The sequence below is a fragment of the Coptis chinensis genome, chromosome 9 (assembly GCF_015680905.1).
Source record: "Coptis chinensis isolate HL-2020 chromosome 9, ASM1568090v1, whole genome shotgun sequence".
Lineage (NCBI taxonomy): Eukaryota > Viridiplantae > Streptophyta > Magnoliopsida > Ranunculales > Ranunculaceae > Coptis > Coptis chinensis.
In genome coordinates this window covers 70,707,096-70,779,184 of record NC_141464.1, presented here as the reverse complement: position 1 = coordinate 70,779,184, position 72,089 = coordinate 70,707,096, and the positions used below count along the sequence as shown (strand labels likewise).

Sequence of the window (72,089 nt, the reverse complement as noted above, 5' to 3'; positions counted from 1 at the left end):
CAAACCGCTTTTAGCAGAGGCAAGTGGTTGAAACGTCGAGGGAGATGTGACTTTTTTTCTAAGATAGAGGGCTTAATTATAACACCTTTTTATTTCTTTTATTTTTCCTAGTACCATAATAATAATAATAATAATAATAATAATAATAATAATAATAATAATAATAGATAAAACAAAAATAGGATATATATTAGTTAAGGATAGAAAACCCAGTAGGTAAAAAGATAAACCTTCATCCTTGTTTTTCGGGGGGTTTCAAAACAAAAAGGAGTTCACAAGTAGAATTTATTTACACACAGAGAAGAAGAAAATATAAAGAGTTTTTCACATAGAGGATAGGAGAGTTTTTCTTCTGTCTGGAGATTTACGATAGTCGACATCGGGCCGGATAAAGCGAGCGTATCACGGGTGAGTAGTTTAGTTTTTCTATTTGACATCTATACAGAGATAACTTTACTATCAAAGTTTTCCTCTCAATTTTTGTTCTGTTTTCCTTTGTTGTTATTTTTCTCATCTTGTTGAATTGATAAATTATTAAAGGTTAGCATATATTGTTTCGCTGAACTGTGAAACTCAAGTGAACTGTTGAACCTTATGGTCTGTTAATGGCTGTGCGAGCCCAAGAATCATCCTGTTTTCTTTGTTTGAACTCTTTTGTTGTGGTTTGAATTTTTATTGTTGTTGTATGGTTGAATGATGTTTGGTTGTTGTTGTAAAGTGTTGGGTATGTGAATTGATGTTTGGATGGGGGATGCTGAAGGTTGGAGGCGTTAATGGCGTCGAGATAGTTTTGTGAGGAGTGAGGAGTTTGGGTTTTGTGCATACCCAAAGGTTTAGTTCTTATGGAGATCAAACCTCTTTCTATTCTTCATCTCTATTCTAACTTATTCAAAGAATCGGGTACGCTTGATTTTTTATTTTTATTTTGTTTTGTTTTGTAAATAAAGGATTGGCGGTTTATGAAAGGCTAAAGAAAGGCCCAGAGGGCTTATTAGAGAAAATAATTCATAGGTTTGAATTTCGGTTATATCGATCCAAAAGAGGCCTAAATTCTCGCTTTAGGATATGGTATAGTGATCACAAGTGGACGGTGATTTCTATCCTAATTTTACTTCTCCCTTGTGGTCATTTCTCAAATGTTCACTCATATAAGGCTTTTAGGCTATATTCTCACAGATTTGTGTATTAAGTACTCTAGCCTAAATTTTAAACTTAACTTATCGCCAACAATCATATAGATACTCATGTAACATATTTATATATAGATGCAAGGCTTATTACCTACATATTAACCTAAGTTTCTAAAACTATTCTAATGCAAAAGCTACATGAGATTTCTAGATTATCAAGGGCCTAGAGAAGGAAAACAATACCAATATTCCTAAGTGTACAACATAAACTTTTTATTAATATTTTTAAAAATTTTGAATTTTTAACTAGAAAATAAGTGCATATTATACATATATATATCATAACAGATGCCTTAATTACACGTGCTTCTATGCCCCAACAAGAAGCATGCTTTGTTCTCAAAGTATTTAAATAAATAGGGTAGAGAAATTCTATGGAAATGCATGAAATTCTGGAACATCTGCAAACCAAGGTTAAAACATACTAATATAGAAAATAAAAACTGACGCAAATCGATATGAGTTCCACTCGTTATGGGGTTAATAAGAATCAAATTGCTTGGGACATAAGTAGACACTAACTGAAATAAAAACTAACATTAACTCCCGTTTAAGCGTCATCTTCCTCTCCTAAGAGATGAGGTTCCTTCGCATCCTGCCATGCCATGATAACGTGCTAAGCCCGTCGCCGTGTGTCATCAACTTGTGCTAACCTGTCGAGTGTTACTATGTCTGATGGGGTGTAAGGAGCAACCAAATGAGGTTGCACCTGCCATCCGACCAAGTCATTACTCGAAATGAAGCGAACCACCTATTGGTGGGTCTCATGACTTCAACCCTTTTCCAATCCGTGGAACTGGGTACAGAATTCAGGTAGACAACTAAGCATGATCGCGCAAACCAAAATAGGCATAAGAAGATACTTATGCCTCATGCTTTGGGCTCTCTTAAGACTAGCCACTAATACTTGAGGAATTTCATATCGGCGACGTCCCTCGCCTAAAAGCAAGGAAAACGTCACCCGGTACTATTTAGAGGTAAACCGCCAATCCCTAAAAATATTCATCGGGGATGAATAACATGGTGGTGCCTACATTTAAGATTGGGCTACCAAGGGCTATGTTGTAACGCCCTTGGTCCATTATAATGAAATACCCTCCTCCATAATACTCATGAAAATATGTATAGTCATAGAGGTATACATTATCGGTCATATATATCCCGCGTGTGAATAGGATCGTATTGGTATTCCCGAAACTAACGCTACCACATACTTATTGAATTCTAGTGGCGTGTCATCAACCGTGACGGAGAATTCTTGTTCTCCATCCTGGTTACAATATAACTTAACATTATTGTAAAAAAATTCAGTAAGCTTAGGTGAATACGAGTCGTCTTCACTTACCAGTAGATGCCTCCATCCTAACTGCAAGATCCTTTCGCGGAACCAATGTCCATAAGTCTCGCTTCCCAACAAGTGTTCGAAAGACTGCTCCGATATCACTATAGGAGAAGTCATCACAAAACTACTCTTTAGAACAGCTGCAACAATCTTGGAACAACCCACAAAAAATTGGAATTTTTCGTGCCCACAAAGGTCAGGGCGCGGGGTGCACTCAACCTATGCTTGGGTAGGGCGCGGGGTGCGCCTTGGTGAATTTCGAGTTCTAAGCACTTAGGTGCAGGGCGCGCTCACTTGTAGTCTTGGTAGGCTTGGTCGCGACTTTCGGGGATGAAAACTAGAATTCCAAGTGTTTTGGGCGGTGGGGTGGTCTTTCGAGGTTTGGCTTGGTAGCTGGTGGTCTTCGAAGAAATTCTCGACCGTGCGCATAGGCAGGTGGTGGTGGCTTCCAGGCTTGGCCAGCTCGATTTCTTGAGTTGCTAAAATGAAGAAGAAAAAGGGGAAACGTGGGAGTGAAAGGTGAGAGATGAAAGTGAGATGTAGTGTGGGTTGTGAGTGTAGAATGAAGGAAGTTTATATAGGTTTTAAGTTTCCAAAACGAATTGGGAAATTGCCAAAAAACTTTAAGGCAATTGCCGGAAACAAAAAAAATTCCAAAACCGAAAACGGAAGCAACCCATATTCTTGATTCTAAAACAAACCTAATATCTTTTAGATGGAATTTATAATAGTAACTTCTAAACTCTTTTAGATTTCATCTTACCACCACATCTAATCCTAGGCATGCCAATATCGGCAATATTCTCAACCATCATTCCAAAACAACTTCTAAAATAGAGGATCATATAACAAATCATGCTATCGTAAATAATATCACCCCCAAACAATTCGGGAATGTGGGATTAACAATAAAAATAATGCACAATTTGAAAAGAACCATATTATATTAAAATTGAAATTCAAACAAAATTTAATAACTAAATTCAAATTTAACTACGGAATTCAAAATTCAACATCCGAACTAATAAAAATAATAAAATGAACATAACATCAACGCATAATATCCCTAAAGAATGCGCTGCTGGTAGTGGATGGCACATGGGAAGGAGATGACTCCTAAGCTCCCGATGGGCTAGAGCCATCCGTCCTTCGGCGACGACGCTCGTGCCTCACATACGCCTCCTCAGAAAAAGAACCGTGGGGTGGGAAGCGAGCAAGCATATCTTCTCGGAACTTATGCTGTGTATCCATCTCTGTCTTCATCTATTCCCAACGCTCATCCTCGCGCTGAGCACGAGTCTCAAAGTTATAATGCATGGTAGCCTGCCTAGTCCGGAGATCTTCGCAAATAGTATTTAGGGAACACATGCCACAATGAAGCACCGACATGCGTTCTGCATCCGACCTACACCTCTCCAAGGCATCGGCATCAAGACATGTCATGTCCAGGAGTTTTGAAAGCAGTCCTGTGTGCCCATAAGGCATCAGATAGACACTTTGACCAGTCTTTCCTATCAGGATTTACAGTTGTTTCTAAGATCTTTTTGATTTCCCTATTAGGAACTTCTACTTTTTCGCTAGTTTGTGGATGATACGGAGTTGCTACCTTATGTGTAACTCCATACTTTTTCACGAGAGATGCAACAACTCTGTTGCAAAAATGTGTTCCACCATCATTAATGATGGCTTTGGGAATGCCAAATCAACACAAAATATACTCTTTAACAAAAAACACAACTGTCATATGGTCATTGCTACGGCAAGCCATGGCCTCTATCCATTTAGACATGTAGTCCACGACAACTAGAATATAAATGAAACCGTGGGAAACTGGAAAGGGACCCATGAAATCAAAGCCCCATACGTCAAATATTTCTACCATCATGATTGGATTTAATGGCATCATATTACGCTTCGTGATTCGCCCAAGTTGCCGGCAACGAACACACGTCTTGCACTGCACTTGGGCATCTTTAAAGAGAGTAGGCCAATAAAACCCACATTGAAGAATTTTAACAGCTGTTTTCATACCACTAAGATGTCCACCACACTCTTTGTCATGGCAGAATGAGAGAACCTCATTATATTCCCATTGGGGAATAGAACAACGAATAATCTGATTCGCACAATACTTGAAAAGGTATGGCTCATCCCAGTAGTATAGCTTAACTATGGCCAAGAACTTCTTACGTTCATTTCTTGACCAATCATAAGGAATAACATCAGACGCTAAATAATTCACAATGTCAACATACTATGGTGTAGAAAAAATAGCATACAGATGCTCATTAGGAAAAAAGTCTGGTATGGACTCAGAATCACTATCATTGTCGTTTGTAAGTCTAGATAAGTGGTCGGCAACTACGTTTTCGACCACTCTTTTGTCCTTTATTTCTAATGTGAACTCTTGCAGGAGAAGAATCCATCGGACTAATCTCTGTTTAGCATCCTTCTTTGCGAGAAGGTACCTAAGGGCTGCATGGTCCGTGTAAACTAGAGTCTTAGAACCAACCAAATAAGGACGAAACTTATCTAAAGCATAAACGACAGCTAAGAATTCTTTTTCAGTAGTTGTATAATTCCTTTGAGCATCGTTTAGAGTTTTACTAGCATAATAAATAACAGTGAACTTATTATCTAGTTTCTGTCCCAAGACAGCACCAACTGCATAATCACTAGCATCACACATGAGTTCAAAAGGTTTAGACCAATCGGGAGGCTGTATAATGGGTGCAGAAGTTAAGGCGGCTTTTAAAGTTTCAAAAGCCTATTTACAGTTAAAATTAAAATCAAAGATGGCATCCTTTAAAAGCAGATTAGTTAACGGCCTAGCTATTTTTGAAAAATCTTTGATAAAGCGCCTATAAAAACTTGCATGGCCTAGAAAGGCTCTAATATCACGGACAGTCCGTAGTATAGGTAGAGTCGCTATCTTATCTAGTTTGGCCTTATCTACTTCGATGCCATCACTAGATACAATGTGACCTAGTACTATGCCTTTTTTCACCATGAAATGACATTTTTTCCAATTTAAAACCAGACTCTTCTTTTCACACCGTGTCAAAACCTTAGACAGGCAGTCAGTGAAAGAGTCTCCATAGATAGAAAAATCATCCATGAATACTTCCATGAAACGCTCTACCATGTCACTAAATATATGAAGCATACACCGCTGGAAGGTACCAGGAGCATTACAAAGGCCAAAATGCATTCGTTTATAGGCGTATGTTCCAAAATGACATGTGAAGGTAGTCTTTTCTTAGTCATCAATATCAATAATAATTTGGAAATAGCCAGAGTAGCCATCCAAAAAACAATAAAAGGCATGACCAACTAGGCGTTCAAGCATCTGATCTATAAAGGGTAAAGGAAAATGATCCTTTCGTGTCATGGCATTTAAACGTCTGTAATCAATACAGATCCTCCATTTCATAGGACCATGCGTGGCAATATATTCACCCTTGGCATTACGTACCATGGTAATCCCTGATTTTTTTAGGAACTACATGAATGGGACTTACCAATTCGCTATCAGAGATTGGGTATATGATACCTGCATCGAGTAACCGTAAGACTTCTTCCTTGACCACCTCTTTCATGACAGGGTTCAAGCGACGCTGAGGTTCGCGAGAAGTCTTTGCGTTATCTTCCAAATGGATACGATGACTGCATACATTAGGGTTAATTCCCTTAATGTCGGTTAGGGACCAACCAATCGCAGAACGATGTTCCCTAATCAAACGTGTCTCTTCCTCCTTAGATAACAGAGAAGATATTATTACCGGATGACTACCATCCAGATCAAGTTGAATATACTTTAACTCAGGAGGAAAAGGTTTAAGCACCGGGGTGGAAGGAATATCGATAAATGCTTCTAGAGGGTCCTCATCTTGAGTAATGAATACTTGCTTAGGCAGCAGGTCTTCAAACTCTGTAGATGGTGCAACAGAAGGGTCTACTATTTGTGTAGACTCGAAGATGGTGTTGACTTCCTCTAAGTAGGAGTCATCGACAAAATCTGAACTTCCAAAAGAAAGGAATTTATGCATATGGTTTTCTGGAAACGTGTTATTAAAGTAATCTTGAGCTAAGCTCTCGATCATGCTAACCTCCCCATCTACAGACGAATCTGGTAACTGTTTCATCATTTTAAAAACATTTACCTCAACAGAAAGATGGCCAAAAGACAAGGACATAGAACCATCACGGCAGTTTATGAGCGTTAGCGGTTTGCCAATAAAGGGCCGCCCTAAAATGATCGAAAGACGAGTGGATTAGCGACTTCTGTATCGAGGATAACAAAATTAGCAGGATAGTAGAAATCTTGGACCTTAACAAGCACGTTTTTAGCCACACCCTTAGGGTACTTAATAGATCGATCCGCTAATTGCAATGTCATTTTAGTAGGTTGCATCTCTTGTAGACCTATTTGTTTGTATAGATAATACGGGAGTAAGTTAACACTCACCCCCAGGTATAGTAAAGCAGTCGTCGTGTGGGAATCTCCTAAGGTGCATTGTACAGTAGGACGACCAGGGTCCTTGTACTTAACGATTCCATTATGTTCTGATAAAGTTGGAAACTATTCAGTTAGAAAGGCGTCTTTAGGAATATTAGTCTTACACCTAGTAGTGCACAACTCTTTAAGAAACTTAGCGTGGTAAGGTAATTTTTTAATTGCTTCGAGAAAGGGTAGGTTTATCGTTAGATTTTTGAAAACTTCCCTAATCTCGTCGAAGTTTGTATCCCTGTTTAACATAGCTAATTTATGGGGAAACGGTGATTTCTCTCTATATTTAGCGTATAGATCAACTGGGTGTCTAACCTTTGCTTTTTGTTTCTTAGGTTGTGGTTTAACTGGTACCTCTACAGGGGTAGGCTCTTAAGTTTCTATTTCGGTATCTAGATCAATCTCCGGTGTAGGGACAGCCGGTGGGGTAACTATAGGCATAGTTACGTTGTTATCAACCACTCTCCCAGAACGGAGAGTGGTGATGGCATTTAGCTCACCTACGTTTTCATTTTCCATACTAGTATTACCATTCACCTCAAAGGTTGTGTTTGTTATTTTAAGATTAGTTATTGTTTGACCTGGAAACACACCTTTGGGTTGTACTTTCTCTTGAGCTAACTGCTGTAAGGAAAGTTGGATGACTTGTAAAATATGTTGTTGAGATTGCATAAAGGTATCGAAACGATCTGGTTGTGGAGTAGTATTTGCTACTGGTTGTGTGACAAGAACTATGTTACGTTGATTATTAATGGGTGGGTTGTGATAGTTATTATTATTAATCGGAACGATACCTCTATTAGAATTAGAATTATTATTGTTATAATTATTATCATTTCCCTGACCTTGTCCTTGACATTGTCCTTGTAGTGGTGGAGCTTAGTTATAATTGTTTGCTTGCATAACATTTTGATTATTAAACCCTGGAGGTGTTACTTGTTGATTATTTCTCTAACTTAAGTTGGGGTGTTGTCTCCAAGGGGGGTTAGGAATAGGATAACTATTAATCGAGCAAACATTATCTTGTTGTGATGTTTGTTGTTCATAAGCGAAAGGACAATAGGAGTCGAGATGCTCTGGACTCAAACAGAAATTACATGGATTGGTGTTGACATTCATGACAGGAATAGGCTTTTGTTGAACAGAAATAAGATCTACCTTTTTAGTTAGAGATTCGATTAAATTTTTAAGTTCAGGATCGGGTTTCATCTCAAACATACCGGCGACTTTAACTGTTGTAGAAAAACTAGCGGAACGGGAGAAATCGTCACTACCCCCAGTTATTATTACGCTTAGTTTGATCTTCTAAAAATTTATAAGCCTCTGAGGCTCCCTTACTTAGGAAACTACCCCTATTCATTATGTCAATGACTTCTTTATGGTGGTGTAGAAGTCCTTTGAAAAAGGCACAAACTAACGTGTCTTCCACGAGGTTGTGGTGTGGACACTCTATAAGAAGATCGGTGAAACGATTCCAAGCCTCTGAAAATGATTCATGAGGATTCTGTCGAAAAAAAAATGAATCTTGGAAAGCATTTCATCGGTCTTCAGTGGTGGGTAGAAGTGTTCCATAAATAGTTGAACAAGTTTTTCCCACAAGTCCACAGAATTAGGCGCTTGGGCAGTTAGCCAAGACGCCGCCTTGTCGGCTAGGGTGAAAGGAAACACCCTTAGTTTAATTTGTTCGGCGCCAACTGTAGGATGGTGGAATGTAGTAAGGACTTGGTCAATCCTACGCATGTGCTGATAAGGCTTTTCATGGTCTAACCCATAAAAAACGGGTAACAAATTAAATATATTTGGGGGGGATTCGGAAATCCCCCATTGGGTCTGATAGAACGATGTAAGATTTCGGGCTATCGTTCAAGGCTTTGTAAAAGTTGGAGAGAGGAGACTCTCTTTCTTCAGCCATTATTTCAAGTGGTGTGTGTGGTATATTAGCTAGATGTGTAGTTAGTGGTATACTAGAAAGGCGTGTTTGTTGACGTTGCCGGTTGATTACGTTAGTCGTTTTTCTTCGGCCTGACCTTAATCTCATGCAAGGCTAAGACCAATCTTAACGAAACACAACAACACTCCAAACAGTCCTGATATGCTAGTATGAACCTCTAACAGGAGATGAGAGGTGTGGAAGAAAAGAGTACCTGAATGCCTCCTTGCTTCGCTTATGAATAACGTCTTGTATATGTGTGCTCAGTGTATATAACAAGTTAGAACATTGAAAACCTTGAAGAAATGAAAATTTGAAACAAACCTGTGGAAATCGGGAGGCAGCAGAGTAGTCGCTGGTCGCTTGAGAATAGGCCTAGGTAGGTAGGCTGGTCGTACTCAGGTCATCTTTGGAGCTCCAGCTCTTCGGCGGTGATGCTCAAACTTAGCCTTGGTAAGGCGCGGGTCGCACCTTCGAGGGGAAAAACTCAATGTCCAGCGCCAAGACGGGGGGCCGAGGCCTTGGCAAAGGCTTGGTCGCCTTCGGCTAAAACTGGAGTTCCAGGCGTTTGGGCGCGGGTGGCGCTCCAATTTAGCTCGCCTAGGGCGCGGGTCGCGCTCCGTGTAATTCTGCGAGGAAAATTTCAATGTTGAAACGGACAACCACAGTTAGAATCAAACAAGGGTGGGTGGGTTATGGGACTTTGGAAAACTAACAATTCTAAGGAATACAATGCTAAAGGGAACTAAGATGGCAGCGACGTCATTTGATAAACGTAAAATTGATAATACTACTCATGAATAAATGATGAAATTCAAACAGAAGTATAACTATAACTATACGAAGACTATTTATCAATGATTTATTATACTCTCGAATCTATCGAAATAGAGTGGAGTAAAAGATTCGTTCCACTCCTAGTTCTTTAGCATTCAATGTTTTCTACGACTGCGAGTCTATCCAAAGTTATTGAGAGTAATGGTGAGAATTTATACTATGATGTGAATTCAAATAACAAGATATTAATAACTCAACTACGAAATGCTAAGGTTTGAATATAGATAAAGAATTAAGGGGGATTGAATCCACCTTGAATCCAACTTAATAAACTAGCATATATTGTTGTAATCCAATTCTTACGTTCATACAATAAGAATTGGTCGTTCTATTCCCTAATCAATCATGGCAATCTCTACCAAATAATAACTAGCATGTGAGGAAATCCAACCCATTCTCATGGCGAATCAACAACCTTCTAGAGTGGAATAGACTTTTACAACTAGTTCTACACTATACAATCAAGTTCTTATCAAGGCTTCATCAAACCCCTCTAATGGAGGTTTACCCTTGATTCATCAAACTATCATTTCCAATTGAATTTAAACTAGACATCATATAAAGATTCTAACTTTACTAATTTAACTAATCAATAATTCAAATCTAAATTAACAACTAAGAAATGAAATTGATTATAATGAATTTAATAATTGAACTAGATTATGATTAACTAATTATGAAATAAAGACAACTAATTTAAGAATTTAACAATACTAAAACTTAAACAAGACTTTAATCAATAACTAAATTGGAATGAAATCGAATACTTTATTATAAACTAATATTTGATTCTAAAATAATAATCTATTTGTTCTAACACTAATTAATTGAAAGGTAAACTAGATCTAAAACAATAATTGAAAACTAATTAATGAAATAAAACTCAAAACTAGATCTAGAATTATCTCTAATGGCTACCTTCTATCTAAACTCAGTATTTCTTAAGAGCTAAGTCTTGTGTGTTGAAATGGAGGAGACCGGATCCACATTTTCGTGCATGGGCTGATGAGCCATGTTTTGGGCCGGAAAATCGAGTCCAAAACTCAATCTCTTCAGTCCACAGGGCCCTTTTCAGCTGGATCTGACTTCAGCAAGCTTTTCATCTACTTTTGCTCTTCTGATTGGGTCAAGGTTTAGACCATTGCAAAGCTCTTTCCGAGCCGGTCGTTTTGACATAAGGTAGGCCCAATTCCGAGGTCTGAGTCCAAAGATACGGTCTTCGGAAGTTTTGCTGACTTTTGTATGTTATTTCTACCTGTGTTAACTTTGACTTTTTAGCTTTTGACTGGGCTTTACAAAGGCTTTTTCTCCTTGAATCTTGGCCTTTAATCATAGAACTCCTTAGTAACCAACCTTTGCTCCTTTATCTCGCCAAAGTGGCACATTTCTGCATATACTTGACTTCAATGCCTGAAATACATAAAAGCACGTAATCAGCATTAACTCTTATTTATTACTCGCATAATTGGTCTAAAAGTATTATTGTTAAGGGGTTAAAACTACAGTTTTAGGCTTTTATCAATGGAAAATATTTGGATGCGTGCAAACCATGTACCACTGCCTAGGGGCTTGTGCCAAACTATACAAGCTCTTTCTTAGCTTGCATATCATATTCTCTCTACCCAATTCAATGAAACACTCACATTGCTGCACATACATCTCTTCCTCTTTGTCACCATGGAGGAAGACAATTTTCACATCTAACTGCTCAAGGTGTAAATCTTCTGCTGCAACAATACTCGACACTGAAATTGTAGTATTTAGTTTCACAACTAAAGAGAATATCATTGTGTAATCAGAGACGAGGGACTTCATCTCATTCTTCATTGCAAGCTTCCACTCGCTCGTATCATCAACCTCCAATGCTTTATCATAGCACTGGGGTTCACCACCATTAGTAAGGAGAAAGTAAGTCACATAAGTGGATGTGGGATACTTTTGACTCGGTACATGTTGCCTAGAAGTCTTCTTAAGATCATTGGTTGGAGCTGGAGTCTGTGATGTAGCAACCTCATCACCACTTTCTGTGTTTAACTGTGGAACATCAGTAACCTGTTGTTGCACTGTGCCATGACTAACTTCAGTGTCTTCCAAGTCAACAAAATTAGTCCCACTAACATGAGTGTCATTTCTATCCTTGTACATTATATTCTCATTGAATACCACATCTATACTCCGTATGATTTTTCGATTATAGTAACCTCAAAATCGATAACCAAACTCATCACCACCATATCCAATGAATCCACACTTCAGTGATTTAGGGTTAAGTTTACCCCTAGACTGATCACTGATATGCACATATGACACACATCCAAACACTCGCAAATAAGAGAGACTTACTTGCTTGTCACCCTAGACCCTCCTCAGGTAATCTGTGATCTAATGGAACTGTTGGCCCACGGTTAATCAAGTAGGCTGCTTTACTAACTGCTTCGGCCCAAAACAATTTTGGTAACCCTTCCTGTATATGCATGCACCGTGCACGCTCTCTCAATGACCTGTTCATTCTCTCAATCACCCCATTCTGTTGAGGTGTCCCTGGCAGTGTCTTCTCCATCCGAATACCATTTTCAGCACAGTACTCCTTGAAACCAGTATCATTGTACTCTCCACCATTATCAGATCTCAAACACTTCAATTTCAACCCTGTCTCATTTTCAACTATAGCTCTCCACTTCTTGAATACATCAAAAACCTCAAATTTCTACTTCAAGAAATAAACCCATACCTTTCTAGTAGAGTCATCAATGAAAGTCACAAAGTATGACTTACCACCAAGAGAGGAGACAGATGAAGGACCCCAGACATCTGTGTGAACCAACTCAAGCTTCTGCTACTTTGGAGTTCTTCCCACTTTCTGAAAGCTAACACGCTTTTGCTTCCCATATATGCAGTTCTCACATAAGTCTATCCCAGTAGACTTCAAACCTGGTAGCTTTCCTTGTGAATGAAGAACTTGCATTCCTTTTTCACTCATATGGCCAAGTCTACGATGTCATGTGTTTAGATCTTCTTTGTCATCAGCAACATTAACATAACCACAACCACTGGTGGTTAAATAGAGAGTATCATCTTTCTTTCCACGTGTAATAAGTGATGCACCTTTTGCTACTTTCCAACTTTCACTTGTAAAATGGGTAGTGTAACCTTCACTTGCTAGCTGCCCTACTGAGATTAGGTTTCTTCTCAAATCCGGAACATGCCTTACATCTTTTAGCTTCCATACAGACCCATCAATCTTGATCTGTACATTGCCTTGACCAGCAATGTTGCAAGGCTTGTTATCACCCAGATAGACTGTACCAAGATTACCTGGATCATATCCTTATTTGAGGTCGTATGGAATAAAGCACCCGAGTCCAGCACCCAGGAGTTGTCTCTGCTCTCCATAGAACAAATTAATGCATCATCTAACACCTCAGCCACATTGGCTTCTTGGCGTTTCTTCTTTCTATGTTTCTTACTTTTCTTCTTCTTAGGCAACCGACAATCATAAGAGTAATGTCCTTTCTTGCCACAATTATAGCAATCTATCTCAGATATATCAATTTGAGATTTTTCTTTGGATTTAGATATCTTCTTATCATAATCCCTGTATGAACTTTTACCCCTACTTTCAAAACTCAATGCAGACTCAGAAGTTGAAGCAACATCCAATTTACTTCGGATCTCCTCGGTCAGTATCATACTAACTACATCATCGAACTTCAACTTAATTTTACCTGCAGAGCCACTGATGGCAGCAACTGTAGCTTTCCAGCTTGCTGCCATCTGACCAAGAATGGCCAAAGCTCTAACTTTATCACTAAAAGATATTTCAACAGACTCTAGCTGATCCCTGGTCTCGTTGAACTTATTCAGATGTTCCTTGAACAAATCTCCTTTAGACATCCTTAAAGTAAAGAGCTTTATAATAAGATGTACCTTATTAGCAGCAGATGATTGTTCATACATAGCAGAGAGAGCATTCATGAGATCCACAGTGGTCTTCTCAGTCTTGATATTGAATGCTACTGACTTCTCCAGAGATAACCGAATTGTACCAAGTGCCTTTCTGTCAAGCAGGTTCCAAACATCCATAGCCATTGCTTCAGGTTTGGATCCCATCAATAGAAGATATAGATCTTTCTGATATAGATGATCTTCAATTTGCATCTTCCAAAATCTAAAATTTGTTCCGTCAAACTTTTCGATCTTCAGCTTTCCTTCGTCATTCGTCATTGCTCACACAGGAACAATCAATACCCAAGATCCACAGTAAAACCTTACGCTCCGATACCAATTGTTAAAGATCTACCCCAACCAACACGACGAATTTAGAATCTAGAAAACTCAGAAGAAATAAACAAAGAAGAGGAACACACAGATATACGTGGTTAGGCAATTGCCTTAATCCACAAGCGCACCACAATTCACTATTATCAAAAAGTAGTTACAAACACTAATATATCTCTCTCAATCAATCTCACACAAAGCACTCACAAAATAGCTCACCTAATTTGTAATCTATGCTCTCAAGTTTCTCTCTAATGCGTGATTATAAAACTCTAAGGATGGGTCCTATTTATAGGCTCCCATCGAATACAAATCCTAAAGCAAAGGGAAAACTAAAACTGATTGAGATAAGGAGCATGTGTAGTAGTTGGTTATGATAACCAACTCTACTTATAGAGTCCTAGTACATAACCAAATCCATGAACTAATGGTTATCAAAATCAAAACCGATTTGGATAAGGCTTCATGTGCTGGCAGTTGCAATCAGACTCCAATAACATAACACCAAAGTCCAAAGATATGTCCACCTTGTCGATAATACACTTGTAGCGGACTGCATATTTTGTAGGGAGTAAAGAAAGGATGTGCTCAGGAAAATTGTTGATCCTATCTTCACCCATCACTGCAAATACGAATTCCACAGTATTTTACAAAATAAAAGAAAGGAAATTGGACACTCAAAATTATGACACAAAAACAATCTAGTTTGTTAATTAAGAAAATAATTTCACTGCAAAAACAAGCCCTACTTTTTTTTTTTTTTTTGCTAACTGGGTGTTCGGGCCAACTTATATACACACCTCGACTAATCTCGGAAATCGAACTAGTGACATTTGGGGAGCAAACCCAAGGCCGGACCAATTGTGCTGCCCCTCAAGGTTCTGAAAAAGGGCCTACGCAGCAATGAAATGTATACAACCAAAAGCAAATGGAATCAGACTTGTGTCTGGGCTTCACATGAACCAAGCCAAAAGCAGTATTATGGTGGCTGGGCTCTTTATCTATGGTGTTGAGGACTTAGCAAGAGCAAATGGAATCAAACTTGTGTTTCCACCAACTAAGTACCTGGGTATGCCCCTAGTTGCATCCAGACTGGGGGTAAAGGACTACCAACCACTTTTTGAAGCTATGACGAGAAGAATCACTTCTTGGAAGGCAAGAAAGCTATCTTATGCAAGCAGATTGTAGCTGGTTAAGTCAGTTCTCACTAACATACAAGTCTACTAGGCTAGTACTCTTATTCTTCCAACTACAATCTCTGAAAAGCTTCAACAAATGTGCACGGAGTTTATATGGGATGGAGCAGATATGACCAAGAAAATTCACCCTATCAATGAAGAAAAACTATGCACTGCTAAGGAATTTGGGGGCTTAGGCATCACAAAAATAGCAGACTGGAACAGAGCAGCTATATGTGGATTGGTATACAAGTTGGCAACAAAACAAGATAACTTGTGGGTGAAATGGATGTGGGCTAATAAAATTAAAGCCAACAACTTTTGGACTATGACAATACCCAAAGATTGCTTATGGTCATGGAGGAACATACTTGATAGGAGAGTGAACACTCAGAAAATGGTCAAAAAGAGGATAACAGATGGGACTTCTACTTCTTTCTGGCCATGGCATGATCCATGGCTTGGTGGTCCCCTGCTAGCTAAAAGAGTTGATGCAAGCATCAAAGAGGCATCAGGCATTCATGATCAAGCTATTGTAAGCACTTTGATTATAGCAGGTACTTGGAACTGTTCCCATTTCGCCATGCCAGCTGCCATCAAGGAAGAAATTCATAACACAGTTTTATTTACTAGAGCAGATCCTGACAGATGGACATGGACAATCTCAAAACATGGGAACTATACCACTCCCTCTGCATACAAGGGGATAAGGCGAATAGAAACACCATTATGGTGGAACAAACTGGTGTGGAGTAAGTGGGCGTTGCCAAGACATAACTTTCTCATGTGGCAGGCCGGTACTAGTTGGTGCTCTCTTGACACAGAATAAACTACAACAACTTAAGATTCTTAGATCATCTAAGTGCATCCTATGCAATCAATATAAGGAAAGTACCCACCACCTCTTCGTCAACTGTTCTTATTCTAAAAAGGTGTGGTATGAGATCCTTCGCTTCATTGGTCTATAGAGATTCTCTCTTATACTAAAGGATAATGGATAATGGATAATGCGAGTAGGAAAACTCAAATGGCTAGAGTAGTTAAAGCATGTCTTGCAGCAACTCTCTATTGGCTGTGGAGAGAAAGAAATGATAGAAGATTCAAGCAGAAGAGAAAAAGTGAAGCTATCTTATGTAGAGGCTTAAAATAGGAGATAAGAAGACAGCTTCAAAGCATAATGAAGGAGCTTACTGACAACATGAGAAACCAATGTCTTATTGCGAGACTTAACATCAGAATTAATCTCAGATTGTCGACTCAATTATTGTTCATATGGGAACCACCGGATCCAGGAGAACTCAAGCTCAATACTGATGGAAGTGTAACTCCAGATAGTGCTAGCAATGGAGGAATTTTCAGAGATCAATATGGCACAGTTCTTCTGTGCTATATAGAGCACGGAAGTATGCTATCGGTTCTCCACCAAGAATTAAAGACAATCCTAAATGGATTGAGAATTGGGTTACGAGAGTGTTATCGGAACATCAAAGTAGCATCAGACTCAAGAACTATAGCTCAAATCCTTAATAAAATGGAAATGATGCCTTGGATGGTTGAGAATGAAGTGTTGGAGATCTAGGACCTAATGCAACAGCTGGAACGTGTGACTGTAGTCCATGTGTATAGAGAAGCAAATCGAGCTGCGGATTACTTGGCATCGTTACGAGGTCTATTAGGAATTTGCCACTTTCTCCTTCCAGTAGTAGAAGAGCTAGATAAAATACTACTTGAAGTACGGGAACAATCTATAAGAGACAAGGAAGATGAGTGAGTGAGAGATTTATGTATACAGTGTAGACTGCTAGAGTGGAAAGCATGTGTAGACGAGAATGTCTAAGAGTGAGCTGTAACATGTAAATCATTTATTTTGGCCGTTAATACAACAAAACCACTTGCATTTTTGAAAAAAAATAAAAAATAAAAAATAAATAATGTATACATCATATTTAGAGTGTAGATTAACCAATGTCCAAACTCCCAAACTTAGGGGCACGGTTAGTCACTTTGAAACCATGAAACTAAGCCGTACGAACCAACATCTTGAACAATTACAAAGATTCTTATAATCATCATCGACTTGTTTCAACTGCGTCAAACCCAAAAGGCCAAAAGCCAACTTACATAATATCACAAACTCAAGTTAAAGGTGCTCTAGCAATATACATCATAGTTAGTTCATTGCAAAATCCTTCCTTGTATCTTCCTCATTCAAGTTACATCTGTCGCTAGTAGGACATGCATCTGGACATGACGTTCATTACCACAAAAGTTCATTTAATTGTTTAAGTTAGGAAAGATGAGAAAAGAGAAAAATGAAGAAAAAAAAGAACATGTCCATCTATCAAGGTCTGGTTAAACATACTTTTCACTTTATACAATCAGAAATACAAAGTTAACCGCAAAGCGGTGAGGAACGAGCGAAGTTTGAATTTTAAAGAAATATTGGAGAGAGAGGAGAAAGATTACAGGAGAAAGATCATGGAGAGTTTGAGGAAATCAGGAGAGAAAGAGAGAGAGAGAGAAATCGTTGAGAGTTTGAGGAAACAGGAGTTTTCTTTTCTAAAGACAGACAGGACATTTGAGGGGCGACAGACAAGTTTTTTTTTTCTCCCCCAGCGCAAGGACACTCGCTCCGCTCTGTCGATAATCACCAAACAACTGCTCTAGACATCGAGAATAACATCACCGAGCTCTATCATTACTGGAAGAAAATGTTGGGTTTGTGGAATCGTCAAACTTTGCTCCGGTGCCCGACCTCGTTACCTTCAGTTTTCCGTTTGGAGAAGGGGGCGTGACCCGCGCTCAACCATGCTTTGGACAAGGCGCGCCATGCGCTGACACTATTGGAGTTGGGTGCAACCCGCGCTCGGATTAGCCTTGGTCGAGGCGCGACTTGCGCTCATGCTATGAGAAAGTTACTGGAGTTGGGCGCGACCTGCGCTCATGCTGTGAGAAAGTTATTGGAGTTGGGCGTGACCCGCGCTCGGATTAGCCTTGGCCGAGGCGCGACCTACGCTCATGCCTTCCGAAATTTTCACTGATTTTCGATATTTCAGCCCAAAGCCCATTTTCTCACCTTTTTCTATGTGTACCTATATAAAGGAAATAGAATAGGGTTTTGAGATAACTTTGAGAGATTCATTTCTTGGGTATTGTGGGAACTCTATTGAGCTAGGGTTTGAGTGAGGCCTCTTGTTCTTGATTCTTGATATCTCTTGTAAACTCTCCAATCTTTGTTATAAAAGAAACTCGGCTCTTGTGTGGATGTAGATAATATTTACCGAACTACCTAAATCTTTGTGTCTCTTTGCATTATTTACTTCCTTATTTATTGTTTCCTTGTTATGGGTGATGATAAATTAGTGGCTTTGCTGTTTGAGTTTGTTGTGATAACTACCAAAGTCTTGGGTGGGTGATTTCATTGGTGTGAGCTCCAAGTTGAAATCATTTGGGATAGAAAGCAGTTAGATTGAGGTGTGACTTTCTAGTGAAATCTCCCAACATAAAATTTGAGTCCAGCACATTTTTTCAATCAACAATACACGTAGCTAACCACAACTTACTCTGGTGCGTTCTCATGGACAACACGAGTGCAGTGATAGGAATTTACTGTGCTTCATAGGTTGGTATGAAAAATCTGCACATGTTCACCAACTAGTGTTGAATACGAGTTTAACCTCTTTATACAACAACTAGAACGACAGAAAAACAGAAGAGACGAAAATGACTACTGCAAATTGGTATATGGGAATATAGGTTTGGTTCTGTACTCGGTTACTCGTACTTTCGATCATACTGTGAATACTTTAGCAGAAATCAATCACACTGCATGTTGAGCCTCTAGGTAGCTTTAGTAACAGCTTAAAGACCACAACTTGCTTCTCTGGATTTTGTGATAAATTCCAGGAAGCCATTACAGTAATCTTCTCCAAGGCCATTGCATTCTTCAGCAACAACTTGCTTCTCTGGATTTTGTGATAAATTCCAGGAAGCCATTACAGTAATCTTCTCCAAGGCCATTGCATTCTTCAGCAAGAACTTAACCAGACATAGCTCCAAATCATTTCCACTGTAGTACCTAAGTTCAACTGATTTGAGGTGTGTACACATTGAGGAACAGTTTCAAGAGTCGGACCATGCTCAATAAGTACACAACTGACAGGCGCCTATATGGATAACAAAATCAAATTTAGCAAGATTCAAAATGTAAAAATATTTGTAATAAACACACAAAAATAAATAAAAAATAAATAAAAGAAAGGGAAAGAAAAAAGAAGTATGTGCTTGAAGTGCAAACCTCAAAAAATAAAGTCAGATCGAATCATAATCAGAATCATCAGAATCTACAAACACTCTCAAATCGGTCAAACTGGCAAATGTTGGCAGATACCCTATGGTATCCAACTCGAAAAGATCCTTGACATGTCAAATCACGAAGCATCAGTGCTCAGGAATCAAATATATATATACTGGAAAATCATAAAAAAATTTAAAAAAATTGAACAATGCGAAAATGTAGAAAAGAAAAAGGATACTTACTGTAATGGTAGGGATAGATAAATGTAGAACCTTGACATTACAAATCGTCCCAAAGAGCTTACTAATACGATCATAATTATGTCCAAACCTACAGTCGATACGCGCCTCAACTAGTGATGATAGGTTGTGTAGGTTATACCAGTACGCTAGTTGACTTGCCAGCTCGAAATATATGAGACTCTCAGCATAAATATTTATTTCACAGTCGTCAACTGTATCAGAATCATCAAATACATCTAGTATCAATCTCTTAAGTGCGGGAGCAGAAATGTTGACAGTATTAAACTTCTCCCATTCAAAGAGATGTGTATAAAACTCTTCAAGGACTGGGAAGCTGAAAAAGGCTTGTTGAACTGAGAGGTCACCACAAAACATGACTTGCTTAAGTTTCAGGACCTTCAGTTTTGGAAAACACATTGAAGTGGGAGTCCTAAAAGAACAGTGACTTCCTACATCAATTTTTAACGTTGCCAGAGATTGACAATTGAAAAGGCAACGGGGAAACACAAAGTAACCCGCACGAACCCAGAGAATGAGCTCTTGAACGTTACGCCTTAGTACAGTGGAGATCCATGCATTAACACAAGTATAATCATAAGCTTCCCCGCATTCAAGAGAAAACTTGTGTATGCTTGATGCATCATGGAGAAGCAACACTCTGTCCACAAAATTCATGAAGCTTGCCTTAACCATTGGATCCCCTCTCTTGATTTTAGTAGAGTATAACAGACTATCACTTAGCTCGATCTTGGGAACTAAAGTCCAAAGGTATTTCCATTTCATTGATAGCACACTAGAACCAACAGCATATTTTGCAGGAAGAAAGGAGAGGATATGATGAAGAATATTGTCAGGCAAGCAGCTGACCCTATCTACATCCTCACCGCCATTCTGTCCATCCAAACTCATTTCCTTTTTTCTTGTTGAAGTATGTAGTGTCGGTCTCACACATTCTATAAGTGTGAGACCGTACCTTATTTAGCTTGTTGCTATTTAGGTTATTCCATCTCTAGTTTAAATATAGGTATTGTAGGTTAGGATAAACATACTCAAAACCCTACCTTCTTCTTGTGTCTCCATCCTTTCTTCTTCTTCTTCTACACACTTAATCCCTTTAACCTAACAAACTAACCACCATATGTATCTCCTAGCATAAATAACATGGTATCGGAGCCGACTCTGTTTAGAGAATGCTAGGAGAGAGATCCTCAGTTTCAAGATTCCAGTTTTAGTATTAGTTGGTGTCTTAGTATTGTTTCGCTTCCGCAATCTCTCGATATTGATAAAGAGGAGACATCTGTCTCGCAGTTTTGTAGTTTCGTATTCTTTTTCATCAAGTGAGTTTTTCTTCTCTTTACAATGATTGATGTTGTTCCAAAATCCGATGAATTCGGTAATACATATGTTTTCTCTGTTGGTATGACCTTTGTCAAATTGGAGGGTGTTGCCAATTACCTTCAATGGGTAGAGGCAGTTACTGTTTATCTTACTGGAAAAGGCAAGGAAAATCATCTGACAGATCCCCCAGATGATAAAGGAAAGACAACCTCGACAAAAGATGACGCCTTTGGTTAAGAATTTCCCCGTGGAATACTATGGAGAAAGATGTTTGTAATATCATCAGGCGGTTTTTAAAACCTCGAAGGAGATTTGGGAGTATCTACAAGAATCATACTCTCAATCTCGAATACTTCTCAGATCTTTTCGGTTCTATGAGAACATCTTTGATCTCACTCAAGGAGATATGTCTATCTTTGAATATTACAATTCTCTTCAGAGTAGCAAGTGGGAAGAACTGAATATATATCACCCACTTACTGAGACATAAATCAGTTGAAGAAACAAAGAGAGGAATTTCGAAGTCTCCAAATTCCTATCCGGGCTACATCCCGAAGTTTGCTAATGTGAAAGCCCAAGTTCAAATTTGAATCTAAGTTCCTACTACTGTCTGGAGGCTTACTCGCTTTTGTCTCAGATATTCTTGACCTCCTCCAAGGCACAATGACAAGCGGTCGCGGCTTTATTGATCCCTCCAAGCAAGTAATAACAACCCCTCTTCCGGGTCGTGGTAATGGCGAGAGGAGGTAGAGGGGTCGCGTGGTCGGTGGTATTGACAGGTTTTGAGCCTTGTGAGCATTGTGGGCTTACAAATCATAGTGCTGATTTTGTTGGGATATAACAGATTCCACCTTTGCACAAAGCCAACAATGCCACAATAGTTGATCGAAAGTGACCGATTTTCAACGAGTTCAAGAAGACTTTGCAGCCCGATGAAGCGGATACAAGCTATTCCCAGTTCATCGAGTTTGTCCGACTACCCCATCGCGACCTAGCCGATTCGGGTAAAACATGTCTTCATACAAGTGGTAACAACTCTTGGGTTATTGACTCGGGGAGCTTCGATCATATGATAGGTAATCCCCGGTTGTTTTCTAGTCTTGCGTATACTCACACACCATCATATGTCACATTAGCAAATGGGGCTAAGGCTAGTATTCTTGGTCGGGGTACTATTCAATTAACTTGTAATATATCACTTGTCTCAGTCTTGCTTATTTGAAATTTCCCCTTTAATCTATTGTCTGTTCATCGTCTCACCCAATCTCTTCACTGTAATGTCATGTTTTCTTCCACTCATGTTGTGTTTCAGGATCTATAGACAAAGACATTAGTTGGTGGGGGGTATGAGCACGGGGGCATCTATTACTTTCAAGAAGATTATGGGCATTCTCACCAGAAGCAGGCTCTTACAGTCTCAGTCTCTCATATTCAGTGGCATAGACGTCTTGGTCATCTTCCTCTGGCTAGTTTGCGAAGTTTAGTTCCCAGTATTTCTTCTAGTATTCAGTCTTTAGGTTGTAAGGTTTGTGAGTTAGCTAAACATCGTCGTACTACTTACAAAAATAGGTTAAATAAGTATTCTAGTGCTCCTTTTCAGTTAGACCATTCAGATGTCTGGGGTCCTTGTAGAACCACTGGCCTTTTTAGAGCCAAGTATTTTATTACATTTATAGATGATTTTTCTCGTGTTTGTTGGGTCTATATTATGGAAAATCGTTATCAAGTATTCTCTATTTTTCAAAAATTCTATGCTGAGGTTACTAATCGGTATTCTGCACACATGCATATTTTTCGAACTGATAATGCCAAAGATTATACCTCTACAATATTCCAGAGTTTTTTAGATGACCATGGCATTACACATCAAACCTCCTGTGTAGATACACCTCAACAAAATGGGGTTGCTGAGAGAAAGAACAGGCCCATTCTTGAAGTCGCACGATGCTTAATGTTTCAAACAAATCTCCCAAAGTTTTATTGGGCAGAGGCAGTCCTTACTTCCACATACTTGATTAATCGTATGCCATCTTCAGTATTAGGAGGCAAAACACCACACTCTGTTCTTTTTCCTGGTCAATCTTCTTTCCATCTTCCCCCTCGGATTTTTGGTTGTATCTGCTTTGTTCATAATCTTAAGCCAGGTCGTGATAAGTTAGACTCTCGTGCTATTAAGTGTGTTTTCCTTGGGTATTCACGTACACAGAAAGGGTACAAGTGTTATTGTAAGACCCCTATTTTATATTTACATTATCTGCGTAACAATATTTAATATTTTTGTATTTGACTGTATTTTCTGGTCAACGTGCTAGCGTGTGAAATACCAAATAATAATTTCGAATAATGTTAATAAATGAAACTAGCATTTGAATTTTGAATATGGATAGGGTATCTTTCATTTTTGGAAAGCTTTAATTAAAAAGGAAACAAGGTATTAACCTAAGTAACATATATATAATCCTTTTTAATAGAAATAATATTTCCATAGTTAGGATATAAGAATAATCAGTAATTTGGAAGTTAAGGAGAATATAGGGTGTCTCGAGAAACTTGTTTTTCTCGAGAAACCTCACACAACACACACAAGCCAACAAATGGAGAAGAACACGGATTTCGCGAGCTATTTTGGGATTGGATCTTTCATTATTTTAGTAGATATTTTTCATTCTTTGTTAACACATACCGTGAGTAGTTTATCTTTTTCGGTTTCTCAGATATAGACACCGTGAATGGACTTTAAAACCATGTTTTGTTCATCCTTCATTGTCCGCTCTTTTCTCTTCAAAGATTATTCTTCTTGTGAGTGGTTAGTCTTGGTTGTTGCTCGCGACTTAGACGCTTGCATTAATGCACCACTTTTAGTTTACTGAAGAACCACCGTTCTATTTCTTTTCATGCCGTTTTTTGGTTCTGAACAACCATGGATTTTTTTTGACTGTACATGTTTATACTCTGAAGAGTTGTTAGTAATCGCCTACTCCATTAGGGTGGTGGGGAAGGGAGACGCTGAGCCCCTAACCTCCTCCTCATTAAAAAACGCCATTTCGCCATTCTTGAAGTTACCGCGGAAATTTTGATTGTTTTGTTTTTATTTCGTGTTTGAACTGTTTTGGTGTAGTGAGGGTTGTTGGGTTGAGGTATGGTGGTAGTAGAGAGTTTGTGGGGGTTGGAAAAGCTCCAAGAACACTAAGGGCGGTCGGATCTAAGAATTTTGAAGTGTTTTAAAAACTGAAAATCGGTGGTTGAGTGGTGAAATAAAGTCGTGGGGTTTTTCACCCACATAATTTTCGCTGGGTTATTAATGGGTGGTGTGTGAAGGCTTTTGGGGGTGGCTGGAAGGAGCGGCTGTTGCTGCGGAAGGGATGACCGCGAGAGCGATCCAGTGCTCCAGGTCACTGTTTAGTTTTTGGGACTTAGGACTAATTAGTGGGCCGGACCCTGTTAGTTTTGGTTGGGCCGGTTTACAAGATTTAGGTGGGCTGGTCCTAAAATTTGAATTGGGTTGCATGGGATCTAGTTAGAATTGAGATTTCTAGTTGGGCCAGATCAGTTATGGGCCGGGTTAAACCGGGTCAGTTTAGCTAGTTGCTTAGGACCAAGGTTTGAACTCTTTTTAAATATGGGTTTGGGTGAGGACCGGGAGAAATGACCACCGGTTAGGACCGTTGACTGTTGACCCGTTGACTTTTTCCAAAAATGTTATAGATGGTATTTATGGACCCATCCGATGATAGGATGTGGGTGACTCTTGTATAAACTTGTTTGTCAGTATCTAATATAGATTTGACGTTGATCTTGTGTTAATATTGACACGTGAAGATAGAGAAATTTTAAGATGCATAGATATATACAATGGAATAAATTACGTAACGAAAATCCTAGAACCTGACTACCACAACTCATGTGATTTGCCTTGTGTGGGCGTATGTGATATGATTGACCCATGTGTTGGGTGTATATATAAGATGTGATTGACCCATGTGTTGGGCAATCGTAGCCGAATAGTGGCTTGATTATTCCGTTCGCAAAATAGAACGATGATGCATAATATTTTATGCCGAATAGGGGCATTACTTACATAATTGCTTCCGTGTGAGGATTTACCTGGTGTGCGGCATCCCGCTCAGTGGGTAGTTACGCACGGAGTGGTTCATTATGTAAGGGGAGGCATGTGGATGTACATGTTCGGCGTTGGGTAGCGATTGTGGTAGCCAGGAAAACTAGGTAAAACATAGAGACGACGTGTTACTAGGGACACTTGATAAATGTTACTGATATGTTATTTTCCCCTTCGATTGTGGATAGCAAGTTAAGCTTTTAATTTATGCTATGATTATCACGCATTGCCTTGCGTGAGAGTGGGTTAAACTAATTATTCTTGCAGAGAGGACCCACTCTGCGATAGAGCATGCATTACGGTAAGTATTAGGATGTCATAAGTTATTTACTCATAGTTAGAAGCTAAGGTGCCTTTATGAAGGAACTAACTACCTTAAGCTAAGGCGCCTCGATGGAGGAACTACCTGCCATGTAAAGAGTGAAATATTATGTATGTCTAAATGGTTTTCTAAGGCTACTCATACCAACATTATTTATAATGTTGACCCGATTTGCATGTTTGCTAATCGGGTGTGTTCTTATATGAACATAGTCGATCACCGACGGGGGTTAGTGATGTAGAAGAAGGTGGCGGGCTGTTCGTGATTGATGTTAGCATTTATTTTTTTCAATAAGATGTTGTTTCATTTTTCCTCAGAGATGTAGTGGAAATTTGTTGGGGACATATGTTTAAATTTATTTTTTCCGTATTATTAAGTGAAGAAGTTTGTAACTTAATTCTGATCACAAGTATTCATAATGATGAGTGGATTGTTTTGAGTATTTTATTATATTTGTTTTCCGCATGTGTTATTATTCATTAGGGTTATGATATAGATTGGGTTTTGAGTTGTTGTCACATCTCGGATATCGAGGAATCGGATATCATCTATATTATCTGATTTATCGAAATTCGGGGTGTGACAGTTATAGTCCTCATCTACGCAAATCATTTGTCTGTGCTGATGTTACCTTTTTTGAAGATGTCCTGTTTTACTCTTCAGAAGGGAAGATGTCCTCTGAACCATTTGAGGATTGTGTTATGCCATCTGGTGGTGCTGGATATGATCTTGGTGAAAATGAGGGAGCGAGTGAAGAAGGAACGCCACCGTGCTCCATCGATAGCCTTCGAGGAGCGACTGCGCTCCCTCGATGGTTGAGTTCTAGGCAATCGAAGCGACTGCGCTAATCGATAACCTTCCAGAGCTGGCGTACCAAGCGACCTTCGGGTTGCCATTCTAGAGTTTGAGGCCGAAAAGTTCAACTCGCTACGCTCGCCCTCACCTCTTCCTAATCGCGGTCCGTGGATCCTATTGCCATTCCATCCTCGACCTTGATGTTCCGATTGCACTCAAAACTTGAACGCCCACCGCCCAAGATCGTCTTCCTAGTAAGTATGCTCAGTATTCTATTTCTAAGTATGTTTCCACTGATCATTTACCACCATCTGTCAAGTCTTTTTCTACGTCCTTGTTGTCTGTCTCTGTCCCGTCTAACTACAGGGATGCTCTATCTCATCCTGGCTGGAAGCAAGCAATGGACGAGGAGTGCCTTGTATTCTAATGACACTTGGGTTCTTACAAATCTTCCTTCTGGGAAGAAAGCAGTTGCTTGTAAGTGGGTTTTCACTATTAAGCATAATCCGGATGGTACTATTTCTCGTTTAAAGGCTCGTCTGGTTGCAAAAGGCTTTACCCAGACATATGGTATTGATTACTCCGAGACGTTTTCTCCTGTTGCAAAGCTCACCTCTGTGCGTATTGTGATTTCTCTTGCCGTTCATCATCACTGGCCTCTGTTTCAATTGGATGTTAAGAATGCCTTTTTACATGGCGATCTTCTGGAGGAAATCTATATGGTTCAACCTCCTGGTTTTGTTGCTCAAGGGGGGAAAGTCTGTCGATTAAAGAAGTCTCTTTATGGGCTCAAGCAGTCTCCTAGAGCTTGGTTTGCGAAGTTTAGTCAGGTTTTGATGGCTAATGGAATAACTAGGTGTGAATATGATCATTCCGTGTTTTACCGAAAGACCCAGTAAGGGATTATTGTCTTAGTTGTGTATGCTGATGATATCATTGTTACAGGGTCTGACAAACAAGGTATTGATCGACTTAAAGTCAATCTCTCAAGACAGTTCCAGACCAAAGATCTAGGAGAACTGAAGTATTTCTTAGGCATTGAAGTTACCAGGTTCCCTGGTGAAATTCATCTCTCACAGAGAAAGTATGTATTAGACCTTTCGGTTGAGGCGGGTAATTTAGAGCTTGCCCAAGAGAGAGACTCCTATGGATTCGAACGACAAACTCGGTCGGATGTTGGAGAGATGTATGCCGATATTGAGGGATACCGTAGATTGGTGGGAAAGCCGATCTATGCTACTATTACTCGCCTCGATATCTCCTTTGCAGTCAGTGTAGTATCTCAGTATATGCATGCACCACGGATTCCTCACTACCAGGCAATTATTCGTATTCTGAGGTATTTGAAAGGTTCTCCTGGTCGTGGATTAGTCTATCGTTCTAATGGAAATTTTGATGTTGTTGGATATTGGATGCCGATTATGGGGATCGGTTCGGATAGACGTTCCACCACTGGGTATTGTACTTTCCTTTGTGGAAATTTGGTGACATGGAAGAGTAAAAAGCAAACAGTTGTGTCAAAGTCTAGTGCAGAGGCTGAGTATAGAGCTATGGCTCAAGGGACTGGTGAGTTAATGTGGATTCGTAATCTGCTACATGAGTTAGGTTTCGAGGTACAGCTACCGATCCCTCTTCATTGTGACAATCAGGCAGCCATTCATATCGCTTCTAATCCAGTATTTCATGAGAGAACTAAGCACATAGAGGTAGATTGTCATTATGTCAGACATAAGGTTGAAACAAAGGAGATAAGTACTCCTTATGTGGCTTCTCGAGATCAGTTAGCTGATATCTTCACCAAACAAACCTGATTGATTCCAGATCGAAGTTATATTGGTAACAAGCTGGGCATGAACGATATCTATGCTCCAGTTTGAAGGGGGGTGTTGAAGTATGTAGTGTCGGTCTCACACATTCTATAAGTGTGAGACCGTACCTTATTTAGCTTGTTGCTATTTAGGTTATTCCATCTCTAGTATAAATATATGTATTGTAGGTTAGGGTAAACATACTCAAAACCCTACCTTCTTCTTATGTCTCCATCATTTCTTCTTCTTCTATGCACTCAATCCCTTTAACCTAACAAGCTAACCACCATATGTATCTCCTAGCATAAATAACATTTCTTGTTAACCTCCTTTTAGAATTCAGCACTGAACCACTTCCATCCATTATTGCTTTTTAGTCCTAAAAGTGGATGCTGCAACATTAATTTCCACAGTACATAACTAAATGAAAATATAAACAGAAGAATATAGCATCAACAAAGGTAGCATCAATGCGCTCCTTCTAAACGTTTCAAGTTTTAACAAGTTCCTGTACATTACGTCCATACTCATGATTGATTTAGACAAAAAAAATAACACTTTCTATTGCAGAATTTGGGTTTAATCTCCCAGGTTGATACACAATTAGCATAAAAAAAACCCCTCATTACATACTAACCCATAAAAACCCTATATTTTTCTAAAATACCCACCACACATAAAACTAAATATCTCAAATTTATCTTCTCTCTTTCTTCTCGCCGGATCCTCTATTCTTGTAAACCCTAGATATCCTGCAAAATCAAATTAAAATGACAAAACAACCGAAAAATAAGAGAGAAACACACAACAAAACAAAAAAAATCGAAAGTTTTCATGTCACAAACAAAAAGGAAAGCAACTACCGATAAAAAGACGAAATCGAAGGTAAAAATCATTTTTTTTTTTAAATTTTGTTTATAAATAAATGAAATCTAAGGTGAGAATCATATTTTTTTTTAAAAAAATTGTTTGTAAATACAATTTTTTTTATGAGAATTTATATTTTTATATATGCAAATGCCTAATTTATATATGTATGAATTTGTAAATTACATATATAGTTTCGTATGTAAATTCGTATTTAAGCATATTTTAAGTTTTCTGAAATTGATATTAGTTGACACTCTGTAGTTGATATGAAATTCACACTTTGTAGTTGATATGAAGATTTGAATTTGTATCATATTTACATAGCCTGTGCAAATTTGAATGTAAATTCATATTTCTATGTGAATGTAAATTTACATTTGTATGCTTGCTTTCATCAGTACTGTTTTGGTTACAATAATAACTATGAAAATTTATATTTTCGTATGTTTACTTATATAGCTGAATTTGCTGTGTAAATTTGTATTTTCATATATGTGAAAGTAAATTTTGAAATGTCAGTTTAACAGACTTATTTATTATTTTCCCCTTTATTGCAATAGGAGGTAAAACCTATTAGCTATACCAAGGTGTTTTGTTATACTATTTTGCCTATGTTAGCACTTTTTCAAGAGTTCAAATGAAGAATTAGAGATGTTCAAATCGCCAAGACGAAAGAAACTCTTTTTGGACAAATTTTTTATAGGTTTTGTTGAAGGACATTGGAAAGACTGAGTTGAATGGGGAGGAAGAGAGAAATAGACTGGGAAAACCTAATTCGATGTACAACTTAAAGGAAAGGAATATGATACATAAAACATATGATATCTATGTGGTGGAAACTAAGAAAACATTTCAAAGAAAGAATATCATGAAATGATGTGTTGTGTTTTATTGGTGGTCTGGTGGATCACTTTGGGATACTAATTTTGTTTGAATTAAGGACGTAAATCTTTGATCTTTTATGTAATGTTAGTTTGTCTTTGAATTCTGAATGTAACTTTTGGATACTAATTTTGTTTGAATTCTTGATCTTTGAATTCTGGATGTAATGGAAAAAATAAACCTGATACGTTTGTCAGATTTCCATAGCCATGTCAGAAAAAAGTTTATCAGAATTCATATTTGCATATGTAAGTTCAGATTTGCATAGTCTGTGTCGCCTGTTAGATGACAAAAAAAAAAAAACGTTTGTGAAAATCCATGTGTATATGTAAATTCATATTTACATAACTTGTGTCACCTGTCAGATGTCAGAAAAAATGCATATGAAATTTCATATTTGCATATGAAAATATGAATTTTCATTGCATAGCCTGTGTCACCTTTCAGAACTCAGATGTTAGAAAAAACGTCTATGAAAATTCAGTGATATTGCTATATAGTTTTAAGTTTGCATAATACAAGGTCATCACATACCAAAAAAATACGAGGGTTTGAGCATTTGGTTTGGGTGAAAGTTGTATGATTACAATGGTGATTCATGAGTCGTATTTGTTATTCATCTTTGTGGAAATAAATGTAATCCAATGTCAGAAAGAAAATGTTATTGTAAACCGTACTTTTTTCATTTTTTCAATAGCCATTATCCATCTTGAACAAAAAGAACTTCGATCTACATCACATCTTATGCGGGTTAAAATTTTCATAGGTTAATCTTTTGTGTAATTAAGATTTTCATAGCATACGTCCGATATTAGTATTGTTTTATTTTAGTAATCTACTACGAAAATCTAAATTTTTATATATAAATACAATTTTGCATAGGTTAAACAACTATAAAAATTCATAGATTATCTAAGTTTTTACCGACATGTTTAATTTCAAAAACTAATATGTAAAAATATATTTCCATACGTTTTTTCATTAGGCTTGTTTTGTTTCACAAATAATTCTACTATATAAACTTAAAATTTCATATGTAAATTCAACTTTTCATATATCAAACTACTCTGTAAAATTAAATTTGCATATGTAAATTCAAATTGTCATATGTCACACTACTATGTAAATTTAAAGTTCCAAATGAAAATTAGAAGTCGAGCTTGTTCAGATTTTAAAGTTAGTACGATGCAAATGGCTAGTTCATTCCTGGAATTGAAAACATCTTGTGTTTTAGAAATAGAAAGTATCCACCAATGAACAAATTGAATATGGCAGTAGTAGGCTCATGACCTCTTCCAATCACGATGTCCTTCATCCATCAATATTTGTCTCGCCCAAAGCAATTAATGAAAAGAGTATAATAGTTGGTACATCTTTATGATTCTTTCACCAATATAACCAAAAATCATAATGTTACACACATGTGGTATCAAAGAAACGTCGAGTAGAGAAATGTATAGACAAATGATTGTGGTTCATGCAATTGTATTCCCCATGGGCATTTCCACAAATACACTACCAGCAATAAGTAGATTCAACTTCTCCCCCAGTCGCCCACTCAATTTTGTATCTATAAAATGGTTATCTATAAACCCATTTTTTGTCACAATGAAATCGGTGTTCTTTTTTAGTGTAAGGATGAAGAATCTTTGTTGTTTGTCTGCTTTATTGGAAAAGTGTTCTTCAATGTAAGGATCTTCAGTTAATTTAAGGGTTTGATTTAATGAAAATAGTAGAATGGGAAATAGAAAATTTCGGGGGATAAGAATTAGACCGCAAATTGCTCATAATCTGGAAAACAGTGAGGTTAATTAGCAAGGTGTAAATAATAGGAAGATTATATGGGTATGTTCGTGAGAGAGGAGTTTACATATAACCGGATTGGATTGAGGGGGCTGAGGCCCATTTCTTGCTTTCTATTGAAACTATTTCGATTCTTTATATAACAAAAAAGGTTTTAAACCTGCTCCATTCTTTGCCATTTTGGCTTCAACAACAATTTTGCTCACGAGGTAAACGTGCTTTGGGCATTGCAGGGGAAACTAGTTGTAGGCAAAAACTTCTCCTAAATGGAATGATGTAGCCAATATTGTTCTTAAATAAGTGCAAGTGTTTTAACTACGGTCATAGTACAAGTTTGCAACAGTATCAATGAAATAGAGAAACCACAAATCAAGCCTGGACTACCAATAGTTTTTCTTAAAATGCAAGCGTACGTCTTAACTGTTGTAAGCAGATAAAAGAAAACAATAGAAGACAAGGACAGAATAACAGGTAATAACCAAGGCGCGGATTAGGCTGTCCTTAAGGAAAGATTTCGCCCCTTCCAATGGTGCAGAAAGGCAATAGTGGCGTCTTCCTCACAGGATTCAATGGTTAACAGCAGTCTGACTTTGCACTAGAACAGACTACCCTCTAGAACAGCAATATAACTCTCTCTGGCGGCTGATAGGAAGAAGAGAAGAAGATTGAAACAATAAAAGACTTATCTGTTTCGTGTAGGGTGTATCCACGAGGAGTTTCGTTTTCATTTGGTGTGGAGGCAAAGAAGATGCACGACTTTCGCCTCGGCCGATATAGAGGCAGCTAAAGACACGAAGTTCTATCTCTGCCCCCTCTCTCTCTCTGTTCTGTGATTGATCTCTCTCTATGAACACAGCAGTGTTTATATAGAGTTATTATCGTATCATAGATGGAGAAGGACACCTCTCTAATTCGGTTTCACAAAACCAAGTTGAAGTAGAACTCTCAAGCTGATACAGAATCCAACTGTAAGTGGAACTCCAGCCGAAACTTGTTCAAAAAGAAAAAGTTTAGGCTATTGATAATCCACTACCCACTAGACTAACAGCCCAAGCCCACGACACGACGCGACTCGGCTCGGTTCGGTGCGGGGCGGGCGGGCGCGCGCGTGTGTGGCTTTGGGTGAGTCCTCCCTCCTAACACAAAAGCCTTTGTACCCTAAGGGCACGCCCTTATGCTAGAGGTTCACCTCAAATACCTCACTTGCTAGTGGTGGTTCATCAATGTGGGACTAAACAACACACAAGTATTTGAAATACACATGAAGATTCCAACAATCCCCCACTATTTCAAAATACTTATAGTCCCCCACTATTTTGGAATAGGATATTACAAAAGAAATGGGTTAACAAAATGCCAGAGAGAATCGAAAAAACAATGCATAAGATACTGGTGCTTTTCGGGCTTGAACCAGTCATAGGGTAACATGTCTTATAATACGTGAAAGTGGTGGATTAAAAAATCTTTGAACCAACATTCCCTTGTAGTAAAATAGAGGACATGCACCCACATTGCTCCTTCATTATATGCCCGTTTCAAGGCGGTGTTGGCGCTTTTGGCCCTTCAAGGCTTTCGTGTTATGTGAATGCTCTAGAGTATTTGCACGAATACTCATAAGAACCGACCCAGTTCTACATTCACGAGGTGGATATCCATCAAGTGTACATAGCAGGTTAAAATACACTATCTCATAAAAATAATGGACTATGGATTCCATTAAGAGTAAAATAACTCATCCTTTTTCTCATTGCTATTCAAGTTATACAAAGTATACAATAATGCTATCTAGTCATAGGGTGGGACGCCTCAAATAAAGACAATAGCATACCGAGCTTAACGAGGTGACTTGTTTTTCCCTTTGAACCTACTTCATGGGATCTCCAATCACATAGGTGGGGTTGCCGTCGCCTAAGCCCTCTATCTAAGGCAAAAGTCCCATCCCCTCGACGTATCAACCACTTGTCTCCTCGTTAAGTGGCTTTGTCGAGGATCGCCAAATTTAACTCGACTTCACATAATCTAGAGCCACAACTCCAGATTCAAAGGTTGCTTTATAGGATCAGTAGTCTCGCAATAATATGCCTGCTTTTCCCATTATACAATTTGCTCTTTTGCCTTTGCTATTAGCGGCCGACAAATACAATGCATAGGTGCCTAGAGGCGTTTTGTACCAATAGGAAGATCCGCCAAGAGGTTTCTAAGCCACTCGGCCAAAGACTTGCTTTATCTAAAGCAATAAGCTCGGACTCCATGGTTGAACGAGCTATCAAGGTCTGCTTAGAAGATTTCCAAGCGACTGCACCTCCACCTAGGGTGAAAATATAACCACTAGTGGACTTGATATCATGAGAATCAGATATCCAGTTTGCATCACAATAACCCTCTATCACAGGTGGAGTTTGTCTAAACCTTATGCCGTAATTCATTGTTCCTCTCAAGTACTTGGCTAATCTCTAACGACTCCAATGTTCGACTAGGACAATGAGTGTATCCGCTTAGCCCGCTAACCGCATAAGCAATGTCGGTCTAGTGCAATTCATCAAGTATATGAGACTACCAATAATTTGGGCATATCTAGATCGAAGTACACCATGTTGAGCATTTTTCCGAAGTTCACTATTTGCCTCATAAGGTGTCGCATAATGCGGGCTTACTATCATAAAAGTTAAACTTCTTCAAAAACTTCTCAACATAATGCTCTTGTGAAAGTGAAAGATATAGCCATCATCGTTTTTCGATGATTTTGATTCCAAGAATCACGCAGACTTCTCCCAAATCCTTCATTTCAAATTGGGAGGATAAAAACATCTTGGTGTTTCTCACAACATCAAGGCTAGGACTCATGATTAACATGTCATCCACATATAGACAGATAATCACATATGAATTCACATCAAAAGATTTGAAGTAAATACATTTATCAGCATCATTTATGTGATATCCATTAGACATCATGACACTGTCAAACTTTTCATGCCATTGTTTTGGCGCTTGTTTCAACCCATATAAAGACTTAACTAACTTGCATACTTTATGCTCATTCCCCGGTACTATCGTACCCTCAGGCTGCATCATATATATTTCTTCATCAAGATCACCATTCAAAAATGCAGTTTTTACATCCATTTGATGAATAAATAAATTATGAATAGCAGCTAGAGCCATTAGAACTCTTATAGAAGAAATCCTAGTTACAGGAGCATAAGTATCAAAATAGTCAATGCCTTTTTTCTGGGAGAATCCCTTGACTACAAGTCTAGCCTTGTTTTTTTTTTTTGCACGCAAGTAAGAAAATTTATTAAAGAAGGAATTGTCGAAGATAATACAAGTTACATACTGTATCAACCAAAACGATAATATGTCCTAAAGGGACATTCTATCTTAGAGACAAAGTCTGGTCTACAAGAATGCCATACTGAAGTGCCCATCAATAAAGTGGATCCCTTCCTTGCGGCTGCATCCGCGCTAAAGTTGCATTCTCTCCAGACATGTGATAGCTTCCAGTGTCGTAAACGGGCGATTGCTCGCTTCCATCTCGCTCGAAACCTCCATGGGATTGCCTCGCCATTGAAAGCTTTTACAGCAGCTTCTGAGTCGGCTTCTATCCATATGCAACCCCAATCCATCTCCACCGCTTTCTCGGCTGCCATGACTATGGCTGTGCATTCGGCATGATAGCTGTCTACCCGACCCAGACCCACAGCCAGAACCCCAACCACAGCTAACTCCTTATTCCGGCATACCATACCAGCCCCGCCCTTACTAGGAACTCCCTGGACTGATCCATCAGTGTTGCATTTGATTACGTTGCCCACTGGAGCGACCCAATGCACTTCTTGGATCGACTGTGCTGGTGCGCTTTTCACATGTACGTCCAACCTATCAAGAATGCGAAATTCTTGCATGTCATTGCGTTTTTTGCCTTTGGACAGCCAGCCCGAAACCTTGATCCCCTTCAGCACTTCTCTCTTAATGAAACTCAAGCGGATAGGGATGTCCTCGAAGTGCTTTCGGTTCCGGGTTTTCCATACCTGCACCATAATGTGGACTATGGCCGCGTTCCACAAGTCTTGGACGATAGAGCTTCTCCCTTTTGCTATTCTCTGTAGAGCTTTTCAAGCTATGCTCCCGAATATTCGATTCGAACAAATCTGCTGCCCATGCCCAAATTTCTCGAGCCTTGCTGCAGTCCCATAACATATGCTGAACGTTTTCCTCCTCTTGCTGGCAGAGGTGACATCGTGATGCAAGATTGACTCCTACCTTTTTCACTCTATCCTCTGTTGGTACCGCCTTGTGCAGCAGCTTCCACGCTATACAAGCTGTTCTGGGGTGTAGATGCACTGCCCATAGCTTCTTAAGCCATGAGATCTTGTTCTTCTTCCGTCTAATAGCTTCAAACGCAGACTGAACTGTGAAAGTGCCATCTATTTCTGGTTTCCAAATACGAATGTCCTCTTCCCCACTAGGTTGTGGGATAGAGGACAAGTCTATGCCCAGCCGCATGAATACTTCAGTTACTGCCTCTGGAAACTTCCACTTATTGTCCTCTATAACATCTGCGACCTTTGCCTTTGAAACCGGACAGTTCACCTCGAGGAGCCCCATGACCGATTGCCCTCGCCCAATTATCTCCATAGATCCACCTTGTCGCCTTTGCCGATGATCCATCCAGTGAGAGGTTGTACTTCCTGTAGTGCACCTCGAAGACCTGGCCAAACCGATGAAGGTTTGTGGTAAGTGAGGTAGCTTCCATCCTTTTTTGTGAATTTCCTGCTCATGAAGATACTCCAATCATTTTGTTTGTTTAAGAAGCCCCATGCTAACTTAAGTAAGCGCTTTGTTCAGCTCCTCCAACCTTTCGTATTCCAAGCCCCCTTCATCCTTGGGTTTACAAACACTTTCCCACTTAAGAGTGATCATTCGATCTCTTCAGAGGATCCCCCGACCATATAAAATTCCTTATGGCCGCTTCCGCCCTTGATGCTTTTCTTGGGCCATTTATACACCGACATGTTGTGTATCGGTATGCTTGAGAGGATAGCCTGTACCATGATCACTCTCCCTTGAAAAGATAGCAACCTGCCTGCCCACCCAGAAGCTTTCCGTTTGATTCTATCGACTAGAGGTTGAATACATCTACTTGTGACTCTGCCTTTAAAAAGCGGGACACCAAGATAAGTTTCCGGGAGCTCTCCTTCTTTGATATCCAAGAGTTCCTCTATTTTCCTTTTCTTAACACCTGCCATATTCCCCAGAAAGATTTTGCTTTTCGTGGTGTTAAAGAATTGGCCAGCTGCGTGTTGATACTCTGAAAGTGCCTCCTTCAGTCTTCTGAGCCCTCGGATGTCACCATTTGCAAACAGAAAGAGATCATCCGCAAAAAGAAGATGGGTAGGCCCAGGAGAATCTCCGATGGTCACCATCGGCTTCACGAGGCCAACCTGAAAACAGTGATTTATTCTCCTACTGAGGACATCTTCCGCCAAGTCGAAAAGGAATGGGGACAGGGGATCCCCCTGCCTCAGCCCTCTTCCAGCTACAAAGAACCCACATGGTCCGCCGTTTATCATAACTGATAGCTTTGCACTGCTGAGAATTGTCTCAACCCAAGCACACCACTTTTTGGAGAAGCCAAATCTCTTCATAACCTCGGCAAGGAACTCCCCTAAGAGTGTCGAACGCCATGCTATGTCCTTCAGCCCAATGTTACCTCCCCTTCGATGGTGCTCAAGCTCATTCATCATTTCTGAAGCTAAACAAATGCCCGTGGAGCTAGTCCTTCCTGTGATGAAGCCGAGCTGTTCACAACTGATCAACTTGGTTGCCATTAGTTTAACCCTTATAGACAAGATTTTTGTAATAATCTTAAAAAGGAAATTACTCAAACATATAGGTCTATAATGATTTACAGCTTTGGCATTAGATACCTTTGGTAGGAGCACCAAAAAGTTTGAGTTCATACCCTGCGGCAGCTTGTTGTCTTTGAAGAAAGAGATAATGGCTTTGCTGACATCCAGTCCCACTATATCCCAAAAAGTTTGATAAAATGCACCTTGAAATCCATCCGGGCCTGGTGAGCTATTAGCGTCCATGTTAAAAACAGCATGCTTGATCTCTGTGATGGTAGGAATTTCTGAGAGATTTGCATTCTCCTCGTCAGTCACAAGCTTCGGTATGAGCTCCATCAGTCCAACATTGGGTATGACTGCTTGCGGCTTGTACTTGGCTTCAAACACTGAGACTATGTGCTGCTTTATGTCTTGTTGTTGCTTAAGGATGGTTCCATCGCCTTTCTGAATTTCCAGGATCAAGGCTTTATTCATTCGCAGCTTGTGAAGCGCATGGAAGTAGGCTGTGTTCCTGTCCCCTTCAAAGGCCTCACTAACTCTAGCTTTTTGCCGCCATTGTGCCGCTTCAGTGTCCAAAATGCCATTTAGTTCCTCTTCTTTATTCCGTTCCCTTTCCTGTAGCTGGACATTAAAGGGGTCCTCTTCTTGCTCCTTCATTATCCTTTCCAGATCCTCTGTCACTCTCTTTTTCTTTTTGCTCAAATCCCCGAAAGTGTCCCAGCTCCATGCTTTTAGGACTTCCTTCAACCTTTTAAGTTTTTTCATGACTTTTCTGATAGGCGCATCCTCGAGGCGTTCTTCCCAGCTCTGTTTGACGACCTCTTTGAGGCTCTCATGCTTGATCCAATGTTTCTTGAACCTGAAAGGGATGTTGTGGGGCTTAGGAATAGCGGTGAACCATCCTACAATAGGGGAGTGATCCGAAATCCTCCGTTGTAGGATCTTGCTTCGCCATCCTGTGGCTGCATCTATCCATTTCTGATTAACCAAAATGCGATCAATTTTCTGTACCATTCTTTTGTCTTCGTGTCTTTTGTTTGACCATGAAAACTTGAAGCCTAGACTTGTAGTATCTATTAGCGCGTTCCCATTTATAAACTCCACAAACTCATTTACTGCTATACGACAAGGAAGCCTGCCCCCTTTTCTTTCTTCATTCGAAGTAACCACATTAAAGTCCCCTGCCACTGCCCAAGCTTCCACATTCAAACCCAGCTGCGACAACTCGTCCCATAGTGCTCGTCTTTGCACATAAGCTGATCTGGCATGAACCAGCGATATAAGTAGATCACCAGTTTTAATAGAGATATGTTGATGCGACATATCAACCAGATTTATTATAATTCCCTTCCTCCAAAAAACCCATAGATTCCCTATCCTATTGGGAATGTTATTATGTACGAAGTCCTCATTGAACCCCAACCTGCAAAGAAACTCAGGCGTCCTAGAAGGCGGAGATATGAGAGGTTCCGCCAGACATATAATGTCTGGTTTATGACTAGCTATGACTTCCTTCAGGTAAGTGATTGATTTTTCCTGTTTCACTCCCCTGATGTTCCAATAGCTTATATTCATTATTGAGGTATGGAGGCTAGTCTGGCCCTTGTAGATGGAGGTGGGAGGTCCTGCTCCATCCACTTGGGCTTTGTTGCCTTCTTCTTTTGTGTCCTCCATGTTCCTTCATTCTCAGCTCTCTCGGCTTCTTCTGCCTCCTCAGCCATGTCCGCCCAACAGGACGCTGCCAAAAGCGAGTCTGCTTCGTTAAGAGCTCTGAGAGTATTTGTGGTTGACTTGAGTGATGCAATGGGATCGGTCACTGCTGCAACAACCAATTGTAGCGAGTGGGCATCTTCAAATGGGCGTATCCCACAGACAGAGTTCTCACCTTCCTGAAACTTACCCCCAACTTGGTCATCTGCTCTTTCAGAGACAATAGCTTGATCACCCCTCAGTAACTGCCACTATTGACTTCCTAGCATTCTCCACTGAGCCAAGCGTTCCAGAATTTCGATTCGATCACAAGCGTCATCGTGGTCCTTTACCTCCATCTCACCGTGTTCTGCGGGATCTCTTCTAGTTCCGAAATAGAGTCCTGAAAGATTTCCCCCGACTCTGTTGCGTAAGCCTCTATCAAATACCCAAGGGCATCCTTGGTGCCACTCACTCCTGCATTCGGGGCTTGGGTAGTAGGATTCTTCTTCTTTCTATTTCTTTTGTTTTTTTTCCTCTTCCATGCCGGTTGGTCAGTCTCTGCTGCTTCCTTGCCGTTATTATTCTCAGGCAATTGTTCATCTGGCTTGGATGCATCGTTCCTGCCTCTGTTTTCTCCATCCCTTATCCTTCTCATCACCGTGCATTCCGCAATGACATGTCCTACTACTTTGCAGTGAGAGCATAATTTCGGCAATTTCTCCATTTCCACCTCCTGGAAGAAAGATTTTCCTTCCCCCTCCTCCACTAATATTTTTCCCGGGATAGGCTTGGCGAGATCTATTTCCACCAGAACTGACGCAAAGAAGCCGAAGTCTCGGTTTAGCGTATGCTTGTCAACACCTACTGGGTTCCCAAGACCTCTTGCTATGGACATCAGAATTTCATAGTCCCAATATTGTTGTCCAAGCTTTGGGAATTTCACCCAAACTGCTGCTGTGGAAGTTCGATGTATTGCTGGATCAAAGTCAGGCGTCCATTTTGAAAGTCGCAGCATTTGGTCGCCAAACTTCCAGGGGCCTCCACCCCAAATTTTTTTCAAGTCATCTTCACAAGTTAGTCGTATCATGAAAAACCCCTTGCCCAAAGGAACGATTTTCCAGTCCCCTTGCGGGTGCCATTTCTCCTGAGCTATTGTTTTCACTTCCTCTAGCTTTATTTTCTGAAACTCTAACCTTCCTATCAGGCAGAATTTGCAGTAAAGCATTCCTCTTTCAACTGCTTTTTGTGATAGTCTAATGGAAGGAATGTTTCCTTTCATCTCTGGGACTGGGAGATCAGCTAAGTTTATCTGTTGAGGTTGAGCACCTCGAACTTTATCTGCAAAAGAAGCTTTTGGAGCCCCAGTCCCATCCTTCACTATAACTGGATTTTCCTGTACCATACTGAGGCTTGTCTCACCAGTAACAGAGGATGGGTTCTCAAGAGCATAAAGATCCATGCTTGGTTAATTCCTTTCTAAACTCACACTGTCAGCAATGGAGGATTTTACTAGAAAAGGAAATAAACAACAAGCTAAAAACGGATAGAGAAACCCAATCTAAAGCTTTTTTACTATTCTAGGAAAAAAGGAAAGCACTAGATCACTGGAGTAGTTTAAGTTATCTCACACCAATTCCCCCCTAAGAGTGTCCCCATTTTAGCTTGTAAGTTTCAACACCTCTTCCACAAGTCTAGCCTTGTATTTCTCAATGGAACCATCTAGTTTCAATTTCTTTTTGAAGATCCACTTGTAACGTATAGGTTTCGCCCCAGGAGGTAGATCCACTATCTTCCATGTGTGATTAGCTATAATCGAATCTAGTTCTGAGTGTATAGCATCCTTCCAGAAAGGTGCATCTCGAGAACTGATTGCCTCATTATACGCCATGGGGATCATCATCAAGAAGAAATGTGTAAAAGTCATCACCAAAATTGGTGGATTTTCGTCTCTTTTTACTCTTCCGAATTTCTTGTTCAGAAATTTGAGGATCCGTTGATTGTTGTTCACTAGGAGCTACCAACCTCTCAATGCTAATTTTCAAAGGAAACAAAATCTCAAAGAAATCAGCATTTTTACTCTCTATAATAGTGTTAGCATCGACAAGGTTATTATCGATTTTACTACTAAAAAAATCTATATGCAAAGACTATTATGAGCATAACCAATGAACATACAATCAACGGTTCTAGGTCCCGATTTTTTTTTTTTAGGTTCGTTCACAAGAACCTTAGCAAGACACCCCACATTTTAAGTATGTCGGGGGGTAGGTACATGACCTTTCCATAACTCATATGGTGTCTTATTCCCTGTTTTCTTGTTGGGTATCCTATTCTCGTATATGGCAAGCAGATAGGATTGCTTCCCCCACAAGTTCGTGGAAGCTCCTTAACTTACAAGCATAGCATTCATCATCTCTTTTAAGTGTTACGTGTTTCCTTTTCGGCTACTCCATTAGACTCGGGAGAGTATGGTGGAGTAGTCTCATGAATAATGCCACTCTTGTCACAAAAGTCCCGGAAGGGGTTAGACTCATATTCTCCACCCCTATCGGACCAAGTCTCTTAATCTTCTGGTTAAAGCCGGTTTTCAACTTCGACTTTGTAACTTGAGAAACATCTCACCCGCCTCATGCTTGTGTCTAAGTAAATATACCATGGCGCACCTAGAGAAGTCATCTATGAATGTAATATAATAAAACTTCCCCCTCTAGACATGGTACTTCGAATTCACCCAAACCATATGAATAAGAGTTAGTAATCCGGCTTTTTATCTCTAGACACAGCTTCTATTGGGGTTTCTTCGTGGCTTTAGTCTCAAAGACATATGTCACACCCTAAATTCGACTGAGAATCTGAAAACATTATTTGTCCCCGACTCTTCGATCTCCGAGGTGTGACGCACTCTCCACTCCCAAAAACCCATAAACAGGTTTAAAATATGCGGATAATTAAAACCAATAAAAATTTTAACTTAAACAAAGTCCTCTTCATTATAAAACAATTTACAAATGAAAATGCAAATAATATTATCAAACCTGAAAATCTATATCACCTCAAGGGAAAACAAAACACGCACTGAGATGCAATGCTAACGCAAAACCACAAGCAAAGAACCAACCTTCTTCAACACTAAACCTGTCAAAACTTATCAACTATGTTCATTGAATGAACACACCCGATAAGCAAACATGCAAATCGGGTCAGCATTATAAACAATGCTGGTGTGAGTAGCCCTAAAATACAAATATACTTATACATATATATACACAATCCACAAGGCAGTTAGTTCCTCCACCGAGGCGCCTTAACTTTCAACGACTAATATAACATACTCAAGTACAATAATTAAGGCAGGTAGTTCCTCCACTTGAGGCGCCTTAACTTCTCACTAACCACACAACAAACTATACACATCATAAATAAGGCATGTAGTTCCTCCATCGAGGCGCCTTAGGTTCTAACTAAACAAATAACCAACCAAACATATTACCATAATTAGATTATTTCAGGCTTTCTTTGTGTGTCCCTAAAATCACGTCGTATCTATGTCTTACCTAGTTTCCTGGCTACCACAATCGCAACCCAACGCCGAACATGTACATCCAAATTGCCTCCCTTACATAATGAGCCACTCACCGATGCGTAACCACCCGGCCGGGATGCCGACACCGTAAATCCTCACACGGAAGCCAAATCTATGTAAGCACCGCCATTATTCTAAGCATAAAATATTATGCGATCATCGTTCTATTTCGCGAACGGAATAATCAAGTTAATTATTGACTCACCAGAGGGAGGGCCGCCGAAGGCCATTCAAATTTTAATCAAACGCCGAAGGGCACCGAAGGCCATTCAGATTAACTGAAACGCCAGAAGGGCCAATCACATGAGTTGTGGTAGTCAGGTTCTAGGATTTTCGTTATGTAATTTATTCAGGTGTCATACGTTAATGACTCATAAACATTCCACTATATCACGTGCAGGTCAATTACCTTATTGCACTAAGCCATAATATTTATAAACATCTCAATTATATCTCATAACCACTTTCATTCTTTCACGTGCCAATATATTATTGCACTACACCACATTCCCGTGGACAAATATTCACCGATACTATATTAGCATCTCACATATAAAATAATGGAGTGTATATACATTTCTCCAAGATATTGCATTAATATAACTATCCCAAAGATATTATATCATGTCACAATGCTTCAACGTGATCGCGATACATCTTTATTATAACGATTAGAAATATAATGTCTCCTAACATCTCAATATCGCCACGCGGTCAAAATACACAACATCAATGTCAAATCTTTCTTAGATAATGACAACCAAATATATACTAGCTTCCACAAGCATTTTATTACTATATGTGTCCATCTAATATACACATAAAACGAAAGCACAAATAAACAAATCCACAATCCACAATCAAAGCCCAATATATATATATATATATATATATATATATATATATATATATATATATATATATATATAAAATATAATATTATTGATATAGAATTGGTTTGGTCATTATTTATTTAGATTTGATTTGAGTAGTGTGTAAAGCATATATATATATATATATATATATACATATATATATATATATATATGTATATATATATATATATATATATATGCTTTTACACACTACCTCACGCCAAATCTAAATTAGATAATGACCAAACCAAGTTATACAATATCGACAATATTTTATATAATCAAATATGTGAAAACTGGAAAAGTCAACATTCCATTAGCCAATCCACAAGCGCCAACGGCCAAAGTCAATCGCCAAACGGTCAAAGGTCAACACCTCATGGTCAAGGTCAAACTCAACATGTCATGGTCAAAGCCAAACTGTCATCGTCAAAGTCAAAGGTGAAAGTCAACCGTCCATGGTCAAAGGTCAAAGTCAACGGTCGATGGTCAAAGTCAAACTGTCCTAGTCAAAGTCAAATTGTCCTGGTCAAAGTCAAACTGTCATCGTCAAAGTCAAACTGTCCTGGTCAAAGTCAAACTGTCATCGTCAAAGTCAAACCGTCGTTTCCGTGTTCGACAGGTTCAAGGTCATAACCATGGTCCATGGCTAAGGTCAAAGGTGCATGGTTCATGGCTCATGGCTAAGGTCATAGGTCGGACCCAACTAGCCAAAACCAAACCTTAAAACCCGAAAGTCTAAACATTGAAGGACCCATTTAGATCTAATTTACGTCCTATGGACTGGCCCCAAGCAAAGGTTAGAAACTGGCCCAAAATAGTTAAGTGATCGGGCCCAAAGGAAACTAATCACAACTGGTCCAACACACAAATGGTTCGGCCCATCAATTTAATCGAACCGGGTCCACAAATTACAAAACAAATAGAAATGGCCCAACCACTTAAATTAGATTTCGCCCACAAAATTAAAACTGAAATTTCGGAGTTCCTCCATCGAAATTTCGCCAAGCCACCTAAACATTTCGCCCAACCACTTATGAAATTAGGACCGCCCAAAACTGAAACCGACCAGTGCCCAAGCCCAAGCCACAGCGGTTTTCTTTTTCCAATTCTCTTCCACCACCACCAGCTAAAAACCGACCACCACTCCTCCACACAACCACCCAATCCAACCTAGCGATTTTTATGTGGGTGAAAAACCCCACGACTTTAACTCACCAAGCAACCCCCGATTTCCAGTAAACAAATCACTTCCAAATTCTTAGATCTAAAATCGCACCGCCATTAATGGCTTCTCTCCGAGCTCCAATCGACAGCCCCACACAACCCTCACACACCCAATAACCAACCTCACAACAATACCTTAAACCATTCCATCAAATCCCCTGGGCGAATTCTTTGGCCGCCATTAACAACATTTATCGAAAGCATCGGCCTTTAACTAGAACAACCCCCACTCCTCTCCAACAATACAAACCCACCGATTTCAACCAACAAATACCCCAACACTTCACCACCACCACCGACAGTTCAACCACCCATTTCAATCCCGACGTCCATTCTCTAAACTCCCGACATCGACCAAAACAAAAACCAAACCACCCACGCACAACAGTAAAACGAGTTTTGTAAGTTTCATGTGCGCCTTTTAACACTGGCGAGCTTTCCACGCGGTTTAAGTTCAGAGTTCAACGTCAGACAAGATAAAAGCACAAGATCACCGCTTTTAAGCAATAACGAGAATAACAAGACAAACAATTACTGAAGAGGTCAAGCATATAAACTGAATGTAAACATTGTACTAAAATAAAGTTAAAACTATCTCTTTGCACCGAGGTGAAAAATGAAAACTAAACTACTCACAATAATGAACAGCTCCTACAAATTTCTCCGAGTCCGAGCCGTCGCGCTCCACGCTCCAGCAAACAAACTTCTCTCTACCTCCATTTTTAATATTTTATTATTCTTTTAACCCTATTTTCCAGAAAAAGTGTTTATATACTTGGGTCCGAAACCCAAGCCCAACACAGACTCGGGCCCAAAACCAGGCCCACATATCCCAAGTCCAGTCCGACGAATTTTGAAAATAAATAATTTAATTAATTAATAATTATAAAAATACGTATAAAAAATACGGGCGTTACAACATATCTCACATTTATCATTAGAAAAATCAGAAATATTAGACAATAAACCACAAGCTTTCATCCTTTTCATATACTGAACATTCACATGTCCTAGTCTACCATGCCATATATTAAAAGAGTCAAGCAAATAAGCAGAAGCAGATTCATTCTTATTAATAATAATGTTGTCAAGTACATTCAACATGAAAAGACCACTGTTATTACAATAACCTTTACCAACAAAACCCTCATTCTTTGTCAGAACAAACTTGTCACTCTCAAAAGTCACCTTGACCAAACTTTTCCCAGTAGGGACATTAAATCAGATTCCATTTAATCTCGGGAACATGAAGAACATTACTAAGTGAAAGGGTTTTCCCCGAAGTTAACTTCGGAAGAACCTTGCATGTTCCTCAACAGAACGGACCTAGAGTCACCCATATAGACCTTTTCATCTTTCACTAGTATGTAGTCCGAGAAGGCTTCAACATCACCACGGGCGTGGCGTGTGGCACCGGAATCTAGTACCCGGTTCCTCTTCCCGGTGGCTATGAACACTTGTGACAACAACAAAGAAAGAACAATATCATCTCCCTCAACTAGATTAGCATTGGGAGGATCATCTGTCTTTCTTGTGTCTCAGACCGAAAAGCCCCTATGTCCAGTTTACCACAAACATAACAATTTCCATTGCATTACCACTCCTTTTAAAAGAAGTGCCTTTGACCTTGAAATTCTTATTTTTGTTGGACTTGTTTTTTAGAGGTTTTGTTAGCTTTCTTTGGGATTACCTTCAATGATATTGGCTTTAGAATGAAATTCTTAGACAACACCTCATCCCGAAGTCTTGTTCTTTTCCTCTATGTGAATGTGAATGATCACATCCTCAAGAGTCATCGCTTACGCTTTATGCTTCATACTATTTTTATAGTGTTTCCAAGACTCGGGGAGTTTCTCAATCAAACATCCAAAGAAACAAAGGATTCGTAAATTAATACCCTCGGTTTTCAAATCATTAATCAAAGACATGAAAATCATGGATTTGAGACGTTAAATCTCTATCCTCTCTCATATGGAACTTTAGAAAATTCCTAATAGCATATTTTCGAAAGTACCAAAGATCCCTCTATTATGTATTTCTTTGTTCAAACTCTCCCATATATCATGTGCATTCTTATTTGAACAATAAATATCAAAAATCTCATTGATGTGGTACTCAAAAAAATAGCATGACGACATACCTTATTCCCATTGAGCCAAGCGGCTTGATTTCTTTTCAAATCATTAGAACCCTCCATGGGTGCCAGATCGATGAGATACTTTGCATAGTTGAGTACATCTAGGGTGAACACCCTTTCTCTCCATCGCTTTTGAAGTGTGAACACAAGGATTCAATATTTGACACATTGGGTAAATTTGCGAGCATTCAAGTAGAGGTGCAAAGATCTCTCATAGCGAAGTTACTTCCATGACTCGAATTAGTTTCTTTGATCGGGCGTGGTGTCAACCGGTGTAGACATCTTGTTCTTTCCTTAAGATTGTTTGTAGCGGATAAAAGAAAACAATAGAAGACAAGGACGAGAATAATGTAATAACCAAGGCGCGGATTAGCCGTCCCTTAAGGAAAGATTTAAGCCCCTTCCAATGGTGCGAAAAGGCAATAGTGGCGTCTTCCTCACGAGGATTCAATGGTTAACGGCGAGTCGACTTTTGCACTAGAAACGACTACTACCTCTAGAACAAAGAATATAACTCTCTCGGGCGGCCGATAGGAAGAAGAGAAGAAGATTGAAACAATAAAAGACTTTATCCGTTTTAGGTGGTAGGGTGTATCCACGAGGAGTTACGTTTTATTTGGTGTGGAGGGCAAAGAAGACACGAAGTTCTATCTCTGCGCCCCTCTCTCTACGATTGCGTGATTGATCTCTCTATGAACACGCAGGTGTTTATATAGAGTTATTATCGTATCATAGATGGAGAAGGACACCTCTAATTCGGTTTCACAAAACCAAGTTGAAGTAGAACTCTCAAGCTGATACAGAATCCAACTGTAAGTGGAACTCCAGCCGAAACTTGTTCAAAAAGAAAAAGTTTAGATCCACTAGACTAACAGCCCAAGCCCACGACACGGGCGCGTGTGTGGCTTTGGGTAAGTCCTCCCTCCTAACACAAAAGCCTTTGTACCCTAAGGGCACGCCCTTATGCTAGAGGTTCACCTCAAATACCTCACTTGCTAGTGGTGGTTCATCAATGTGGGACTAAACAACACACAAGTATTTGAAATACACATGAAGATTCCAACATTAACTACATGTTAGTGCAAGGGTGCAACAATTGTAAGTATGGAAATTGGAAACACACACGAACATTCAAACAAAGGAATATCAGAGATAAAAAGAACAAACCAGTTTTTGGGTCACTACACTTCTTCGTTAAGTATGATATTGACGAAGGCAGGGTTTTGGAGATTAGAGGTTTTAGCTTTTAACGGTGGTAATATGGTGCGGGTCGGGTTTTGGCTTAATCGGACTGGGCTTAATAGCCTGTGTTGACATTTCTATTCTCAAAGAATGCTTATTGATTGCTAACTTCACGACCAAAGGTGAGTTTTAATCAACATCAACGTACTACTTTGATTTGTTGGATCATCTAAGTTCAATGATGTTACTGCTTTTGTATTGGTTTGAAATACCTATATCCCCTCAGAACTCAGACCACGCCACCAGCTTTGCACAAAATACTCATCTCAAATAGGCGTAAAAGTCAAAAGAATGGTCTGATCATAAAACTTACTGTGTCTATAGCTACGTACACTCTACACATTAAGCGAAATACAAAAAATAGAGTTCAGAAACTCAGTTTGGGGTCTTGGGGACTACCAATGGCGTGGTTCATGCGCCTCTTTGCTCCTGGCTCTTAGAATCCACTTAAACCAAGCAGATTTAAAACAAAACTAGCAACAGATGCTGCCCTCTTGAAGCTCTCCATTGGGTTACTCAGTTCTTGCATTTAGATTATCACCTTCCACAAGTAGCTAATCCTCGTACGTCTGCTAACAACTATTCTCTGATACATGAGAAATTGATGTTTTGAACACTGAACATCTCATACCAGATTTCAAGAACTAGTGATATACGTAACACTTGATTATAATACTGAGTACATAAGTGCTTTATGATCATAATGTAATTTTTCCACCACATTCATACATATATAGGCATCCATTTGTCCGCTTTCATAGAAACTTGTAAAAAGAAAATGTTCAAAGTATGACAGATGTCGAGTAACATAAGACCTACTTTGAGTTTGCAACTGCCACTTACAAGCTCTGAGCTCAATGATACAGCAATCCCTTTAGGAGAACTCAATTTCACTATGTGTTGAGCCTCTATGGAGTAATAAGTTCTTAGCTACCTCAAATTGCATCTTTGGATCAGACGACAACTTCAAGAAGAAATGATAGTAATCTTTTCCAAGGCTACTACATTCTTCAACAGAAAGTTGACCAAATACAGCTCGTTTATGCTGCCATGAAATTGCTCGAAGTTTAACTGACTTCAAGCGTGTCAGATTGCGTTGAGGAATAACATCAAGTGCACCACCATCTTCATGCTCTACAAATCCGCATCCGGAAGAACCCTAAATTAAAAGGGAGGAGAGGGGAGGGATGTTCAACAGGTCAAAGTAAACATAGGATGTTAAGATTTATTATTAGTAAAGGAATAAAAGCAAAAACAAATTGGAATTTGGTGACTTACATTTTCAAGGAGAAGGAGTTCCACATTAGGCAAGTGATACAGTAAGTCTATGAGTTGTCTAACATTTGAACCAGTTTGATCATCACGGGACCGGTAGTGTAATATTTTCACTTTCAAACACATCAAGCTAGAAAATGCATGCAGATGATCTAAGAGATCTAAACGATAAATGACCTTGAAACCCAAATCCAAACACATCAGCAGTCAGTAATTCAGGTAACAATAATAAACATAGAAAAATCTAAGAAAATAGAAACAAGCACAAGTTAATTTTTCATGGTTTAAGGTTTTCTATTGCACTGAATAAATATGATAGGAATGAGACTTACCGCAATAGCATAGTCAGTAAATGTTAGATCTTTGACATTACATACGGCTTGTAGAACCTTACTCATACGGTTGCCAATTTCTGCAGAACTGCAAATGTCGATATATACGCAGTAGCTAAGGAGGACAGGTTGTGAAGAGATAATTCATTAACCATAGTGCTTCGCAATTTTAAGTATGTAATATTCTCTGCATGAACCTCTGTTGCGCAACCATGCCCCCAGTCATTATAAGTCATAGTACATCTCTGAAGTGCGGGTGCAGAGATGCTAAAACTTTGGATATTCCACCATTCAATGAATTTTAGAACAAGCTTTTCAAGGATTGGGCAACACAAAGAGACTTGGTGAGTTGATCGGTCAGAGAAAAGTCTTAAGGAATCAAGATTCAGGAACTTGAGGCTTGACCAACGAATACAACTGGGGATTTTGTAAATATAATCCACATCTTCGTAAAAGTCCCCAGTTATTTTTAAGGTCTTCAAAGATTCACAAATGAAGAAGCTACTGGGGAGAAGACAAGCATTGTCTAGTTTCAAGTTGAGAAATATCTCTTCAACCCTATGCTTTAATGCGGTAGCGATCCACGAATCAATTCGAGATGCATCACGGGTGTCAAGGCATTTGAGGGAGAACTTTTGTATGTTTGGTAGATCATGGAGATGAAGAACTCTGTCAACAAAATTCATGAACTTGTTGACTCTTCTCTTTTTATTTGAACTTTTGGAAAGAATCAGAGTGTCGTCGAAGTCCAGAACAGGAACAGAAGCCCAGAGGTTTTTCCATCTTTTGGCTAATACACTAGTACCAACTGCATTCTTTGTAGGAAGAAATGAAATGATATAAGTAAGCATGGTATCAGGTAAAGGATTAATCCTATCTTCACGTTCACCACTATTCTGTCCTTCAACCAATTTTCGCTTCTTAGAAGTTGGCGCCGAAGAACTTGCATCCATGCTTATGCAGTTTTTCTCCTAACAAAAGCCCTGCAATGGAGAGTTCCAACGAGTAATATAAACAAAATAATATCAAGCAAAAAGAATAGCAGACAACAGAGGTAGCATAAATGCATTCCGTGTTCTCAATATTTCGAGTTTCAACAAATACAATTTCATATACATTACACCAATTTCCTTTCACCCTTTTTTTTCGCAGCGTGTTTGCTCACAATACCTAAAGGGTCATCTTAAGTGGTCAGATGCAATGCAATCCTAGTGCCACATTGGTATTCAAATACATTGCATCCGACTGTTCTAGGGGCATTGTGGGCATAAATAGCTACGGGCAAAACCCTCTCCAAAATGTACTGCTGTCACAGAACTGAATCGTGAATTACCAAGTTTTATTAAAACTTTCAAGTGCAGGTGTTATATGAAACGTAAATGAAGCTTAACCTATCAATATTTTCTTAAAATTGAAAGTGTTTCATTAACTACTTGTATGTGCAAGTGTGCAACAGCAGTAACTATAACTAACAAAGGAACGTTTCAATAAAAATAATATATAAAGAACCAACCAGTTTTAATCTTCAATTTCTTTCTTTGAGGAGGGAATGGATGTCTGGGGCTACAAATAAGTACAAAGAGAGTGAGTGACTTATACAGGGTATATTTATGGGCTTGACCTTATTGGGCTTAGATTTCATGAACACCCTGTACATTGGTAACTCGTGTGCAAGTGTGGCTTCAAGCTTGTTTCCCCGTTGCCTCAAGCCTGGAGACCGGGGGTGAATCCCTGGTGCAACTTTCAAAGACAGACAATTTTAAGGAGCAAATCGATGGAACACAGTTTAGCAAAAGAAGGTGTAATAGTAATAAAGTCAGATTACCGGTAATTAGGTACCACTTTGATGTTTAGTAAACCAAATATGAAAAATGTGATGCCAAGTCCGATAATGTTTTGAAGTCTGACATTTCATACCAGATTTCAAGAACTAGTGATATACATATCGAAACTAAATCCACTAAATACGGTCGGTTCTCCTAGAGACTTGTGAAAACAGATATCACAGTATGAAAGATTTTGAGTTTGCAGCCACTGCTGTTTTTGCATTCAAGTAAGGATTGTATTAAAAATGAAAGAATGTGTTATAGGGAGAACTGTTTACATTATATCTGACTCAACATAATTTAAAATAGGATCTAAAAGGACGCTCAAGCCTATGGTCTAGTGTCACTCCATATAGCTTACGTCCACTGCCCATTGTAGAGATCTCTCATCATCCATTAGAATGTTCCCTCCAATTAGCTCTGAGCTCAATGATACTGCAATTGCTTTAGGAGAACTCAATTTCACTACATGATGAGCCTCTATGAAGTAATAGCTTCTTGGTCACCTCCAATTGCTTCTTTGGATCTTCCGATAACTTTAAAGAAGAAATGACAGTCATCTTTCCCAAGGCTACTGTATTCTTCAGTAGAAAGTTAACCAAATACAGCTCGTTTGCACTGCCAAGAAAATGCTCGAGTTTAACTGACTCAAAAGGGAAACTGATTTAGACTTTATTTGGCGACTTACATTTTGAAAGAGAAGAAGTTTCACGTTAGGCAAGTGACATAGTAAGCCTATGAATTGTCCAACATTTGCAAGAATTGTACTCCAATTACCTCCTTGTGCCACTTTCAAAATTATCAAGCTAGAAAATAAACGCATATGATCCAAGTGATCTGAATGGGAAATGACCTTGAAACCAAAATCATAATACATCAGCACTCAGTAATTCAGGTAACGATCATAATTTTTGGAAATCAAAGTAAATAGAAACAAGAACAAGTTCATTATTTTTAATGCGTTGAGCCTTTCTCTTATTAGGCTAAATAAAAAGGATAGGAATAAGACTCGCCGCAACAGAGGAGAGAGATAAGGTTAGCTCTCTAGCATTACAGGCCGCTTTATCTAGGGAGGATAGTTTGTAAAGAGATAACTCCTTACCCAGAATGCTCCTCACTCCTGAAGCATGTCATCAGGTAAATGACTAATCCTATCTTCTCTCCTACCACTATTCTTTCCTTCATCCAACTTTTGCTTCTTAGAATTAGTCGTCAAAGAAATTTCATCCATGTTTAGGCAGTTCTTCAATTCCTCCTAATTAAACGCCGTAAAATCTCAACAAGTCTTATAAACAAGGAAATTTATAGGAACAATAGCATAAACGCATTCCTTGTTCTCATCGTTTTAAGTTTCATTCTCAAGGTTTCCAGTTTAACCACAATTTTCTGTATGTTTCTTCCATACTCATGAATCATTTACACAAAATACTACCTTCCTGTTGAAAATATGAAAATACACATAAACGTTCAAACAATGGAACTACTAAAACCTGTCTTAAAGGAAAGATGAGAGTTAAAAGAATAAACCAGATTTGGGGATGATACTGAAGTACGTAATCACGAGAGTTTGTTAGAGACTTCGAGTACGTAATGGTTGTAACGGAATCTGTGCTTAATCTCACTTCAAACTCTTCAACTGTTCGTTACATAAGTATATTTATAGACCCCGGTTTAGCGGTTTCCAAAAAGAATTAAGACAATATTTTCAAAACTGTGTGGACGTCGGCTCAACAAGTAGTAATTTCCTAAAACTAATCTCCAAAACCGATTGCACAATGAGTCCGGATCTTCTCCACCCGGGTGGAAAAGATCACCTATTACACCTTATAAGAATATTTCAACACGTGTCCCTTTATTTAACACCAACACTAAAGGCTAGTAACGGTGTTATGTTAATAATAAAAGAAAATAACTAAAAAAATCAAAACAAATCACTACAAAAAAAGAAGATTCTACTAGCTAGTGTTTATATTCTCTCATTCTAGGCTTCGGAATTTCAGGGTGTCTTTGCTGCAAATCTGCAATCACCAGTTGGCTTAATGAAGAGAATCAAACGTTTTGAGGTGGGATCTTCTCCATCAAATAAACCTCGGTTATGCTTTGGGTTCAGTACAACCCAACATAAATCACTGGAACATGCAACCTCCCCATTAAGAGAGGGACGTGACTTGCTACTTGCTACACTACTGCTGAAGTACTAAAACAGTTTACTCAAGTCATTTTAATGTTCAACAAAATATAAAATCGTAATCAAAATACAAATAATTCATATACGTCCTGTTTTTCATGCCCCAATAGAAATTTGACTTCCCAGCATATCCTATTGGGTTTTTGTCTTTGTTTTCAAGGTGTTAAAGAAAACAGAATACTGTAATCCCCATCGGTCGTTCCATTGGAAAATTCAACCAGTTATAGCCAGCTAAATAACTATAGTACACTATCTAGAGTCTGTTTTCGTTCAGGAACTTTCACAGCATGCATATTCTTTCAATATCTAGCTAGTCCTGGCCTGCAAAGAACTGGATGGAACTGGATGGATCTGGAGGATTATGGAATTTTCTATCCGTGAACTAGAAATATTATATCATGGGATGCCAAACTATTATTGGTTTTGGAACCAAATTTATTTCAATTTAAACTCAAAAATATTGGTCTTTCCTAATATCCTAGCACTACTTAGATCAGACAAATAAAACGTACGAGAATGATCATTAAAAAAAAAAAATGATTGTGCTCAAATTGTGTACTGAGAGCACCACATAGAGATGTTTCTCAGGTTAATAAGAGGTTACCAGCTTATCAGCTGGTTCTTGGAAACCATGAATATTTTCGTCCTCGCCAAGCAAAGTGGTCTTACGACTTGTTCACCCCTGGACAATATATAGGAACTTGTAAGCTATTAGATTTTCACATCTCACATTTGCTCTTGATATTCATTCATTTTGTTTCAACTCAAATGAACAGCTATTTTATGTAAATGTTGTACGCTACATAACATGTTGGCCGCCATGTGTTACCTCATCTCCATTCTTTCGACCATTTTGTGTGACCTTAATTTAACTTTTGATTGCAATTTCCGTAGTCTCCCTTTGCCTGTAGACTTGGTACAGGTAAATATTCTAGAACAAGTTCAGTACGTTTACGTCGGTGCTAGTGCTTATATGATTAGTAATGCAACCTTCTTGCAAGACAAAGCGTGACTAGCTATTAAAATCTTTTCTTTGGAGTATGAATAAAACCTCTTTTTCTTTTGTTTTTTTTTTTTTCCATTTTCCGATAGAGAGTAGAAGAAGAGTGCGAGGCTGTGGAGATTTGTTTCCCCATTTTCTGCGTACAGAAGCTTTCCTTATTTTTAGTGATATGGAATGATTTTTTTTTTTGTTAGCCTTTATCTAACACCGTTACTACTCTTCGTTTCGGGTGCGAAAAAATTGGACAAGTGTTGATTTATTTTTGTAAGGTGTAAAAGGATAATTTTTCCACATTTTTCCACCCGGGGGGGGGGATTCGCTCTTGGAGTCTTTTTGGATTTGAGACAAATGTAATAAAGATAGTTATTTTTTAATTAATGAATGAAGAATTGTTCTTTTGGGTTTTAATTAGATCTCAATTTTTTTATATAGCGTTTGATAATAGGTTATTAGGTTTTTGTTTCACCCCAGTTTTCATATGATTAAATACGTTGACGATTGACATAATTCATTATTTTAATTGTTTGGAAATTCGGGACATGACAAAAAAAATAGTCATTTTTACTAGTCTATTGCATTCTTCAACAAAAACTTAACCAAACCAAAAACATTCCACTTGTGTTCCCACCAAAATAGCAAAGTTCAATCGACTTTAGACGTTAAGTGTAACAAATTACATACACTTAGGAATCGCTTCAAACTCTCCATATAAACATTTGAAATTACCTTAAACATAGGTTAATTATAAACCAAAACAAATAGAACCTTCGTGGGTGTTTGGGTTTCATTTTTTCAAAAAATTATTTTTTCTTAAAAAGCATATTTATGAAAAAATATTTATTCTAAAAACAATTTTTGAATAAACATGTTTGGTTGTGATTTTTCTTAAAAGCTATTTTATCAAATCAGATTTCACATTATATTTCTCGTTATATTTCGGCATATCGCGACATAAAATACTAAAGTCTAAAACGTACATTCGAGCAATTCATTTGCCTTGAGCGCCCAAAGTGTTTCCCTCAAAGAAAAATAGTTTTTTAATTTGAAAAACAAGTTTTACCTAATTATCATAAAACTAGTTTTTGGGACCAAAAAGTATTTTTTGGATGAAAAATAATAATTTTTTTTAAATAGAGACCAGACGGATTTATTTTTTCAAAAAATATTTTTTCACTAATAAACACTTTTTAGCAATAAATAAATAGAATCCAAACACCCCCTTATACATCCGTAGAATTTTATCGAGATCTATTATTGACTTAGATTACTACTTTTTGTATATAGGATTTCGTGTTGGTCGCCGAATTTCAAAATTTTGCACATAGTTATCATCATAGTACATCACTCTTTGCTTTATATGTTTCTAATTCATCTAACTTTGGGACTTTGCACACCAACTGAACTTGATATTTGTCACTTTCTTTTGTGCGTGTATTAGTGAGTTTGCAAATATATAAAAATATAGTGACTAAACGCAAAAACAATTCAAACCGTAGCTATGCAGATATTAAATTGTAGAGGTGCAAATGGTTTTTCCGTATCTCTGACCGAGTTACTAATTTATGCCAAGATACGAACATGTCTTTGTCTAGCTACCCAAAATCCACTTTAGTAAACCATTGCATTTTCTTGCCTTTTATAGTTGACAATTGGACGTTACATACTTTAGACAAAGATCAAGTATACAATCAAGTGATCCTATGTTATGCAATTGATGGAGTTGAAAAAAGGCGTACAATTAATAATGGTCGATTTTTGTGGTAGCAGTGTAGCACATAGCAAATTTTGAAGTGAAAACGAAAGAATATATGGTACAAGACTACAAGGTTCTTTGATTCACATGACAATCTATCTAATAATACAGGTCAGTGTGGGGCTCAAAGGGCCCCATTCGGTGGCTACAAATAAGGGTGGAATTTGAGCCGAGGGCTCGGAGCTCGGCTTGGGCTTGGCTCGTTTAAGTTCCGGCTCGAAGCTTCGTTATACTTATATGAGCGGCGAGAGCTCAAATAAAGTTCGTGTAACAAATAAATGAGCTTGATGGCTTCTACTCGTTTAGTTCAAATAACATATTTATAGTGTAAAATAACCGAGGGCTAGGAGCTTCGGCTTTGGGCTTGGCTCATTTAAGTCGGCTCGAGTTCGCTTCGTTACTTATATGAGTAGAGCTCGAGCTCAATTTAAAGCTCATGTAATTAGCGAGCCGAGCTTGAGCATGGTAAAGCTCGGCTTGTTTAGCTCGAATTCCACCCTTAGCGCCTACAATTCATCCTCACAAGTTGTGACTTGGCAGATCCAATGTATTCCAGGCCTTGAGTTGTTTACTCTGTGTGTGTGATCCACTGAATCACGTACACTTGATAATAAAACCAATTGTGGTGGGTCAGTGGTGGGTCAATGTTGCCCCCCCCCCCCCCTATTAGTCAACATTAGCAGTTGGGTTTTTTCTGATGGGCCTCTCCTACGGGCCAGGGCCGACAGTGTCGTAGGCACATGCAAATACTAGTGAATATATAATTCCCATGGGAAACCCACTTTGTATTATTTTGTAGCTAAAATGTTCTTGAAATATATGAGCAAACATAATATTCCAATATCCATTAACTAACAACATCTATTGCAGTACAAGCCGGTTTGAGCGTGTTGGGAAGTTTTGCATTTCAAGATTGAAATATAAAAATAACAAGCCAGTGCGAATGTGGGATAGATAAGCACACAACAATCCCTTGTGGCCCAAAAATATGAAGGTTGCAGCAAAATAAATATCCTGGTTTCAAAAATATGCTTGATAGAAAAACACGCTCGTGGGATTTTATTATTTCATCACAGAAGATAGTGTTACATATAAACTATTACAATTTTATTTTAATAGTAGATATTTTAAAAAGTAAACAAACTGGAATATTGGACCAAAGACAATAATCCCCTCTTTGCGCACAATCAAGAAATACGATTGTAGCAAGTACTTCAAAATACAAATACTGTCAGCCTTCTTCACCCAACAATTAAATGTGAAATATTTATCATGTGGAATGGCTCCACAAGAGATAGCTTGCAACTTTCTAGTTTGCGAGAAACACATTCCATCGTGGGTCGAGATTCAGGACTAGCATTTATGCATGAAAACGCCAGTTTTGCGCTTACCAATACTTCCTTGACGAGTTCTGTAGTGGGAAGTTGAAGACGTTTGTCCAATATATCTATCAGCAAAGCATTCAATCCACTTGTAGAAGATGATATAGCAAGAGATGATAAAAATTCACCAGGATGATTTCCCATTATCACTTCAAGTGCTAACACTCCAAAGCTATACACATCACATTTTTCAGTTAACCTCATTGTGAAAGCCAACTCTACATGGAAATATTTTATTTAAACGTGATCAGATCTTTTTAAATAAACCAAATCGTGTGTTAGAAAATTGTCAATTCACCTACGAATTGAATGTAAAAAGTGAACAAAAGAGAAAGAAAAATTTACCCGGGGCCAAATAACCGTACGTTCCGGCAGGTGCAGTCCAATTGGATGAATTAGGCATTAAAACTCGAGCAATACCAAAATCAGCAACACAAGCATCATATTTTGAATTCAACAAAATATTCTTGCTTGAAATGTCTCGATGTATCAATGGTGGTATGCAACAATGCATGTAAGACAAAGCATTAGCTACACTTTTGATGATGGCTATTCTCTTCTTCCAATCCAAACCAGTTGCTTCTTCTACATTGCTCAAAACTTGGGATAAGCTCCCCCTTTCCAAATACTCGTATATCAAAAAAGAGTGCCTAACGTGTGAACAAAATCCGTAGAGTTTCACAATGCTTCGATGTCTCAATTTCGTTAATGCGTGTACCTCAGTTTGAAATGATCTTAAATCGATCACTTCACCGTCCTGTGATGGGTGAATTTTCTTCACAGCCACTACTTGTCCTGTTGACAAAACCGCCTTGTAGACGCTTCCATATCCTCCCACCCCAATGCAGTATTTGTCATCAAACCCCTCTGTTGCTTCAATAACGTCCTCATATACCATTCCCCCATTATAATTCCAAATGCAAAATAAATCGTTACGTCTTGCTCTTGTCTCTTCTTCTTGAACTCTCTTCTTCTTATAATACATGGACCAAGTTCCAATGATTACAATCAAAATAAATAATAATCCGACAAGACAAAAAATGATGATCTTGATTGGTTTAACTCCTCCTTTTGCACCTTTGCTTATTTCAGAAGATCTGCAAGGTGGCAAAGCTTTTGGGTGACCACACAAGCCTTTGTTGTTAAAAAATGCTTCGGCTGAAGACTCGCGGAAAGCTTTGCTATCAGGAATGGGACCTTCTAATGCATTGAAAGATACATCAACAGAAGTCAAGCTTTGCATTTCAACCAATGAAGGTGGAATTGAACCCGAGATCATATTGTGTGACAAATTCAAGTTCTCTAACCTACGCATTTGAGCAAAGGAAGGTGGAATGGAACCATAAAACATATTCTGGCTCAGGTCAAGCAACTCTTGAATGTGAGCCAGATTGCCTAATTCCGATGGTATGCTTCCATTGAATTTATTTTTGCTCAAGTTCAGATGATACAAGCTGGAGCAATTGCCAATTGTTTTTGGTATTGGTCCACTCAGATTGTTGGTGAACAAATCTAGTTTCTCTAGACGACTTAAGCTTCCAATTTCAATAGGCAAATTACCATAAAACTGGTTATCACTCAAGTTGAGATTCACCAACGAAGCCAAGTTCCCTATTTCTTTTGGAATGTCTCCTGTGAGATGGTTTGATGAGAGATCAAACATTCCTAGATGAGTCAAGCTTCCAAACTCACAGGGTATGGTACCAGTGAGTTTGTTGTTAGTGATTTTAAAACTTGTTAGATTTTTGCATTTGCTCCAATTACCTGAAAGCTTGCCGTACAAGTTGTTGTTACTCAAATCAATGAAGTCAAGACTTGGATATATGCCAAATGAATCTGATATGTCTCCTGTGAGTTGGTTTCCATCTAGTCGAAATCGAAACAATCTTGGACAGGTTTTCAAGCTCCTTGGGATGGGACCAATGAGATTATTGGAACTAGCAGTGAAGTTTTGAAGATGTCCACCATCACATAATTGTTGTGGCAAATAACCAGAAAAATTATTAAAAGATAAGGAAAGTTCAGTCAGTTTCAATTTTGCTAACTCTTGAGGTATAGAACCAGAAAGGTTATTAGACATGAGACTAAGAAGTGTTAAGTTTTGTAAATTTCCTAAAGAAGGTGGAATTGGTCCACTGAGATTGTTCTGAGCAAGACTTAGTTCCACAAGAGATTTCAAGTTTTTTATTTTTGAAGGAATGGATCCAGAAAGTTCATTTTGAACGAGGTACAAGATGGTTAAGTTTTGTAAACTACCCAATGAAGAAGGGATTGGACCGGTGAGATGATTTCTATTAAGGTCTATCTTCACAAGAGATTTCAAGTTTCCAATTTCGAGAGGAATGGATCCAGAAAGTTGATTGTTATAAAGTATTAACTTGTTTAGATCGGTCAAGTTACCTAAAGAAAGTGGAATAGGACCAGTGATATTGTTATCATGCAAATTTAGTTTCATAAGAGACTTCATGTTTCCTATTTCTACAGGAAGTGAGCCAGAAAGTTCATTGGCATGAAGATACAAGATGGTTACGTTTCGTAAATTACCTAAAGAAGGTGGGATGGGACCACTGAGATGATTTTCACTAAGATCTATCTTCACAAGAGATTTTAAGTTTCCAATTTCAAGAGGAATGGATCCAGAAAGTTTATTTTTATAGAGTAATAATATGTTTAGATCAGTCAAGTTACCTAAGGAAAGTGGAATAGGACCAGTGATATTGTTATCAAACAAAGTTAGATTCACAAGAGACTTCATGTTTCCTATTTCTACAGGAAGTGAGCCAAAAAGTTCATTGGTATTCAGATCAAGGATGGTTACATTTCGTAAATTACCAAATGAAGGTGGGATGGGACCACTGAGTTGATTTATACTGAGGTCCAAACGATTAAGATTTGAAAGGTTTGAGAAGGGGAAGCTATTAAGCGTACCTACCAAACCTGTATTTGTTAAGTTAATCTCCACAACCTTTCCTGCCTTATTGCAAGAAATACCGAACCACTTGCGACAGTGATGAGAAGAATTGGCATGAATTGGAGGGAGTACCCATGAAGATAGTGCAGCTGGCGTTTCACCATGAAGGCTATCTTTCCATTTGAGAAGTGCATGGGCTTCTTCACGAGGACTAGTAGAAGAAGAGCTAACATGATGGAGAGAAGAAAACAACACAAAAACAATTAAGACAAGAAAAGATACTAGCAATTTCAAGTGATATGAAGCCATGAACTTGTGATGGGGTTGTGAGTTTCTGTTTATTGGCTACGTGGTAGACGTGCTTTATATATAATGATGGAATAGCATTGATTGTGCATTATTCAGTGCATGGGGTCAGGTACATTAAATGATTAAAATATACTGGCATGATGCAGGTGCACGATTAATTCGTAAATAAACAAAAATATAGGAACAAAAGTGTGTTGAGTCTAAATTATATAATTATTATTATTATTATTTTAAATAACATAATTGTCCTTATTATTATTTCAAATTTACTTGAACATTTTGATTTGAGTAGTTGTAATTTAATTAATTAAGTATAGGCAATTCCATCCAAATAAAATGGTTGAAGAGATAAAAAAATTGCCTAAAAATAATTGATAAAGTACTGTTGCGGTACTGTAACTAACAGATGCGATATTTAAAAAGGGGATGGTTATATGAACTCCACTTAAAATTACTCCAAACAAATTCCACCACTAAATATAATGAATTAGAAGCTAATTTTTGGTGGAGATGTTCTCTATATAATAGAGATTATCTTTACAAAAAATCAATTCATTTGAAGATGTACAACCTCGTCAAATATTATTTATAATGTTTTGAAATTATCCAACGATCCATATTTGTTTAATTTCGGTATAACTTTTGACAAGGTTAAACATATTCAATTAAGTTGATTTTTTGTGGGGGCGTTCTTCATCATATTATGTATATCTCCATAAAAAAATTAGCTCTCAATTCATCTTATAAGTCCACTATTAGAAGTGGAATAACTTTGGAGTCATTAGAAGGTGGAGTTAGCATAACCATCTCCATTTAAAAAAGTTTAGATATAAGGATGTTGTCTGAATGTAACAAGACTTTTTTTTTTTCGATAGTAAACGTAAGAACGTAAGACTTGTTGGTCAGTTTGTGAGTTTGTTGGTCAGACTTGTTGGAAGTTTCGACAGTAACTGAACGTAAGAACGTAAGACTAGCATTTTGTGTGCCATTCATTTTGAATGCGGTTGGTGCATTAAATATTTTGAATCAGTTATTGCAAGATGGAATTTAATTGTTTGACAGTTTGACCCATTAAATCAAGAAATTAACTGAAATTATACACAGTTGATCCTCATAGGTCGCGTTATTTACAGCCCCACAAAATGGGGTTGGCACCCCTTTGCTAAAATCGCTGGTGATGGCACCCCTCATTTCTAAGCAAATGTCCTACACCAAACAGGACTACTGGAGCTTTTGACACCTTCACCACAGGAGCTTTTTTCATATATATCGCCCCCTTATTATAGGATCGTATACTCCAGTGCAATTTGCGTCTGAATATTCTTTAATCATATATAGCATTCTTGCTTCTTAACAGAACACTGGCTTAAATTGTTCAGCCTTGACGCTGCAGAGGACCAGAGAATGCTATGGCACTGGTCCTTTACCTTAACTGAAGAATCAAGGCTTAAATTGTTTATCCTCTCCAATGCCAGGCCATAGCATCCTCCAGCAAACATTTTACAATAAATAACTCAATCTTGTTGGCACCAAATTGTCCAAATGTAACTGATTTGACGCGTAATGGGAAGCTCGAAGGTAAGTCATCCCCGGTCTCCGTCGATGTGGATTTTTGGAAATATATTCTATAAGCGAATCGAGAAAATAATAATTGTGATTTTTCAGGTAATGTCAGTCTGCAAGGGCCTTATGAGCATACCGTTTCAAAGAGAAGATATTCTACATTTGGCCAGTTTTTCATCAAAGCCATTAAGAGTCTGGTATCTTCCAAAGAAATCTCTGTACTAAGTTCGAAATGCATCGAACTCTAAAATATAGGCAGAGTGGCATCGAAGTTCTCGAGGCATAAATAGCTATGGGCAAAAGTGCAAAACCCTCTCCAAAATGTACTGCTGTCACAGAACTGAATCCTGAATTACCAAGTTTTATTAAAACTTTCAAGTGCAGGTGTTATATGAAACGTAAATGAAGCTTAAACTATCAATATTTTCTTAAAATTGAAAGTGTTTCATTAACTACTTGTATGTGCAAGTGTGCAACAGCAGTAACTGTAACTAACAAAGGAACGTTTCAATAAAAATAATATATAAAGAACTAACCAGTTTTAATCTTCAATTTCTTTCTTTGAGGAGGGAATGGATGCCTGGGGCTACAAATAAGTACAAAGAGAGTGAGTGACTTATACAGGGTACATTTATGGGCTTGACCTTATTGGGCTTAGATTTCATGAACACCCTGTACATTGGTAACTCGTGTGCAAGTGTGGCTTCAAGCTTGTTTCCCCGTTGCCTCAAGCCTGGAGACCGGGGGTGAATCCCTGGTGCAACTTTCAAAGACAGACAATTTTAAGGAGCAAATCGATGGAACACAGTTTAGCAAAAGAAGGTGTAATAGTAATAAAGTCAGATTACCGGTAATTAGGTACCACTTTGATGTTTAGTAAACCAAATATGAAAAATGTGATGCCAAGTCCGATAATGTTTTGAAGTCTGACATTTCATACCAGATTTCAAGAACTAGTGATATACATATCGAAACTAAATCCACTAAATACGGTCGGTTCTCCTAGAGACTTGTGAAAACAGATATCACAGTATGAAAGATTTTGAGTTTGCAGCCACTACTGTTTTTGCATTCAAGTAAGGATTGTATTAAAAATGAAAGAATGTGTTATAGGGAGAACTGTTTACATTATATCTGACTCAACATAATTTAAAATAGGATCTAAAAGGACGCTCAAGCCTATGGTCTAGTGTCACTCCATATAGCTTACGTCCACTGCCCATTGTAGAGACCTCTGATCATCCATAGAATGTTCACTCCAATTAGCTCTGAGCTCAATGATACTGCAATTGCTTTAGGAGAACTCAATTTCACTACATGATGAGCCTCTATGAAGTAATAGCTTCTAGGTCACCTCCAATTGCTTCTTTGGATCTTCCGATAACTTTAAAGAAGAAATGACAGTCATCTTTCCCAAGGCTACTGTATTCTTCAGTAGAAAGTTAACCAAATACAGCTCGTTTGCACTGCCATGAAAATGCTCAAGTTTAACTGACTCAAAAGGGAAACTGATTTAGACTTTATTTGGCGACTTACATTTTGAGAGAGAAGAAGTTTCACGTTAGGCAAGTGACATAGTAAGTCTATGAATTGTCCAACATTTGCAAGAATTGTACTCCAATTACCTCCTTGTGCCACTTTCAAAATAATCAAGCTAGAAAATAAACGCATATGATCCAAGTGATCTGAATGGGAAATGACCTTGGAACCAAAATCATAATACATCAGCACTCAGTAATTTAGGTAACAATCATAATTTTTGGAAATCAAAGTAAATAGAAAAAAGAACAAGTTCATTATTTTTAATGCGTTGAGCCTTTCTCTTATTAGGCTAAATAAAAAGGATAGGAATGAAAAAGACTCGCCGCAACAGAGGAGAGAGATAAGGTTAGGTCTCTAGCATTACAGACCGCTTTAAGCACCTGACTCAAATGGTTGCCCTCAGTTCCTTTATTCCGGTAAATGTCCATAGACGCAGTATCTAGGGAGGATAGTTTGTAAAGAGATAACTCCTTACCCAGAATGCTCCTCACTCCTGAAGCATGTCATCAGGTAAATGACTAATCCTATTTTCTCTCCTACCACTATTCTTTCCTTCAACCAACTTTTGCTTCTTAGAATTAGTCGTCAAAGAAATTTCATCCATGTTTAGGCAGTTCTTCAATTCCTCCTAATTAAGCGCCTGCAATGTAGAATCCCAACAAGTCTTATAAACAAGAAAATTTATAGGAACAATAGCATAAACGCACTCCTTGTTCTCATCGTTTTAAGTTTCATTCTCAAGGTTTCCAGTTTAACCACAATATTCTGTATGTTTCTTCCATACTCATGAATCATTTACACAAAATACTACCTTCCTGTTGAAAATATGAAAATACACACAAACGTTCATGTTGAAAGAAAGTATTCTCATTAATCATTTATGAACTACAATTACACTTTATATAGTATTACATTCATAGGCTAACTGAATTCAAAACAGAAATCTAACTAACTAACAGAATACAGTTTCTTCACTAACAAACTTTCTTCTAGAAACTAGCTGACGTGGACTGTTGTCTAATATACCCCCTCAAGCAGAAGTAGGTTTAGAAACTACTGATAGCTTGGATTGGAGATAGAGATGACGTTGCTTTGATAAGCCTTTTGTCAGAATGTCTGCTAGTTGATCTTGGCTGCAGACATACTTTATTTGAATTGCTTTGCTTGTGACAAGTTCTCTTACGAAATGGTAATCCACTTCAATATGTTTAGTGCGTGCATGAAACACTGGTTTTGAGGCTAATGAGATGGCACTGATGTTATCACACCACAAGAGTGGTTGAGTGTAAATAGGAATGTGTAGATCTCTGAATAAGTTTTTAAGCCACGGAAGTTCTGCTGCAGTGTGAGCTAATGACCGGTACTCGGACTGTGACTTGATCTTGAGACAAGAGGGTTGCTTCTTTGCTGACCAAGAAATTGGAGTATTTCCATAGAATACTAGGTAGCCACATGTAGATCTTCTGTCTTCGACAATCGATCCAGCCCAATCGGCGGGAAAAGGCTTGAATTTGTGAACTTCCTTTTCTTATCATTATTCCATAATCTAAAGTACCTTTGAGATATCTTAAAATCCTTTTCGCTACTGACTAAATGAGTAGTTCTTGGAAATTTCAGGTCCGACAAAACCCGATTCTTGAGAAAGAAACATCCTGGTCTCGCTCCATGTAAGATATTGCAAGGCTCCAACTATTTGTCTCAGTATTTTGTAGAGTCTTCTAATAAATCTCCAATTGATATTATCAAGTCTTGAATTAGTAGCAAATTTTGGGTGGAGACAGCTTTGCTTCGACATATCATGCTTTTGAAGAATATCCAAAATATATTTAGTCTGACATAAAAACATATAGTTTTTAGTCCTTGTAATCTGCAAACCTAGAAAGTAACTTATATTCCCCAAGTCTTTCATTGCAAACTGTATGCTCAACCTCTGAACTATTGTTTCACAATGCGACAATGAATTTCCTGTCAGTAAGATGTCATCAACATACACCAATATGTAAGTAACTAGGTCTTGATGAATTTGTACAAAGAGTGAGTGATCTGCTTCATACGTCTGAAAACCCAATGCAAGTAAAGCTCCCATAAGTTCAGAGTACTAGGCACGAGGAGCCAGTTTTAGGCCATATAAAGATTTGTTTAACTTACAAACAAATGATGGCTTGTCCTTGTTGATAAAACCAGCAGGCTGTGCCATGTAAACCTCTTCTCTTAAGTGACCATGAAGGAAGGCAGTGCTAACATCCAATTGTTTGATGACCCAGTCATTTTGAACCGCAATGGTAAGAACCAATCTTATTGTAGCAGGCTTTGCTACAGATCAGATATTTCATCGAAATCAACTCCACCTTTTGTTGAAACCCTTTAGCCACCAATCTAGCTTTCAACTTGTCTAGTTTACCTTCAGCAGTTTGCTTGATTCGAAATACCCACTTGTTCTGCAGTACATTTTGATTCCTATAAGGAACCAAGGTCCAAGTATTTGTCTTGAGTAATGCATTGTATTCTTCAGCCATGGCTTCTCTCCACTCTTTTTGCTTGAAAGCTTGACTAAAACATATTGGAAGTGAAGGTAAAATAGTTGAAGCACTATAACAGTGTGGTAAAGGATGCTTAGTAGAGTGAAGTGCCTTTTTCCTTACAATACCATCCTTTAACCTTGTGTTCATTGTATGAGTATTCACAACAGAGGGGACTGGTCTTCTTCAAATTGTTTTTGATTTTACTGGTTGTGTAGATTGTGAGGTAGAAGGTTGAGATGATTGAGGTTGAACAGAGGTAGAAGGTTGAGATATGATAGGTGTTGAAGTTGAATTTGCAGGAAAATGTGAAACTGGAGGACTGTAAGTGAAATTTGGTGTTTGAGGTGTGGCTGAGTAGCTTGAAGATGAAGGAAATATATTGTTGGAAGAAGGTAAAAATTGAGAAAAGGGAATGATCAAAGGTATTGTGAAAGTTTCAGATGCATTGTGGTTGGAAGGAAGACTTTTGAATGGAAAATGATTTTCATTGAAGACAACATTTCTTGAAGTAAAAACTTTTCCAGTTGAAATGTCAAGACACTTGTAACCTTGATGATTTAAACTATAACCAAGAAAAAACGACTCTTTACTTCTTGCTTGAAACTTATTTGATGTATATGAAGTAGCTAAGGATAGCATGCACACCCATAACTTTTGAAGAAAAGATATTTTGGTGTTTTATGAAAAAGTTTTTCATAAGGTGAGATGAAGTTAAACCTCTTTACTGGAAGTCTGTTTATAAGAAAAATAGATGTTTCAAATACTTCTACCCAGGAATGAAAAGGAAAAGACTTTGAGCAAATAAGGTTCTTCCTAACTTCGAGATGATGTTAATGCGTGTTTCCTCTCCACAACACCATTTTGTTGTGGAGTGTGAGGACAGCTGAATTGATGTTTGATTCCTGAATTTGACAGAAAATCTTCAAAGACATTGCTTGTAAACTCACCACCATTGTCTGATCTAAAATTTTTGACTTTGGTGTTTAAGAGATTTTCAACTTGAAGTTTGAAAATTTGAAATACTTTACAGAAATCATATTTGGCACATAGGGTGTGTTTGGAAGTTTTCCTGTGGAATTGGAATTGAAAATATAATTCCAAGACTTACAATTTCAAGTAGTTAAAATTCCTCAAATTGGAATTCCTATGTTTGGTTGCACAACGGAATTCATTTCTAAATTCCACCGAATCTCAAATCAACTGTTTGGCCACTCAAAATTTCCAAACCAAAGTTGATATATTCAAAAAAAAAATGTACTCTAAACCAACAGGTCTACAGACCAAATTTATTATAAACTTTATTTTTGAATGTTTAAACCTCCTCTTAAAAGTAGTATTCTAAACATTGAGATGCATCATCAACCATTCTTTCTTAAAATCATTCGGAAGCCCATAAAAGACGTGTTCCTTAGTCTTATCAGCTGCAAGCAAATCAACAACTCGTAGTGTTAGAGAACGATCAAAATCCGGAACTTTATTCACCTCTTGGCATAACTTGTTCACATCAACAGTGGGAAGACGTGCACGTGAGTTGGTCTCTACCATAGACTTCAATGTATTAGTCATGGAAGTCACAGCTGCGGCAATGGCATCACCTGTGCGAACTTTTTTATTTGTAGATTGTTTCTCATCCGAACCACTTTTCAATTGCTTGTCACTTCCTTCATTTTCGCCATTAATGTCCTCATGGCCATCATTCTCATTGCTGCCATTGTTTTCAACTTCTTCTCTTGCTTTATCAAGTTCTCTCTCCCTGTGTTAGCCTAACTCCTTTTGCATTATTCTTCCCAACAATAATTGCTAACTCATCATAGTTTGTGAGAGGCTTATACCTAAACCCTTTGGCATCGGGATGTGACTGCAAATTATTTAACCAATATTTAAGAAAAAACACCTTGACAATAAAAGGCAAATTTATATTACTAAAAAAATTACCTTAACATAGTTCTCCCAAACATCATCCCTCACTACAATCATCTTGCGATTGTCATCCCACCCGAATCCTGATTGGTCTCGAAGCTCATTCACGATATTAAAATTCTTAGTCCAAGTCTTTAAGCGAGCTTGAACATTATCCTTTGTCACTGCTTTTCCACATTTTTCTTTGATGGCATCAATAGTTACAGTCCAAACAACAGGCTTCCAACCTTGTTCAGATTTGTTTCCCTTTTGAACTTGGTCAAGAAACGTCTCAGTTAATACACGATCTATCTCAATTGTCCAAACCACATAGTTTCCTTTTGCTTTGGTGCTTTTTGGTTGTTCAGGTGATTGATTGTTCTCCATTTCTAACAGTTTAGAAGTTACATACAAAAATTATCATTGAGTTCCCATGCAACATGATACAAATGCTTATTAATTAGAAATATAAAGAATAACATAAATTCAATCCAAGAAACATTGCAACAGACCAAACATAGACTAGAAAATAAAACATTCTCAAGTAGAAAAACTATAAGACTAAGTCATTTAACGATTTTCAATTCTCAAGTAGAAAAGCTATAAGACTAAGTCATCTAACGATTTCTCGACGCCATATAGTCAGCAAACATTTGTTGTGCCATCTGGTCCCTCATTACATTCCAATCATCATTGCTATAACTAATTTCAGTGATCAACTCATTTGTCTCTGGCCCTAAGATTTCCAACTCAATATCAACCTCAGCTAATAAAGGATCATCTAGATCTATGGTCATTATATAATTGTGAACAGCACAACAAGCAAGCACAATCTTCACTTGCATCTCAAAACTATAAAATGGATCACTTCTTAGTATCGCCCATCGTTTTTTTATCAATCCAAATGTCCTTTTCGATCACATTACGTAGCGATGAATGCCTATGATTGAATAGTTCCTTAAAATTTTGTGGTCTTCTGCCTCCCCTCCATTCATTGAGATGGTAGCGAACACCACGATACGGGGCAAGAAATCCAGGGGCATTGGCGTATCCCGCATCCACAAGGTAATAGTTACCTATTTAAAATGACAACACTTCATTAGTCGATCTATTTCTAATCAATATGTATATCGTCCTTTAATAGCAATTGGTAAAGAACATACCAATTGGAGGAGTGGATCCCCGCCACGTAATGCAGATTGTAGTACTCTACTATCTGCGCAGAGATCCTTCCCAACCCGGCTAAAACGTGATGTGAACTTCATGTCCATTGTACATGCACCTAAGACATTTTGTGAAATTTGTTTCTTCCTATTACAATAAGCTCCTTGTTCTGCAAGTGGGACTTTTGCAGGGACATAAGTTCCATCTAGTGCTCCCATGCAATCCTAATATCCCGTGTTGAAAAGTTTTAGATGAATAAGAACAAAACTTTTTGTTCCCACAAACAATACATATTTAAAAAATATAAATTTACCTTAAAATATGTAAATTTTGGATTCTCGGCAATTTGTGGATATGGAAGTCCCCCAGGTCGTCTAACAAGATACTTATACACACGTATTATTGCATTCAAAACTCGCGTAAAATGACGATGAACAGTTTCCCCGAAACGATTAAAACCAAATTTTACTATTCGATTTCTTACATCATGTGCAATGGTATGTAAAAAATATGCAATATGTTCCTCTAGAGAGACAAACTTTGAATCTTGTATTCCTCCTTTTCAACGCAAAAAATCACACAAACTAAGAAATTAGATTTTATTCATCCGTAACATGTTGCGACAATCGTTATCATTCCCATTAGTCAGCCTATTCATAAACTTCTCTCTTTCAATATCAAGATTGGATGTAGGAAATTTATCTATATATGTATCGTGGTACCATCCTACAGCACACAACGTTGTAGCCACACATGTAGCTACAACAACATCCATACTCTCATCGTCAGTATCATATGTATGATCTTCCATCTATATTATAAACATCAAATTATTCATCAATACATACATGCAAAGAAAATGCATAAAAACATTTACTTAATAAGCATTGCAACAGTAAGCCATCAACAGTGAGGAACCCTTTAATTCTACATGGTCGTGTTTACTGTGACACTTGCAAATGTGGTTTTGAAACCCCCGTCACTACATACATCGCAGGTATACTATACTGATTTCAGATCTGACTATTATATATTGATTAAGGCAAAGTATTTGAGTTTAGATCTGCCAACCCTTAATCCACAAACTGAAACCTATGATACATATTTTTTATTATGGGTCTTGTAGCATCTTATTATAAATGAATATAATTTAGTAGCGACTCTTATGCCTGATCTTGTCTATAACTATAGTTGCATACACAAATGCATAATATTTACTGCTGGGTACTAAAATACTTATTCCAATAAGGCAGACAATCTCGTTGTTGACACACTAAAATACTAAAACGATCTATAAAAAAGAGAAAATGTTACAAGTGGGTGGAACATATATTAAATTTTTACTGAAAATATTCTTCACATATGCTAGGAGCTGGTTTTGTATTTCAAAATTGATTATGATGATTACGGTATTTCCAGAGGCTAGGATCAGGGTAGAGTGCAAACTAAGAGACACCCTGTAGGTGGTTTACAGTACTGAAGTGATGACAGACTAAAGTGGAGCATATGAAGTTTCATTTGCGGATGACCATGATGATCGGTTGCGGTGAATCGGTCTTATCGTGACCCTCGAAAGACTGCATCACCATGCTTGGACGTGAGAGGGCTCATGTAATTCTTACAAACAACAATGGGATCAACTCAAACAATCGTTTTGCCAACAACTTGGGATTCATCAAGGATGAGCCTTTGGCAGCATGTGCCCAAGTTCTCAAGTTATACGAGGGCGACGAGGTGTAGAATAAATTGGTTTTGTTCGGCAGCAGTACTTGTTGGTGTTGTACATGTCTGGATTTTCAACTTTATTGTTATGAGATTCTAATATTTGTTGTTTTCGTGACTCACAAGTCGCCATTTACATGTCAAGAATTTCAATGAAGTCACTTTTACTTGCTTATTGGCCATGTTCATTTAAGATGATTCCAGATTAAACCTTATGTTCAAAACAGTAAGCTATTGATACATAATCAAGAGAACTAGAAATTTAATATAAAGCATAAAAAGTAGAAAGAAAAAAGATAAGAATTATAGAACTGTGCAAACAACAACAACAAGAATAATGAGGGATGAGAG

General features: G+C 38.3%; 5 protein-coding genes and 3 long non-coding RNA genes across 9 annotated transcripts; 1 reads left to right on the top strand and 7 right to left on the bottom strand.

The window, feature by feature from the left end:
- Nucleotides 1-16,442: 16,442 nt before the first annotated feature.
- LOC147477752 (uncharacterized) lies at nucleotides 16,443-16,844 on the top strand. The gene has a single exon (XM_086586072.1). The coding sequence runs from the start codon at nucleotides 16,443-16,445 to the stop codon at nucleotides 16,842-16,844; it is 402 nt and encodes a 133-aa protein (XP_086442198.1).
- A 2,282-nt stretch (nucleotides 16,845-19,126) lies between these two features.
- On the bottom strand, nucleotides 19,127-20,713 carry LOC147477751 (F-box/LRR-repeat protein At3g58900-like). Its single transcript, XM_086586071.1, has 3 exons — nucleotides 19,805-20,713; nucleotides 19,372-19,431; nucleotides 19,127-19,291 (listed from the first exon to the last, which is right to left on the bottom strand). Exons 1-3 carry the CDS (start codon nucleotides 20,711-20,713, stop codon nucleotides 19,127-19,129), a joined length of 1,134 nt encoding a protein of 377 aa, XP_086442197.1.
- Nucleotides 20,714-35,080: 14,367 nt separating this feature from the next.
- LOC147477750 (uncharacterized) lies at nucleotides 35,081-35,644 on the bottom strand. The gene has a single exon (XM_086586070.1). It carries the CDS (start codon nucleotides 35,642-35,644, stop codon nucleotides 35,081-35,083), a length of 564 nt encoding a protein of 187 aa, XP_086442196.1.
- Nucleotides 35,645-48,980: 13,336 nt separating this feature from the next.
- LOC147477749 (uncharacterized) lies at nucleotides 48,981-49,798 on the bottom strand. Its single transcript, XR_015209309.1, has 2 exons — nucleotides 49,626-49,798; nucleotides 48,981-49,506 (listed from the first exon to the last, which is right to left on the bottom strand). It is a non-coding gene; the product is annotated as an uncharacterized LOC147477749 (long non-coding RNA).
- A 218-nt stretch (nucleotides 49,799-50,016) lies between these two features.
- Nucleotides 50,017-50,907, bottom strand: LOC147477748 (F-box/LRR-repeat protein At4g14103-like). The gene has a single exon (XM_086586069.1). The coding sequence runs from the start codon at nucleotides 50,905-50,907 to the stop codon at nucleotides 50,017-50,019; it is 891 nt and encodes a 296-aa protein (XP_086442195.1).
- Nucleotides 50,908-51,994: 1,087 nt separating this feature from the next.
- On the bottom strand, nucleotides 51,995-53,552 carry LOC147477747 (uncharacterized). Its single transcript, XR_015209310.1, has 2 exons — nucleotides 52,469-53,552; nucleotides 51,995-52,398 (listed from the first exon to the last, which is right to left on the bottom strand). It is a non-coding gene; the product is annotated as an uncharacterized LOC147477747 (long non-coding RNA).
- A 4,210-nt stretch (nucleotides 53,553-57,762) lies between these two features.
- LOC147477746 (uncharacterized) lies at nucleotides 57,763-61,341 on the bottom strand. 2 transcript variants are annotated; one of them, XM_086583823.1, is made up of 2 exons: nucleotides 58,452-61,341; nucleotides 57,763-58,324 (listed from the first exon to the last, which is right to left on the bottom strand). In XM_086583823.1, exons 1-2 carry the CDS (start codon nucleotides 61,324-61,326, stop codon nucleotides 57,966-57,968), a joined length of 3,234 nt encoding a protein of 1,077 aa, XP_086439949.1. In that variant the 5' UTR covers nucleotides 61,327-61,341; the 3' UTR covers nucleotides 57,763-57,965. The 2 variants fall into 2 exon arrangements, with proteins under 2 accessions (XP_086439949.1, XP_086439950.1); XM_086583824.1 differs by having other exon boundaries at nucleotides 58,122-58,278.
- Nucleotides 61,342-63,952: 2,611 nt separating this feature from the next.
- Nucleotides 63,953-64,865, bottom strand: LOC147477745 (uncharacterized). The gene is made up of 2 exons (XR_015208599.1): nucleotides 64,426-64,865; nucleotides 63,953-64,355 (listed from the first exon to the last, which is right to left on the bottom strand). It is a non-coding gene; the product is annotated as an uncharacterized LOC147477745 (long non-coding RNA).
- Between the last annotated feature and the right edge of the window lie 7,224 nt (nucleotides 64,866-72,089).

Bases quoted from the DNA above. Each gene is read 5' to 3' on its own strand.
- LOC147477746 (XM_086583823.1), bottom strand. From the start codon at position 61,326: ATGGCTTCATATCACTTGAAATTGCTAGTATCTTTTCTTGTCTTAATT. The intron at 58,325-58,451 runs GTAAATTTTTCT...ATTTCCATGTAG, and splicing joins GTACGGTTATTTGGCCCCGG to AGTTGGCTTTCACAATGAGG.
- LOC147477748 (XM_086586069.1), bottom strand. From the start codon at position 50,907: ATGGATGCAAGTTCTTCGGCGCCAACTTCTAAGAAGCGAAAATTGGTT.
- LOC147477751 (XM_086586071.1), bottom strand. From the start codon at position 20,713: ATGAGTTTGGATGGACAGAATGGCGGTGAGGATGTAGATAGGGTCAGC. The intron at 19,432-19,804 runs GTAAGTATCCTT...TTATCCATATAG, and splicing joins TATCTATCCCTACCATTACA to GCGCCTGTCAGTTGTGTACT. The intron at 19,292-19,371 runs GTACACACCTCA...TTCTTGCTGAAG, and splicing joins TTGAAACTGTTCCTCAATGT to AATGCAATGGCCTTGGAGAA.
- LOC147477750 (XM_086586070.1), bottom strand. From the start codon at position 35,644: ATGCAAGAATTTCGCATTCTTGATAGGTTGGACGTACATGTGAAAAGC.
- LOC147477752 (XM_086586072.1), top strand. From the start codon at position 16,443: ATGAAGGAGCTTACTGACAACATGAGAAACCAATGTCTTATTGCGAGA.